General features: G+C 38.6%; 2 protein-coding genes across 5 annotated transcripts; both read left to right on the top strand.

Moving 5' to 3' along the window:
• The first annotated feature begins 1,546 nt into the window (after positions 1 to 1,546).
• CSDE1 (cold shock domain containing E1) lies at positions 1,547 to 40,140 on the top strand. 4 transcript variants are annotated; one of them, XM_040471389.1, is made up of 21 exons: positions 1,547 to 1,674; positions 10,409 to 10,795; positions 17,243 to 17,389; positions 19,048 to 19,246; positions 20,518 to 20,627; positions 21,028 to 21,120; positions 21,739 to 21,836; positions 24,708 to 24,789; positions 25,142 to 25,270; positions 25,380 to 25,505; positions 26,364 to 26,576; positions 28,208 to 28,348; positions 28,432 to 28,596; positions 30,950 to 31,057; positions 31,653 to 31,828; positions 32,386 to 32,498; positions 33,611 to 33,730; positions 36,289 to 36,467; positions 37,176 to 37,339; positions 38,314 to 38,446; positions 38,812 to 40,140. In XM_040471389.1, exons 3-21 carry the CDS (start codon positions 17,252 to 17,254, stop codon positions 38,857 to 38,859), a joined length of 2,535 nt encoding a protein of 844 aa, XP_040327323.1. In that variant the 5' UTR covers positions 1,547 to 1,674; positions 10,409 to 10,795; positions 17,243 to 17,251; the 3' UTR covers positions 38,860 to 40,140. The 4 variants fall into 4 exon arrangements, with proteins under 4 accessions (XP_040327323.1, XP_040327326.1, XP_040327325.1 ...); XM_040471390.1 differs by having other exon boundaries at positions 1,651 to 1,770; XM_040471392.1 differs by lacking the exon at positions 17,243 to 17,389.
• A 125-nt stretch (positions 40,141 to 40,265) lies between these two features.
• On the top strand, positions 40,266 to 50,691 carry NRAS (NRAS proto-oncogene, GTPase). Its single transcript, XM_040471393.1, has 7 exons — positions 40,266 to 40,395; positions 40,900 to 41,027; positions 43,220 to 43,398; positions 45,931 to 46,090; positions 46,592 to 46,715; positions 47,054 to 47,095; positions 47,203 to 50,691. The coding sequence occupies exons 2-5, from the start codon at positions 40,917 to 40,919 to the stop codon at positions 46,709 to 46,711; spliced, it is 570 nt and encodes a 189-aa protein (XP_040327327.1). The 5' UTR covers positions 40,266 to 40,395; positions 40,900 to 40,916; the 3' UTR covers positions 46,712 to 46,715; positions 47,054 to 47,095; positions 47,203 to 50,691.
• The last annotated feature ends 6,467 nt before the right edge of the window (positions 50,692 to 57,158 follow it).

Here is a 57,158-nt window from a genome sequence, read left to right as displayed (position 1 = left end):
GAGCCCGGGGCAGTTTCTCTGTAACATTAGATTAGAATATCCAGACTAGATCTATTGCTGAGAAGGAGAGATCTCAATTTAAGAACTGGACAAAGGAAACAAAACAGCTGGTTTGATAGATGAAACGTTTTGTACTTCCCCAACAGAACACTCTAATTTCTAACAACATCCTACACTATTGTTCAGTGCTACTCATTCAACAAGCTTTTGAGAGTTGTCTATGCCAAGTACTGTCAGAAACTAGGGATGCAAAGATGAATGTCATTGGTCCTGTCGTAAAGTATCACTAGGTGGTATAAACCAATAATTACAATAGAGTGAGCTATGAAAACATTGAAAGCAAATATGAAGCAAATATCTTACCTTGGAAGCATGGGAAGGCATCAAAGAGAACAAAGGCAGCTTGGAGGTGGAATGGAATTGGACTAATAGCAACAGAGTTCAGAGAAAAATCTTTTAACATCATAACTAGAATACTGCCTCCTCTTAGAATTCAAAATAATTTGCTCAGAATTGGAGGCTATTTACTCTTAACTCTGTGCATCTTTCCTTCACTGCACTTATGTCTCTGTGTACGTTTAAACTTGTTTTTGTGATTACTTAATGGTGCTAGACTGAAAGTTCCTTGAGGCCAGAACTATATCCATTTGTCTTGAGAACTGTATACACCCCAATGATGACAGATATGAGATGCAGAATAAACGTATCTTGAAAGCGAAAATAAAGCGTAGGGGAGTTCTCAGGAGCGTGACTGGTCATTGTTTATCCAATACTGTCAAGAGGGAGAGCCACAGAATCTGGGAAAAGCATTCCTCTCACCAGAGGGTACTGCCCTATTGTTTGACAAGGGATAACTCATTGAACTTTTCTGTGGCCACAATGAACTATTTTCTTTCTTCCCCATACCCCGTTGGATTAATCATCATTTGCCCTGATTTCAACCTTTTGGTTACTGATTCAGCCTCTTTGATTACCAGATACAATACGAATATCTTCTGGTGACTAAAAGGTCAGTTGAAGGAGTTTTTTGTTTGTTTTTTGTTTTTTAATGGTTATGCTGCCTTGCTCACTCTTGTCCGTCTGTTGCAAGCACTGCAGTTTCGAGACAAAGGTCTCACGTAGAACTTCCAAACTACCTTACTAAAACCTACTCTATACTAACGAAAATTCCAGTATATTATAGCAGACAAGAGAAAAAAAGCCTTGCGCTGTGAGGAGAAACTGGGGTTTGGGGCTTCTGAATGATGTCCGAGAAAACAGAAATCCTTTATATGACATTCCTGCATATGCCCTCCAGATTGTTCCTCCTCAAAGTTTAGCCTGGTCTCTCTGTCTAAAGCATATTCAGGTTTGCAAAGATCAGAGACGCCGAAAGTTACCCGCCACCCCGCCCCATGCGTCCCAGCGGAGTCAGTAAACACGGAGATTGCCTCCCGCACCTCAAGGGGGAGGGAATGTAAGGGAACGTGGGCACCATCTTGGTTGTGGTTAAGCGCAGCGCACTAGTTGGCGTCATTCAGACCTCATGCGCAAGCGTATTAGGAATACGCTCCCCCTCGCTTCCCGTGCACGCGCTTAGAGCCCGCAACTCTCGCGAGAGAAGCGAGATTTATTCCTACGTACCGGGCCGTGCTGCTTATGGCGGCGCTGGAGAGGGGGCGCTGAGCTGTTGGGGTGAGTACGACCTCAGGGTCCAACTGGGGGTAGTAAGAAGCCAGGCTAGGTGCGGATGAGAAGACCAAGACTAACAGGAGAGACTTCGGAGTCAAGGTGGGCACTCCTAGAGCTCTGGGCAGGGAAGGTTTCACCCTGAGTCTCTACCCCGGCTTTTCCACCTGGCCCCCGTTTAACTGTCTAAGCCTCACGTCAGGCCGCAGAGCTGAAAGGAAGAGTCGAGGCCAGGCAGCCGCGCGTGGTGGTGGTGGTGGTGACTAAAGTGGGGGGAGGGAGCGAAAATGGAGGCTCCGACCGCAGCCAAGATGGAGGCAGGGGTGCGGGGCTCGGGCGCGGAGGCTGCTGGGAATTGTAGTCTGGCCACTTCCTCCTCTGCGGCTTGGCGGGGGAAACGGGAACTACAAGTCCCGGCGGGCGGGGCGGGGGGGGTGGTGGCGCGGTCCTTTGTGTGAGGCTGGAAGAGCCGGAGGCAGAGGGGCCTGCTTTGACTCCGGACCCCATAGTTTACTGGCAGTCACCTGCTTGGGGATCTGACTACGAGTACCAGAGCGCAGTGCGGTACTGGCGCCTCCTTTGTGTATGGACTGAGACCCCGCTCCGTCTAAATGCTTAGAGACACCCCTTTCCCCAGCCACGTCTGACACAGTAGCGTAGCCGAAGTGTCATCTTTACTTCCACTCACCTAGAGCTGTCTGTCTTGATTCTGAACACCCAACATTCCCTTCTTCGCTTACCCCTCGGCTTCTTGAGAAAGGGAACCAGCCCCTAATCGTGGGCACGTGGCTCTCATTCCTTCATCCTGGGGTTTGGGCGTACTCTATTAGAGCTCTGTGGAATCGTCCTTAGCACCATCTCTGCCGCTTATGGTGCCAGAGCCTGAACCCCTGTTGAGCAGCGAACGACTTGGCTTCGTCATTCTCTGTAGAGTGAGTTTTTTTAGAACCCTGGCAGGAGACCCTTGAAGATTTTAACCATCGATCGATATTTTATCAGTAGGAAATTTGGGGCGCCTGGCTGGTTGAGTCGGTAGAGCTTGCAAACTCTTGGTCTCAGGGTCGTTTTTAAACCCCACCTTGGGTGTAGAGATTACTTAAAAATCTTTAAAAAAAAAAGAAAAAAACACTATGACAATTTTAGTGCCTTGGTTCTTTTGGTTTCAGGTTTTCCTTTAGAAACACCCAGATGGCTCCTCTCTTGCTTGACTCAAAAGTGAGGCAGGGAAACTCCCTAAAACAGCCTTCAATCTGCAAACACAAAAATCTGAACACTGTTGTAGGAGGTAGTTGTTTTGCACCTAAAGTGAGTGAAAGAATGGTCCTCTAAAGAGTTTAGAGACAGGGTTAGAGGGCGAGGGAGGACGTCCAAAGACACTGTAGTAAAATTTCCTTTGAGAGACATAGTTTTTTATCAGGATGATATGAACTGCCAGCTCTTGACCAGAGCTACTGGCCTAAAAAATGCAGGTACCAAATTATAGCTCATAAGTTATTCAATATCAAAATGCTGAGTAATTTTCATTTTGAGTTTCTAGAAGGTAGGCATTTTCAATACTACATGGAGGGGCAATATAATACCTTGGTGCTTTTGGGGTACTAATGAAAAATAGGTGTTCTTGGTGTGGGTTAAGAAGAGGGTTTATATGCCTGAATGGTTGTGTGTGTATGTATGTGGATATATATATATATATATATATATATGAGTCATAAAATCTGGGTAAATATTCAGCCTTGTTTCTTTTTGTTTCCTTTTAGCCTTAGGCTTGAAATAAAAGAGATGGTAGTGGTTTGAGTGATTTTGCAGCTGCTCTGGATGTTTACCATTGGGATGAGTATTTATAGCAGCTGAGTTGAAAAGTAAAGTATTTGAGGCGCAGAAGATAGGTTTTCTTTTTTTGTAAATAAGTTCTGACTTAACAAGTATGACCTTTAGAGTGTGGTTGAAAATTTGGTAAATTCCTGCAAATCAAAAAAGGAGAGCGTGAAAGCTGACATACAGTCCTGCTTTATTCCACTGCTGTTTTCCCCTCCATCCATCTAAAGACACACTGTGCAGAGCCATCCAACTTGTAAAAAATATTTTTTCTGGGGTGCCTGAGTGGCTCAGTTAAGCGTCTGACTTCAGCTCAGGTCATGATCTCAAGGTTCGTGGGTTCGGGCCTGCCTTGGGCTCTGGGCTGACAGCTCAGAGCCTGCAGCCTGCTTGGAATTCTGTGTCTCCCTCTCTTTCTTCCCCTCCCCCACTCGTGCTCTCTCATGGTCTCAAAAATAAATTATAAATGTTAATAAAATTTTTTTAAAATATTTTTTCTTTTAAGTAGTCGAAAAATATACATAACATAAAGTTTATAATTTTAACCCCCCCCCCCTTTTTTGTAAAGTGTATGGTTCAGAGATAATAACTTCATTCACATTGTTTTGAGGACCATACTTTTGGCAAGGTAGCTGAAACATGGAAATGCTGTTTGGACAGATTTTTACGGAGCTGAACTGTAGGACCGTATTATAAAATAAAAATCTTGATTTTGTTAAATAAACACAAAGAACTCTGCCTTCTTAGCTTTTGTCTTTTCAAAAAATGAAAGGGAAACTAATTTGAGATCTTTGACTCAGACTGTCTTATGGAGAGCTGTAAAACCTGGAGGATTTTTCATAATAGAGAATTACAGCGACGGGGCGCCTGGGTGGCGCAGTCGGTTAAGCGTCCGACTTCAGCCAGGTCACGATCTCGCGGTCCGTGAGTTCGAGCCCCGCGTCAGGCTCTGGGCTGATGGCTCAGAGCCTGGAGCCTGTTTCCGATTCTGTCTCCCTCTCTCTCTGCCCCTCCCCCGTTCATGCTCTGTCTCTCTCTATCCCAAAAATAAACGTTGAAAAAAAAAATTTAGAGAATTACAGCGACAAAAATTACAACTTTTTAAAGACTTCATAGCTAGAATATCTACAGGGGTGAAAATGCTTTGGTAGGAGTGACTTGTTTTCTTGAATTCCATCATTTCTTGATGTTAAATTCTTTTTGCCAAGTCAGGATTTTAAAAATTCCTTTGTCTTGATACTGGAATGTTTCCACTTCTATGTAGGAGTACCTAGTTAAAAACAATACAAAACTTTTTTTTCAGTTCGTACTGCCAAGTCTGAGGAATTATAAAATGTATTTTTCATTAAGGTTATTAAACTGGGGTATGATGTTCTAGGCAGTATTCTGTTGAGAAGTACTGAATGGGCATTTTATTTTTGAAGCGTTTTTATATTTAATATGTCCTTTAATGCTGAGGTTTAACTGTAGTTGAAAATAAATTGATTAGCAGTTTCTTCACGGTGAACATGTTGGCTATCCATTGGTTTGTAGCCCTAGCCAATAAATAACCAGTTAGTTATTTACACTTTTGCTTCTCAAAATGCAGTACGTACAAGCTCTTGCTATGGTCAGGTTTGCTAGATACTGCCTCCTCTTATCTGTGAAAGCCTTTGCCAAAGAGCCTTTTGTTTTCTGTGTATTGGGCATGCCAGTACCTTTTTCCCTCATGAGTCTGTACCTGCTGTGACCAATTTGGTAGTCATGTATGGCACTTAAACTGTGCACAATTCTGAATTGAATGTGCTATAATTGTAAAATAAACATCAGATTTCAAAGAAAACTTTTTAGATTGACTACATAGGGAAAATAACATGTCAGATATATTTGGTTAAATAGACCTAATAAAAATTAGGTTCACCCTTTTCTCTCAATTTTAACATGATTACCAGAAAATTTTAAATTACATGCATGGTTTTGCACTATATTCCGCATGAACAGTGCTGGTCTACACTATTTTCTGGTTTTGTGTTTGGAGCATTTAGCTCCTTCCTACACTGGCATTTGTCCTATTTCAGAGTGCTAGTGTATTATAAAAGCGGTTAAGTGATAGATGGAGATAAAACTTTAAATGTCTTAGCAGCTATTCAGGTAACTAACAACCCAGCGTAATTGTTCTTACTGAACATATACAAAAAGATAATTGCAGTAATTTGATTTTCTCTAATTTCTGCCTGATATGATGGCTTAAATTGGTTAATTATCTAAACTTTATCATTTTCCTTAGATTCTAAAGCAAAGGTGAATTATAATGTTAACCATTTCAGTTATACAGGTAATAGCAAAATATGACACACTTAAATTTGTCTTGAGCTAAAGCATCTAGAAATATGAACTAGTGCTGCCTAATTGGATCGTTGCTCTTCTCAAAAAAAAAAAAAAAGTATTTTCTGGGCACCTGGGTGACTCAGTCGGTTAAGTGTCCAACTCTTGATTTTGGCTCAAGTTATGATCTCTCAGGGTTTGTGAGTTTGAGCCCCGCGTCGTCGGGCTCTATGCTGACAGCGCTGAGCCTGCTTGGGATATTTCCCCCCTCCCTCCCTCCCTCCCTCTCTCTCTCTCTTTCTCTCTGCCATGTCCCTCTCTTACGAGCACCCACACGCGTTCTCTAACATTTTTTTTTTTTTAAATTAAAAAAAAACTACTTTCTGAACAAAGTGGGTTAGGTGGGAAGACTTACAGCCTAGCCTGTCATTAACATTGTCTCCAGGTGAGTGCTGTACAGACTTTGAGAATAACTTGTCAAAATGACAAACTGGGTTATGTGATATATTTTAGATGGATTGTTGGCCACGTAAGTGTAGTGGTTGAACATTTATTATTTAGTGCCTGCTGTTTGCTTGTCTTCTACTAGGCCTTTTGAGATAAAACAGCAAACAGGTGATGATAATTTTAAGACCGTTGAGATAGGAATACCTATTTGGATTATCAGTTCAGTTAAAAGAATTAGCTTTTAACTTCCGACTGAAGCTGTGTGACATAATAGTTGATAATTAACTAGTGGTGATACTGTTTCCATACAAAACAAAGGAAAAGGGAATTGATTACTTAGCAATGAGGGAGGCTCTGAGATCAACATTTAAACTGTTCCTTAGTATTTTGGTTGGTACTTCTTTCATGTGACTTAAGTATCTAGCTTTTGGGGGCTAGAGGGAATGCACTGCATTCTTAGGGTTAAGGCAGAAGAGTTGTCAGTACCGCCCATGAATGTTAATAATCTTGGCATGAGTGCATAGCCAATTTTATTAAAATGCCCAATGGGTACTTTTTAAGTATTTCATTAAGTGTTAATTTGACTGAAAAGTGTTTTGTTAACCATAGAAGTCTCACAGCTGTGAAGATACTAATGAAGTAAAATTCAGCCACTTTCAGTTATTTTTGATAGCTGGTGCATTTGTTTGAGCTTTAATAGATCCTAATAGGCTTCATTAGTGCCCCAACACTAACTCTGCAATGCTCCAGATTTTAGATTCTGGAAGTCTCATTTCTGTGTTACTAAGTGACAATCTGGACAGTTCTTAACATAATACAACACCCTAGAACTGGGTTAATCCAAATTTTTCAAGATAAGTTGTTTCAGAAAAAGACAAATATATGATTTCACTCGTGAAATTTAAGAAACAAAACAGATGAACCTAGGAGAAGGGAAAAAAGGAAGCAAATCCTAAGAGACTTAATGATAGAGAACAAACAGGGTTGATGGAGAGAAGGTGGGCAGGGAATGGGTATTAAGGAGGGCACTTGTGTTGAGCAATAGGTGTTATATGTAAGTGATGAATTACTAAATTCTCCTGAAACCCAATATTACAGTATATGTTAACCAACTAGAATTTAAATAAAAATTACCAAAAAAAAATTCTCACCTCTTTTATCAGATAGCACTTTTGGGGTCTTTGGGTTTGTAAATAGAAGTTGGTAGAACTGCTGCACTTGAATTGTGGTGTCCTTTTCCTATTATGGACTAACTGCATTTTTTGCTGTGGTAGTTTCTGCTGTGCTTAAGTTTGGCAGTGCTGGATTAGGTGCTGAAGGGGGCTGTGATACAGAAATAAACTTGTGGGGCACCTGGGTGGACTTTTGATTTCAGCTTAGGTCATTTCACGGTTTGTGGGTTTGAGCCTCGAGTTGGGATTCTCTCTCTCCCTTTCTCTGTGACCCCACTGTCCCCCCCCCCCCCGGGGGGGGGGCAAACTTAAAAAAAAAAAAAAAGAAACTTGTTTCATAATTGGAGGAACAAGACACATAGCATGAAGTAAGCAAAGTGCAGAAATGACTTGGTACCAAAAAGGATGATATGATGTATGCAGTGGGAGTTACTGCCTCACATAGTGGGAATTAAGGTATTAAGTCTGTACTGGAAATGGTACAGAGGAAGCTGTTTTGTCACTTTGAAGATGGTAATATTATCTCTTTGTGGGAAGACCCACATGCACAAAGAAGGCTAGAATTCAGGAATCTTCCAAGGGTTATGTTTAAGAATTAGGCAGGAAAATGCACCTATCTAGGAGACCTGGAGAGCAATTGAAGGTAAAAGGTGGAAAGGTAGAATAGAGAACACCTTAAAATGGTAGTTCTTAAATCCTGCCACGAGTCAGAATCATACGGAGAAAGGAGAGATAAAATATACCAATTCCTGGGATGTAACCCTCGTGAAATTGAACTAGAATCTCAAGGTAGGATCCAGGCTTTGATTTTTTTTTTTTTTTTTTTTTTTTTAGGTTGCCCAGGTGGTTGAGTTGGATGTGTAGCCAGGATTAAGAATTTCCCATCTAAAGTGCTAAAAAAATCATTGAAGATTTAGGACAATGAGATGAGGTGAAATTGGAGTTTTAGATCAGTCTGGCAGTATTGTGTGACGGAAAATGGAAAGAGTTGACACTGGAAATTAGCAGATGTGTTAGATACTTATACTAAAATATGTGTCATTTAGGTATCTTGAAGGAAATATTGGTAAGACTTGCGACACTGGATGTGGAAGTAGAGAAGGAGGAATCAAAGATCATAACGGAAGTAGCCTCACTTTAGGCCAATTAAATTACTTTTTTTTTTTTTAATGTTTAGTTTTGAGAGATAGAGCAGGAGAGGGGCAGAGACACAGAGGGAGAGGGAGGGAGGGAGGGAGGGAGGGAGAATCTTAAGCAGGCTCCTCATTTTCAGCACAGAGCCCAGTGTGTGGCTCAAACTCACGAATCGTGAGATCATGACCTGAGCCAAAATCAAGAGTTGGATTCTTAGCCAACTGAGCCACCCAGGCACACCATAGGCCAATTAAATTACTCTTTGAGTGAGGACTGGGCTTAGGTATTTTTTAAAGCTTCCCAAGTGATTTGAGAACCATTGGCCTAAGAAATATCTAGTCTGGGAAATAAAATGATCCAAATAAAAAGAACAGTATATAACAGCATTTGATATTTGAGGTAATAATACAAAGTCAGGGAACGTAAGGTATAGCCACAAAAAAACAAAAAACAAGCCACAGATCAGCTCTTGATGAGTTTTCATTTTGTGTATGAGAAACCAGAATTTAGAGAGATGAAATGATTTGTTCAAGCATTTTACTAGTAAGTGTCAGTGGATGGACTGGGGCTCTCCTGGTCTAAGCTATTTCACAAGCTCTGACCTCTCACCTTATAGACATTCTTATTTCTGAGGTTTCTAAACTACACTATTCATCTCTCAGCATATCTAAAACCAAATCTACCTTTTTTTTTCTCCCTGTGTAAATCGTTTTGCTAACAGCACCAGTTAATATTTCGGTCAGTACAGAAGAAACGCTTTTATGGCTAATATAAAGCACGATTCTGTGGTTTTACCTATAAATATATTTCGCTTCCCATCTCTTCTCATCTTAATTGTTTCTTTTTTATAGATATTTTTCTCTATTTCTGGCAACAGCTCAGAAATAGAGATTTCTCAGAAAATGAGATTTCTGTTACCTTCACTAACTTATCTCCCATAGGATTTCAAGACTTAATATCCTTTCATCAAGAACTAAGGCTCTCTATTTCCTGTTATATCAAGTTGAAATACGTCATAATCTGACTCCACTACACCTGTCACACCACGTATCCCATTTCACTTTAAGCCAGCCCTCTGTTCTGGCCAGACTAGACTGTTGATTCCTCTGAAACAACAAGCTGCACTTGTTGGCCATAGTCATTCATGTAATAATAAACCTCCCTTGATGTCAGGCATCAAAAATCATATACATGGTCCCTGCTTTCAAGGAACTTATGATTCAGTGGCATACCCTGGCTTGGCATATCCCGACATGCCTAGAATGCTTGACTGTTTATTTCTTTTAAAATTTGCCTATGTCTCTAAATTAAGCCTGTCTCTTATTAAACTCCTTCTCTGTGCTCACCATGTTGTTTCAATGCACTTACAGTGGTGAAGAAACAACAAGTAGTAGCTCTAGTATACTGTATGTCATAGTACTCCGATATTGGTTGGGCAAATTAATTTTTGGCATTTGGTCCTATATTCTAGTTTTTCTCCGTGTATAACTTATCTTCTCTGCAAGAGTGTAAGTTATCTGATGGCAGGAACTTCTTTATTTTCCATAATACCTACCATAGTACTAGATGCTTATAAAACACTTGTATTAAATTGAATATTATGCTTTATAACTTAGAACTTAAGGTGTGGAAGTGTCAATTAAGGACTGAAATTCCTGTTTTGAGTGTATGACACCAAAGGGGGTATCCATTAGCACTTGAGAGATTGCTCAAATAACATCAAATGAGTGTGCTTTCAAGTTTCTTGCATTCCTTGTTTAGCCAATGAATGATTCTAACTTTATGAAATGAGCTTGTCACCTCTACCCACCCTCTGTCTTGGTTCTTTTATGTAAGTTATACTTAATGTCTTCATTTTTTATCTCTAGTATGAAGTGTAACAGAACAGATTTTACCACCTGAAACTGCTGCTTCAAGTTCAGATCAGGCAAGGAACAAACCTCGAAACAACCAACAAGACCAAAGAAGAGTACACTTAAGTTGAAGACACAACACTTGATCTGAAACAAGAAGTTTGTGCCTACTCAACAGCTTTGAAAGAGCACTTCCCAACGCTGCTAGTAGTCTTTGTTTTCTTCAGTGCTGTACTGTGAGATTGCCCGGTGCAGCAGCAGTTGTATTCTTTATTAGCTTGATAGATCATTTTCTCTCGCTCTTTTTTTTAATACTAGCAACTTTCATCCTTTGAAACGTGTGCTGAAAAAGAAGAATCAGCAAATACTACTGAAAGTGCAATATTTGATTATCACTGCGAGGTAGGTTTGTAGTTTCCTTTTGGCAAAGGATCCGTTTGTACCTTCAGAAATCCTGATTGTTTTGGCCAAATATAAAATCTTATTAATGTCTTCTTTTCTAAAGTTATTCTGAAAACAATTTATATTCTCAGCCATTTAGTCTGAAAATGTCAACACTAGATTATTTAATTTATTATCTTACTGGACAAGGACAATATTGATGGCCAAACTATGGGATTTTTCAAACAAGATTACATTTGTTAATACATGTGGATCTCTCTTAATGTATCGGTCTCTTAGAAAGGAAAACTCCCATTGCACTGTTTAAAAGTTAGAATTTCAGTTGCATTCTGTTCAGCGATCTCTGTAAAGGTAAAGAAAGCCTAGAGAGAAGGGACATTTGAAGGCGAATAGTGCTTTAAGAGGGAGAAGAGTCTTCGTAGAGGCAACAGAATGAGCAGATTCAGGGAGATCTGAAAGCATATAGTATATAATGAGTGGTCTATTATGAACAAAGTGGGAGATACAGTTTTGTGGGTAGAGAGAGTAACTAGAAAGGAAAACTTGCTGGAGGAAGGTTCTGAAGGTCCCAATGTATTTGACTTCGTTCTATAGAAAAGTCGTCAGATGTTTATATTTGTAAGCAAGGGCTTAATGGGTTTTTTAATTTCAAAACTGAGATAGCTTTATTGCTTCAGGTTTTAAAATTATATTTTCAGAAGTGTATCTTTGAAAACAAGTAGAACAACTTTTTTTTTTTTTTTTCAACGTTTATTTATTTTTGGGACAGAGAGAGACAGAGCATGAACGGGGGAGGGGCAGAGAGAGAGGGAGACACAGAATTGGAAACAGGCTCCGGGCTCTGAGCCATCAGCCCAGAGCCTGACGCGGGGCTCGAACTCACGGACCGCGAGATCGTGACCTGGCTGAAGCCGGACGCTTAACTGACTGCGCCACCCAGGCGCCCCTAGAACAACTTTTTAAGAGATAGACTGAGGGTGGGAAAACCTGTTAAGAGCAATGGATAGGATATAAGGAAGATAAAAGCTAGGGTATAGGCAGAGAAAGAGACCGTAGGTGTTTTTAGTGGTAGAAGTGATAGGACTTGATAACCAACTGAATGTGAAAATGAGCCTGGAGGGAATTGACCTAGTCTACCCAGTTATAGAAGCTCGAAACCTTTTTGTTCATAGGACTGGGGAACTTTACATGGGGACTTGTTGAAAGCAAAATATATTGTGGAACTCTAGTGCATTCATTAGATAGTAATCTGAAGTTGAGGAAATATGCTAGCATGGAATATTAAACAGTGGTTATTTGGGGAGGGAGGATTATAAAAGGCAATTGTCCTTTTTAGTCAGCTTTCTAAACTGTGTAGAAATAGAAGCTTGGAAATCAGAAAGGAGTCCTCGCTTTATAAGTAATAAATGAAGAAGTACCAAAGAAGAGAATGTTCAAAGAAATAAAGGTAGCCAGGAAGGAACACCGAGGAAGATCATTTTAAGGAGAATTTGGTTGATAACCCTTTTTTAAAATGCTGCAGTAATCAAATAGAATGAGGAATGAGAACATTAGGTCATTCCTAGGTTGTCATCTTACAAAAGCTTCCTCACCATTTCAAGAAGCACTTGGCCTTTAATCTGTAATTTATTTAAAAGTTGATGAGCCTGTTGTGGTAATGATCATACTGTGGACCAAAATTATTCCTTAACTGTGAAAATTACCAATCATACCAATTTATTTAAATTATCTGTGTTCTGTAAACAGACACTCAGTTACTCAGTTTTAAAGTTATTGTACCATTTGCTTCTTCTGTTTGTTTCTTCTTAACCTCCTCATTTGATTTTTAAAAAATAATCTTAGATTGTTATCAGTTGTGCTGGATTAGATAAGGTAATGCAAATTGAAACTACCATTTTCTTTAGTCTTCAGAAGAGTAAAAGACTAGGCACCCCAACATGAACTTTTTTTTTTTTTTTTTAGTGTTTATTTTGAAAGACAAAGAGTACATTCATGAAAAAGAGGGGCAGACAGAATCCCAAGCAGGTTCCACGCTCAGCAGGGAGCCGGATGTGGGGCTCAATCTCACGACCAAGGGATCTGAGCCAGAATCAAGAGTCTGTTGCTTAACTGACTGAGCCTTCCAGGCACCCCTCCAATTCTTCTTTGGTAAAAGGGTGGGTTAACGTTAATGACTTTCCAATTTTAAAAATAAATACGTAGGGAAATTGGGAATTTTTATCTGTTGGATTCTCTATATGAACACAGCCTAGAACAGTATTGATGTAGGCACTAAAATTCTTTCATGTATAAGGCAGCGGTTAAGGATGTGGGCCATGGGGGTGCCTGGGTAGCTCAGTTGGTTGAGCGTCCAACTCTTGATCTCAGCTCAGATCTTGATCTCAGGGTCTTGAATTCAGGTCCCACTTTGGGCTCAATGCTGGGCATGGAGCCTACTTAAAAGATAAAAAGAATGTGGGCCATGGAGGGGTCCTGGCCGGTTCAGTCAGTAAAGCGTGCAGCTCTTAGCCTCAGGTTGGTGAGTTCAAGCCCTATATTGGGCATGGAGCCTATTTTAAAAAATAATAATAATACGGGGCCATAGTATCAGTACTGTATTCTGTCCCCATTTACCATTTTAAGACACCTTCCAAGTGTTCTCTTGAGAAATCCGTGAGCATTAGATTAGACTTCTCTGGTCTTTTTTAAAATACATTTGAAATCATATTGTATAGATAATCTCTCTTATTTGTCATTTCATATTATAGCATAAGCATATTTCTCCATCCTTTCTAAAGACTGCATGGCATTTATACAAATTGTTGTGACTTGACCCAGTGTTAGACTAGATTGTTTCTAGACGTTTGTTATTAAAACATATCCGTGAACACATTGGTGCATAAAGTGTCATTCACACATTTCAGATTGCAGGTTTCCTGCATTGGAATTATTAAGGAAAACAACTCCACATTTTGATTCATGTTGCTGCATTTCAGAAAGGTTGCACCAGTTTACCAACATAAAAGTATTTGAGCATATTGTTCTTAGCCTACTTTCTCACTATTTTTAAGTCTTTAATCTTTGGTCATTTGATAAATGAATAATTTGCTTTATCAAAATTTTGATGGTCAAAACTGAAGTTTTTCTTGTATTTTATGTTTAATGAGTGGTCTTTAAGACTAATTTATTTGTCTAAATGCTTGCAGTATTTGACAAATGAGTGCCTAATATGTGCCAACAACTGTTTGTCTAGACTGTAGGAATTTAACTTTGAACAAAAAGTCCTTGCCCTCATGGAGTTTATAATCTAGTACAGTAGGCCTCCCCTTATCAACAAAGGGATATGTTTCAAGACTCCCAGTGGATGTGTGGAACCTCAGTACTGAACCCTGTATAAACTGGTTTTTTTCTATTCCTACATATCTGTGATGAAATTTAATTTGTAAATTAGGTGCAATAAGATATTAATAGTAATTAACCCAATTATATCAGTATACTATAGTTAAAGTTATGTTGAATGTATCTCTCAGAACATCTTATTGTACTGTACTTGCCCTTGTTGTAGTGATGTGAGATAAAATGCCTACATGATGAGCTGAAGTGATGAATGACATTTGCATGTGGTATAGCGTGAGGCTGCTATTGACCTTCTGACAATATGTCAGGGGGAGTATCACATGCTTCCAGACTGTGGTTGGGGGGTAGGGAGGTGGGTAACAAATTGCAGAAAGCAAAATGTGGAAAAGGGGTGACTTACTATAGTTTAATTCCACTGATTTGCTTACATTTCCTTAATAATAACGCTGATACCTTTGTGTTTGCATTTGTTTTCCTTAGGTTTGGGTATAGAAGGTTGTCCTTTTTGTATGTAATCATTGACTCTGCAGTTTTTTCTGTTTTCAAATCTAGAAAGTCTTCCTTCCAAAAATTTTATTAATATGCATGTTTGTATTTAATATCTGTTAGGGTATTTAACTAGGTCTATCTTGATTATATTTTTGTATGCTGTAAGGTGAACAACTAAATTGTTCCCCCACCCCCATTTAAAAAAAGCCAAATAACATTTACACTCTGGTCCTTTCCTTCCATTCCCCCTCCCCCCTTTTTTTTGATGTGTCTTTATCTTAATTTTTTACAAAGAAGCATCTGTTGTTGAGCTATCTGTTTTTTCCATTGGACTTAACACTTTTATGTAATTGGCGTTTTTGTGTGTGTGTGTGTTTAATGAACTTTCTTTTTGTTTAATGGCACTTCTTTAAAGTTTTAGTGGTGCTGGTTAAGAAAATCTTACAGTGCCATAGAAATGTAGTTTAGTCTGAATTGTAAAGAATTCTTTGAAGAGAAGGGTATTAACATATTGCTTTATCTAAAGTTGCTCCAGTGCCATGTTTTTCCTAAAAGAAAGATGAGGCCCCCCAAATGGATAAAGGATAGAGAAAGAAACTTCAGTCAGGAAAGATGGGAGGAGAAAGGAAAGACCCTTTTTCAATTCTGCTTTGATACTCATTTTGAGATGAGATGAGACTAAAGAGCAATACAGTCCAAGTTCCAGAACCTTTGTTGGGGAATAATAATCTTAGAGGGAAAGGATAGCTCTGATTCCTTGTATTTCTGTTTCATTTTCCCTTAGAAAAACAAGTCTGACCTTGTACCTGCAGGAATATGTGATAGGACTGGAGACTTGAGAATGTGGTTTTTGGGACTTCATGGCCTGTGTGTTACAAATCACAGTATTGTGTTCTTACCTGTATGGTAATAACTCTAGTCCAAATAGCACAGCTTGAAAGTCATGATCCAAGACATGTCTTGGATCTAGAATATGGTCTTCAAATTAGTTTGATCATATTGTTAGTTAAAGCATGTATAGTCAGTGTGTATATGTGTAGATACTTCTAAATCGTGTAATTATACTAGACACATCGCATTTGTATTATAAAACATAGTCCTACAAATAAGGAAGATAAAGATGGAAAAGGTGCCTGGTTGGCTCAGTCAGAAGAGCTGGCAACTCTTGATCTCGGGGTTGTGAGTTTGAGCCCCGTGTTGGGTGTAGAGATTACTTAAATGAATAAAAACTTCAAAAGAAGAAAAAACATCTAACTTACATTTTGGGATGTCTGGCTGGCTCAGTCGATAGAGCATGTGACTCTTATTAATCTTAGGATCGTGAGTTAAAGCCCCACATTGGGCATGGAGCCTACTTAAAAACAAAAGATGAAATAAACAATATCATAAAAATAGTTTACCTATTAACAGTACAGAAACTTCCCCCTCGCTAAAAATGTTATGTCTAAATGCTTAGTTTATAAGTGTTTTAAAAATGTATACCATCATGAATTAATATCAGAGGGACAGTTTATGTGCAGTGTGTTTTATTGCTACTAGTATAAGTCTGTATCATAGTCTTGATATTAACGTTTGGCAGACTTATCAGATCTTAAATTAGATGATCATTTTACATCATGTAGAGGTTAAAGAACTAATACTAGGATTAGAAGTGTCAGGGCCCATTTTCTTTGCTGGTGCTTGCCTTATATTAACATTTTTTTTTCTATCTAAGAGTCTTGTGTAGCAATCTTTTTCAACCGTTTGTCTTTTTGTAAAAAAAAATTTTTTAACGTTTATTTTTGAGACAGAGACAGAGCATGAACGGGGGAGGGTCAGAGAGAGAGGGAAACACAGAATCCGAAGCAGGCTCCAGGCTCTGAGCCGTCAGCACAGAGCCCGACACAGGGCTTGAACTCATGGACAGTGAGATCATGACCTGAGCCGAAGTCAGACGCTCAACTGACTGAGCCACCCAGGTGCCCCCTGTTTGTCTTTTTGTGAGGGCTGTTTAAACTAGATAGCTACGTTTGTCCACTTAATTGGGCAAATATAAATTGTAATATACTGAAAGTAAATGAATGAGGGCTTCACTGTCAGTCTCTTGTGGAGTTTTTCACCCTCCCTCAGAACACCTAAGTAATGTATGCGCAGTGTGATATTATCTAACATACCACTCAGTCCTTTCCTGAAAATATATGATATTTATAATAAAGCTAAGTTTATCTATGGGCAAGATAAATAATATAGTTGTAATATTTTCTTCCACATCCTATTGGATTATTGTTGTGCATACTCTGAAGAGTCAAATAACTGAAAATACTGGATTCTGTGTGAAGTTGTGAGACGTTGAGAAGTTGGGCTGAATTGTATCATTGTAGCAACCACCAGTGACTCATTATGGCATTTAAAAAATTGTAAATGTTGTGTTTTAGGGATTGTGAAAGGGCTTTAAAAGATACATTTTAGCTTGACCTCTTAATGTTAACACTATAATTTCTTTTGTCAATAGAAACCTGATTCAATGAATTGTTTTGCTGAAGTAACCTAAGGGTAAATCTGTAAAGGTATAGAAGTTGACTATCAAGTGTGTGTTAAATTGTTATTGATCATAGTTATAAACATTGTGCTATGTTACCACAGCTGTTTGAGATGGAGAACGTTTTTACTGTATCATCAGATCCTCATCCCCCTCCTGCAGCCCCTCCTTCACTTTCTTTACCTTTATCTTCATCTTCTACCTCATCTGGGACTAAAAAACAAAAGAGGACCCCCACGTATCAGAGATCTGTAAGTCAGGGAAACAGTCATCCCAGCTCATTTTGCTTTGTGTTAAGAGCATGACTTAGGGCCACTCACTTTGGTTGAAGTAACCTGCAAACTCACTTTCTAACTTCTCTAGGCATTTCCTTCACCCTGAATCATGAAAGATAAGTAGTTTAGGCCTTGCTACTCATAGTGTGTCCAAGAATCTAAAGCATTGGTACCACCTTGGGAGCTTGTTAGAAGTGGAGAATCTCAAACTTTAACTCCTGCCTCCACTGCAATCAGTATTTTGTATTTTAGCCCTAGTTCAGAACCCAGATTGTAGAGGTAGGCCTTCTTGGTTTAAATCCTCTACCATTTAACTTTGGCAAGTCATTTAACCTTTCTGTGTCTGTTACCTCATTAGTAAAATGAGGATAATATTACTTTCTCTTGGGCTTTGTAAAAAATTAAATGAGTTCATGCATGTCAAACAGAAGAATGTCTAGTATGAAAGAACTAGAACTTAATTACCTACAGATTTAATGGCTTTGATTTGCATGGTTTGGCCATCCCATGTACTGTTTAACTACTCATACTTGGGTTTATTGTTCTACAGTCTTAGTCTTTTTATTTTCCTAAAGAAAAATATTTTTATTAATAGTGCCCAACATCACATTTAAATGAAAATGCTTCTTAATAAGTCAAATTTTCAATGGAAGAGTCTAAAACTAGTAAAGATGTGGATATGTTGCTGTCATAGTAAATCAGTTACAGACCTAATCTCTCCTAGGGATTTTTCCTCTTTTATCCATCACTTACATTAATAATTTGTTTCTATGGTTTTACTCAAATAAGGCAAAATGAAATCTCCAATGTGATAGACTGTATTTGATGATCTAACATGTTCCATTGCATTATATTTAAATAGCTCTTTTCACTAAAGAATGTTTTCCTTTGTTTTACCTGATCGTAGAAGCAAATGACAGTATTTAGAGACTTCATCAGCATCTGAAACGGGTGAAAAGATTTCTTTAAATATACTGTGAAATGATTAAAACATTTTTAGATTTGAAGAGTTTTTGTTGTCATGGACTTCTGTCTTAGAAAAATCCTGTTTTCTAAGGGTTATCTTTCACTGAAGAATCTGTTGCATTACTCTAATATTTTGTAGTTTGAAATAAGTATTGCATACAAAGTTTGTTTTGTTTTCATCTCTACTAATTTAAGTAATTGCCTTTGGATGCATGGCTTACCATATAGTGTTGATTTCTATTTAAGTTTCAAAGTAGGTGTTAGCAAATTTCTTAAAGAAGTGCTTTGGTAGTCTGGGTTGCCATCCCTTGAATATCAGTTACCTTTGTTCTGAAATTATTGTTTTAGTAGTAATTTGAAGTTAACATAAAGGCAGCTTATACTTAACGTAGTTGCTTTACCTTAACACTAAACTCCAGAAATCCTATTTGTCTGGTAAGTGAAAATTCTACCATAAATTGGGGCAGTTCCTTAAAATAAATGGAATTATTTCTTCTGAAGTATTTTATTAGCTAAACTAACATTTCAATAGTAAAATCCCATAAACTTTGCTTTACCGATTTTATCTTTATTTGCTTGTTTATATTAAAAATTTAGTGATTTGTTCATCATAAAATGCTTTAATGTACAGATCTGAATATATTAAGTTCTTTTTCTTCTTAAAACAGATGAGCTTTGATCCAAACCTTCTCCATAACAATGGACACAATGGGTACCCCAATGGTACTTCAGCAGCACTGCGTGAAACTGGGGTTATTGAAAAACTGCTAACCTCTTATGGATTTATTCAGTGTTCAGAACGTCAAGCTAGACTTTTCTTCCACTGTTCACAGTATAATGGCAACCTGCAGGACTTAAAAGTAGGAGGTAATCTGTCATTGACTATTGTTTTTAAAAAACTAATCACAGATGTCTCTTGCATATCATCTTGCTCGTGACAGTGTTCTACTACTTTTGGCCTTTTAATTGTCCCAGTTACTGAAATGTATCTCTGTAAACTAACAGAATCCTGATTTCTCTTGTGGTGGTGTCTTTTTGAGGGATAAAGGACTAATTGACTTAAAGATATCTTTGAATATTTTTTAAATAGATACTTGGAAGATCTAATTGTTCTCCCCCATAATAATGACTTTAGCTGTATATTAGATTTTAAACCAATGAAAATATTAGACCTTTATGGTGTTAGTTTTGACTATTTTATTAAGTACTAATTTTGGTAGTACCTGAGAAAAATAACTCCTACAGTGTCACCACTTGAACTATTCATCTTGGCTGACACCATAGAAATTACTTTCACATGTGAAAATGTATGGCTTATTGGAAGACTGAAGTTACAAGGTGTCAAGGTGTGTGTGTTTAAAGATTTTATTACAATTTTTTTAATGTTTTTATTTATTTTTGAGAGAGAGTGAGGGAGCATGAGCAGAGGAGGGGCAAAGTGGAAGGGGACAGAGGATCCAAAGCAGGCTCTGCGCCTACAGCAGAGAGCCTGATGCAGGGCTTGAACTCTGAATCCAGGAGATCATGACCTGAACCGAAGTCAGACACTTAGATTCAGCCACCCAGGCACCCCCTCGGTGTGGTTTTTTTTTTGTTTTTTTTTTTTTTTTAAAGTATCTTTGGGAAAAAAGCAGTAGTTTACATGCATATTTGGCATACCAAATACTCTAAATCCTGTAAGAACATTATTTTGGTTAATCCTTACTTTGCAGATGAGGAAACTGAGATACAGAGAAGCTTAAGAAAGAAGAAAAGTTGCCAAAGGTCATGATCTTTATATCGCCTCATTTTCAGTATTTGTTAAATGTGAAAACTAAGACGTTTCTATCTTAGAAAAAAACAGTGGTTCTGAAGCATTAGTATGTATCAGAATAACCTGGAAGACTTGTCAAAACAAATTGCTGTACCTGGTGCCTAGAGTTTGTCTTTCAATAGGTCTGAAGTGGGGCGGGGCCCAGGACTTTGCATTTCTGCTAAGCTACCAGGTAATGTGCTGCTGCTGCTGCTGGTCCAGGAACTGCACTTTGAGAAGTCACTGGTCTAAAACATCTCAAATGCTACATTAAGTTTGGCTTGAAAGTGAAGTACCATTTTGCCAAAATTAGTCCAACACATACAATACTTATACTTTATTTTAGATGATGTTGAATTCGAAGTATCATCTGACCGGCGGACTGGGAAACCCATTGCTGTTAAACTGGTGAAGATAAAACCAGAAATCCTCCCTGAAGAACGAATGAATGGACAAGTTAGTGGCTTTGATGCTTTGTGTTTTCTTAGGGCCCTGCATTTGCATATCTTTCACATTAGAAAAGGAAGATTCTCCCCATCTCCTCAGTTTGCACGCAAGAGAGCTATAGTATATAAAGATTACTATCTTAAAATTCTAACAGAAGCACTGGCATTTCTTGACCTGAAATAAAATATGGTCAAGACTCAATTTGGGTTTTTACATATAACCCTAAGACTACACTTACAGTCAGCTTATGTACTGTAAGTTTGAAACTTGGCAGCATGACATCCTCTTGTGGATCATATTAAAATGCATCCCTATGTATAGTATAGAGGATATTAAAATTCAGTTAATATTGCACAGTGCTGCTCCTGAAATGATTAGCAATGGAAATTTTTTTTTTTTTGACTGGTAGGTTGTGTGCGCTGTTCCTCACAACTTAGAGAGTAAATCTCCAGCTGCCCCGGGTCAGAGTCCAACAGGGAGTGTATGCTACGAACGTAATGGGGTAAACTTGTGTATTTTTCTTAAACCTTTGCCTGATCCACCATGTGATCTATAAGCGTACTTTAAAATTCAAAATAGAAAACGTAAGCTGCAGTTGATAAATTCAGTTTTAAATTTGGTTTCTAAGAGACTTCGAGTGCAGCATAATCAAAAACTTTAAAAGGAAAAAAATCCTTAGGACTTCCAAGTGTCTTAGCTTGCCCAAGTGTGACCTTAGTTAGAACATTAAGGTAAAATGTTCCTTTTACTCGAATTTTTGGGGGTTGTGGGAGGGGATCTTTTTTCTGGTTCTTTTTAAGCACTAACTCCATCTTTTTTGTTTGGAATGCCTTACATAAAAATTGTTTTTTTGAAATGTAACTACAGTCTCTGGGCAAATGCTTCCACGTGTGTAAGCTTTTTGAAGTTGGATTGCTGCTCAGCTGTGGACTCGCAGAAGTCATCAGCATCATGGAGGGGAAGTGTGTGTTTATATGAATAAAACAATGTACTTGTCATAAAGCATTGTTAAGACATTTGGTTTAAAATGCCAGTTTAAGAGTTATTTAACAAAGTAAATCACAGTATACAGAGAATATGCATCCTGCCAGTATAGTAATAACAACTTATTAATTCACAGGAAGTGTTTTATCTGACTTACACCCCTGAAGATGTCGAAGGGAACGTTCAGCTGGAAACCGGAGATAAAATAAACTTTGTAATTGATAACAATAAACAGTAAGTTCTTTTTTTTCCACTTAAGTTGGGAGTTTTTGTTTTGTTTCTTTTGTTTGTGTGTCTTCCTCCTCCCCCCAAGGAGAAGAAAATTGAAGTACGTTGAAAACCTAACTTGTAAATTTGGATAATTTTAATGATAATTTTCATGATCTTTTTTTTTTAATGTTTATTTATTTTTGAGAGAGAGAGAGAAAACACAAGCAGGGGAGGGGCAGAGAGAGGGAGACACAGAATCTGAAGCAGGCTCCAGGCTCTGAGCTATCAGCACAGAGCTTGATGGGGGGGCCCAAACCCACAAACCGTGAGATCATGACCCGAGCCAAACTCAGACGCTCAACCGACTGAGCCACCCAGGTTCCCCTTCATGGTCTTTTAAACTTTTCATCAGCTAAGCATTTGAGGGTCTATGCTATGATGGGCACTGTGCAGCTGTCAAAAATAGGAATATAAAGTTATGGTCCGAGCTTTCAAGGAGCTGTTCTAGAAGTCCGTGAAAGTTTCGCAGTGCTAAAGAGAAGTTTTGAGGGAAATGGTGTAAAGTCACCAGGGAGATGAGGGGGAGGAAATAGCATTCTGAGTAGAAGTGTAATTTTGAGGAAATGGCCAAAAGTTTTGAGTTTGATTGAATTGATTGGATCATAGGAAGATGAAGTTTGAGCTTTATCCCATAGTCCTAGGACTCTGGAGGGATTTTAAATTGGGGGGGGGGGGGGCGGCAGGGTAGGAGCAGAGATGGAGGTATGATTGGTTTAGATCATTGAAGTGGTGGAGATGGTAGACTTTTGAAGGGTAGGTATACGCTAGACTAGAAGCAGTGACTTGAGAGTTAATATGCAAGATGAGTGTCTATGCGTAGGCCAAGGATGGTTAGGTGGAGAAGTTAAGCCATTGATTAGATAGAGGTGTATATTGGAGTTAAGGAAAGGAGAGTTCCAAATGCCACTTTTCTGGCTACTGGACAGATAATGTCATTAACCAGAAGATACAGCAGAAAGTACTAAATGTGGGAGAAGAATTATACTTATTTTGGCATTTTTTTAAATAAATGTTTATTCGTTTTTGAGAGAGCAAGAAGTGAGCAGGGGAGGGGAGGGGCAATGGGGAGGAGCGGACAGAGGATCCGAAGCAGACTGCGCAGAGAGCAACGAGCCTGATGTGGGGCTCAAACTCATGAATCGTGAGTTCATGACCTGAGCTGAAGTTGGGCCCTCAACCAACTGAGCCAAACCAGGCTCCCCTTGTTTTGGCATTTTATGTAGGTGAAGATCATAAATATGTAGTTGCATGTAGAAGTCTGAAACAAGCTTAATGGACAGGATATACAGCTGTTGAATTCATCAGCATGAGCAGTTAAGGAAAGTGTAGTTAAGAAAGCTTAAGGATAAGGGGCACCTGGGTGGCTCCATCGGTTAAGCGTCTGACTCTTGATTTTGGCTTAGGTCATGATCTCATGATTGTGGGTTCGAGCCCCACATCAGTCTCTGCACTGACAACTCCAGAGCCTGCTTGGGGTTCTTTCTCCCTCTCTCTGCCCCTCCCTCCCTGCCTCCTCCCCCCCCCCCCCTTCCCCCCCCCCTCTGAAAAATAGGCTTTAAAAAAGAAAGAAAGCCTAGGGAAAATTATTTTTGTACAAGCACAGAAGGAAGTTAAAAGTAGGAAGTTGGAAAAAATGCTAGGAATGCACTTTACAATAGTGTAGAGAAAGCAAAGTCCCAAGAGCATGTGCAGAATTATTAGCCCTGAATCTTACCTCTTGTCAGACTAAAAGGAATCAGATTGAGTTGGTGGGTATGTTAATAGTTTCAGTCTAAAGCCCTCCATTTGATCTTAGATAGGAATCTAGGGGATAATTTATTAAGTTCCTGTATGCCAAGCACTTGTACTAAATGTATATAATTGTTACTTCTGAGAACAGCTTCACCTGATCAGTGTCTTCATCTGTAACACAGAGTATGTTCTCATAAAGTAACTTGCCTAAAGTCATACAGCCTGTAAATAGCAGGTCTTTGAACCCCAGTCTGGCTCTAAAGTCTTTCACTGTAGTAAGTTGCAAAGACAAATAGTATATTTTCCACTGTCTTCATTAGTCTGTTAAATTTTTGAAATAAAAACCCCAATTGGGTGACAGTTTGTCCGTGAAGAATTTACTTAGTCTTTACCTTTTGTTAAAACAACTACACCAATAGCCTGCACCATCTTTAAAATGAAATCAGATTTACATTTTCCTGCTCAAAGATGAGGACAGGATAACAACATGTAGGGTCTAATGGGTTTCAGTGAAGGTGAATGTCTTGTTTGTTTGTTTTTGTTTTTAAAGCATAGGAAATTTCTCCTTTAATCACATTTATTCAACCTTCTTTTATGGCTGTTTAATCAGAAATCATTGATGGGATAGCTAGTAAATTCAGCACTCGTTGCAAACAGGGACCAGTCCGTATCCATCTCTATATCCCCAGTACCTTTAGTTTGCGGCACAAGATACTCAAATGTTTACCCAATAAATGACCTTCCTAAGACTTTAGATTACCCTATTTGGTTGCATTCAGTTTATGACTTTCTTTTGTTGTAATAGAAAAGCATAGGGTATCTGTGATACTCTTTTAAGATTCTAAGAGAAAAATGATATATATGTGTGTGCCCAATTTAGAAGGCTAGGGAATTTGAGCAAAAAATCCTTTGCCATATGAAGCCATGTGAAAAGGATCATGTGTCAAAAACTTTATATTTGCTCTTTGTGTTGACATAAAATTGAGCTCTCAGAAAACTAATTGTTTCTCTAGATTCCTCATATCTAACCAAGCCAATGCATTTTTTTTTTTTTTTTTTACCCCTTTTTGATCCCCCCACCCCCACCCAATTATTCCTTTCTAGTACTGGTGCTGTAAGTGCTCGTAACATTATGCTGTTGAAAAAGAAGCAAGCCCGCTGTCAGGGAGTAGTTTGTGCCATGAAGGTAAGTGTCATCAAATGTGAAAAATTTGAGGTTTTTGTTCTTTGACTACTTTCAGTCCATACTTCAAACCCAAGCCTTTGGTTCTTTCTTTTCTTTGTCTTCCTTTTAAAAATATTTCACTGGTAATGTCAAAAGTAATCTTTTAAAATTTCTTGGTTACTAATTCATATTTTCTTTACAATGGGCCATGTAATTGATACTGTTAATATTAGACCTAGCCAAATATATTGTTTCCAGGGCAGTATAATTTTACAACAAGGCTTATTGACTGTAAATTGTAATCATAAATATGTACACTGAATAGTACCTAATGTTCCTATTATTTTTTTGGGTTTTGCTTGTTTGTCTTTAGGAGGCGTTTGGCTTTATTGAAAGAGGTGATATCGTAAAAGAGATATTCTTTCACTATAGTGAATTTAAGGGTGACTTAGAAACCTTACAGCCTGGAGATGACGTGGAATTCACAATCAAGGACAGAAATGTAAGATAGTTGACTAACTTGATCTTCCGCCTTCTTTTAAGGTCAGTAGTGAATTACATTTTTAGGAAACACTTAAAATTATATGATCTCCTCCTCCCTTCTGATTTAGGGTAAAGAAGTTGCAACAGATGTCAGACTATTGCCTCAAGGAACAGTCATTTTTGAAGATATCAGCATTGAACATTTTGAAGGAACTGTAACCAAAGTAATCCCAAAAGTACCCAGTAAAAACCAGGTAAATAGTCTTTTTCAGAAGAGTTTTCTATTGTCTCATCAGTAGAACAGTTTGATATACAGAAATTTTATTCAATTAATATAATTTTATGGTGGTGGAACAATTAAATATTTCTCTATTTATTTTTTATTTTTTAACATTTATTTATTCTTGAGAGAGAAAGAGCATGAGCGGGGGGAGGGGGGGGCAAAGTGAGAGAAGGACGCAGAATCCAAAGCAGGCTCCAGGCTCTGAGATGTCAGCACAGAGCCCGACACAGGGCTCGAACCCATGAGCTGTGAGATCATGACCTGAGCTGAAGTCACACGCTTAACCGACTGAGCCACCCAGGCACCCCAAATATTTCTTGATATATATAATTAAGCTAAACGAGGGACCAGTGATTGATATGTCCATGAATAGGTTTTGTTTTGTTTTGTACTGGGTGATCAGGAGAAAGGGAAAAAAGAAATGCTGGTTAAATTGGGAAAAACCATTTTAGGTATGCATTTATTGGGGTTCTCTCCCACCTCCTCCCCCTCCTCCTCCACCAGTTTGTTTCTTTTATGTGGGAGGTAAGGTGAGGAGAGGAGACTGCTGGCGTCATTGCTAAAGAAATGTGAAACCTAAAAGACAAATTCTTTTCCTTAAATAAAATATCTCTGTCAGAGTGCAGGATCTTAACTGCAGTGTTGTGATTTTATCATGTGACCACAGAACACAAAGTTTGCAAATTGGGCTTATGTTGTCAACATTTTTTTTCCCTGTAGGGAACTGTTTATTATAAATAACATGGGTTTGCTGTGTGTTCTTCTTGTTTGACTTAGAACTAGGAAGGATGAGAAATCTCCAGCTAAAATAGTTTTTCCTTCTCATCAGAATGACCCATTGCCAGGACGCATCAAAGTTGATTTTGTGATTCCTAAAGAGCTTCCCTTTGGAGACAAAGATACAAAATCCAAGGTGACCCTGCTGGAAGGCGACCATGTTAGGTTTAATATTTCAACAGACCGACGTGACAAATTAGAACGAGCAACCAACATAGAAGTTCTATCAAATACGTTTCAGTTCACTAATGAAGCCAGAGAGATGGTGAGTGTTGGATATTATTAGATATTTGTATTCAGTATGGGGGCCTAATATTATATTCAAATTTGTAATGCTATACTGAAAAGCATTTAAGTTAATGATGACATGGGGAAGCTTCCTTGTGAAGTGACTAAGAACACAGATATTTCAGTCAGTCTGGGTTTGGTAACTGACTCTGCCAGTTATCTTGAAACAGATGTGAAAAAGTTTCAGAATGGAAATGTGTACAGGAGGAATTCTAAGATCTTTTGAGAGTCCGTTACTTTGTGGACCTTAAATATGAAGACTGAGAAAATTCAAGTCTATCGTTGTAGAAAACAGATCTTCCCAAACTGTTCCGTGTTTAGTAAACACTCGATAAGGTTAAGTAGGTTTTGGATTTTTGGCTTTTACAGCAGGAATTTGCAAATTCTTTTCAGTGGGTATATGTCCAGGAGTGACCTGCACCAGAAATGTTTCCCAAACATGTTTTATAAGCTCTGTTTTCATAAATTAACTGCCTCAGATGTAATTTATAGTTCTGTTGGGATCGTAACATGAGTGGTATATCTCCGTGCAGTCAATGGAACTGGGTACATTCAATGAAAATTTAAGTTTCTTGGGACTTAGAACCTTTATCTTTGGAGAACTGATCTTGTTTGATACTTGCAATGTGCTTTTAACTTTATAAATTTTGAGAACCAAATGAATGGGGTGTGTGTGTGTGTGTGTGTGTGTGTGTGTGTGTGTGTGTGTGTGTTTTAAACAAAAAGCTGCTCAGGTAGGGTCTATTTTGCTTGACAGTATAGACTACATTGTCGAGTAGCTTGGCTGCCATCAAGATTTAGCCAAAGATTAAATGTCAGGATATTATTTATGCTATATTCAAAACTGGTTATAGAATAGTCGTCAGTAATAATACAAATAAATATGCAACATGTAAGTCATTGGTAGGTTGATAATAATTGTTTCAGTAAACTTCTGAGTACCTGCCATGTGCCAGCTAACTCTGGATGTAATTGCCCTTACAAAGCTGATAATTTAGTAAGGGGGAAAAATGAGGAAAGGATTTCGTATATTTTGTTTATTCTTCACACCTTAATCTTAAGCCTTTCCTGCACCTAAACTCACATAAAAATTTTTGAGATTGAGACTAAAAAAAAAGTTCCCTTTAGTCGACTTTGGAAGTATTTGAAGTATTTGTGTAGATTTTTAAAATTTCTAGATGTTGTCATAAAGCTTGGGCCTTAGGATCCATAGATTTAGAATCTTTGTTTTCTACCACTTATTAGCTGTGTGCTTTGAACAAACTGCTTAACTTCAGCCTCGATTTCCTCATCTTGCAATACAGGGTAATAATACCAAGTTCACAAATTTGAGAATGAAAAGGAGTATATTGTGTGCATGTGTTAACACTCAAATGTGATAGTTTTTTCTATGCATGCTGACCGGGGGGTAGCATCTCAGACAGTGGCTTAGAAGTTAATTTACTGAAAGCAATGAGTTTGTATTTAAATAGAAAAATTAAAAAGTGGGTACAGATTTTGAGTCATTAATTCAGAGAATTCCAAATGAGTTTAACTTGATGCCTCCAAAATTGAGTATTGTTTTCTTGGCAAGCTTCGCAGCCAGTGAAAATATTATCTGGATTTCAGGGTGTAATTGCTGCCATGAGAGATGGATTTGGTTTCATCAAGTGTGTGGATCGTGACGCTCGTATGTTCTTCCACTTCAGTGAAATTCTGGATGGGAATCAGCTCCATATTGCGGATGAAGTAGAGTTTACTGTGGTTCCTGTGAGTACTTTTTGAGAAAGAATGGGATGGTTTCTTGATGCTTCCTTTTTCAGTTTAAAGTTACTTTTGTTTATCATTTGTAGGATATGCTCTCTGCCCAAAGAAATCATGCTATTAGGATTAAAAAGCTTCCCAAGGGCACGGTTTCGTTCCATTCCCATTCAGATCATCGTTTTCTGGGCACTGTAGAAAAAGAAGCCACTTTCTCTAATCCTAAAACCACTAGCCCAAATAAAGGCAAAGAAAAGGTAAGTTTTACATGATCAAAATGATTTGTGTAGCTCTTTATTCCTCTCTTTCAAGGAAACCACTGTCCACACAGTAATGGAATGAAGTATTGTCTCTTTTGGAATTCTCTGTAACATTAACAGTGAACTGATCTAAAAGAAGGTTTTTAATCTCCACATTATGACTTGGGGGGTGGGGGGGCTGTTCTATGGATTGTGGGATGTTAAGCAGCATCCCTGACCTTTACCCACTGGAGATCAGTATCTCTCTTCTCCCTCTGTGTGACAGCCGAAACTGTTGCCATATCCTGCAGGACATCCCCTAATCCCCAATGAGAACTGCTCATCTAAAATGATAGTACTGATCTTCCCAAGCAGTTTAAAACTTCCAAATTTGTGTGGACTCCATTTACACATTTGAACTCCATTTTGAATAGTCCACAGAATAGAGATAGAATGATGTCTAACATGGCTTTTGCTCTCAACTAAATAATAAATTGAGGGTTGTACAGAAGCAGGTAATTCATACAAAATATAAAATATTGCCATAAAAGATCAGTGAGAGCACTGTGGCGAAAATAAATTCTAATGTGGCAGGATCTGGGATGGTGTCACTAAGGCACTGACACTTAATAGGTGGGTATACATGAAGAAAGAACATTCCTCACAGAATAGAGGTACAAATGAGAAAAATTCAGGATTTCTTTAGAAAGCACTGAGTAGTTAAACAGGAAGATAGGGTTTTTCTTTGGTGGGTAGAATAGGGGAAATAAGATGAAAAATCAGGATACAGCTAGATGGAGAAGGTTCAATTGCTACTCTAGCGAATTTAGACTTTGTTCTATACTCAGAGAAGATTTGTGGAAAGTGACATCAGATACGCACTTCAGGAAGAAATGGCATAGTATGAACCCTAGATGGGGGTGGAGAAAGACAAAAGATGAAGAGGCCTGATACGAAATGAGTTTAGGTAGAGCTTGAACTGGGAGCAGATATCATGGATCTAGACAAGAGCAGCAGGTACGTGTGGGAGATATTGGAAGGTAATGTAATTTTTAAAATGGCTACTTAGGATCCTGAGAGAACTGGAACAACATCTTGCTTACTATTTATTTTGTAGCTTAGGAAGTCACTTCTGAGCTTCAGTTTTTAAACTGAAAAAATCATAGTCTCCTGTTACGGTGAAAAAGCCCTCACAAGGCCAGGCCCATAGTAGGAATTTCACAAAGGCTGCATTTAACAATAATAAAAATAAAAGAAAATCAGTGGGGCTTGTTTTTAATGGTTTTTAAAAAGCTCTTAGAATGCCCTGCTTCCCAAATGGCTTTGACAAAACTGAGTTGATCAAGACAGCCTTTGAATGAGACTTTTCCTGCCCTTTTATTGTTCTGTTCTTCTTAGATCAACACTGGACCCTAGTAAGTCCTTCTGTCATCACGCTTATTTATAACAGTGTATTACAGTAAGGAATATGAATGGTAGAAGACTAGAAATTAAATTGGTTTTGTATAGTTGAAACCATAAAAGTGGTGTAATTTGTGAGGTAGTTGAACAGTGTCATTTACAGTATGATTCTGTATGGTATACCAGAAATTTCTTAGACTTTTGACGAGTGAATCTTTCTGGTAATCAACAATGTTTTAAATTCTGTAAGCGTTGAATATCAAATGCTCTGAACTGTGCTAGATCCTCTACCGAATTAAATTTTCGTGCATTGGTAAATACGCTCTCATACAAAACACTGTAAGGTACTATGGGAGATTCAAAATAGGTGATACAAAAAGCTTCTTGCCCTATAGAATTTCTGTTTATTAAAAATACATGCTAGGGGCTTCTGGGTGGCTCAGTCGGTTAAGCGTCTGACTTCGGCCCAGGTCATGATCGCACGGTTTGTGAGTTCTAGCTGCACGTCGGGCTCTTTGCTGACAGCTTGGAGCCTGGAGCCTGCTTCGGATTCTGTGTCTCCCTCTCTCTCTCTCTCTCTCTCTCTCCCCCTCCCCAGTTCATGCTCGCACTGTGTCTCTGTCAAAAATAAATAACCTTAAAAAAAATTTAAAAAATACATGCTCAGTTTAATTTTTGGCTGGCTATGAGAAGTATAGAATGGGTGTGTTATAAATTTTCAGTAAGCTTTCCCTCCTCAATAATAAAAATTAGATTCTCGGAACTAAAAGACCCAATTACAGTATGTTGAATCAGTCCTGGGTTTAAGGTAAGACTATCTTTTATTCATATGAAAAATTGGTTACTGTTAGGGAACCCCAGAATAGGACATTTGTACAGCTGTGCCAATTCTTTAGCTCCAGGGTCTAAAAACTGTAACTGCTTATTGCCTTTTTGTTCTTGATTCTTTTCATTGTATCCTGTTTTGTAGGAGGCTGAGGATGGTGTTATTGCCTATGATGATTGTGGGGTGAAATTGACTATTGCTTTTCAAGCCAAGGATGTGGAAGGATCTACTTCTCCTCAAATAGGAGATAAGGCAAGATAATTCTGCTTATTTGAGAGGAGAGTTAAAGGTTGTCATCTTCATCATAAGTCCTGCAAAATGTCTTTGGGGTTTTTTTTTAATCTTACCAAGTTTTGCTAAAAAAAATTGTGTGTTTATAAGTTTAATATAAGAACGTCTTCCCATTTACAAGCAGCTTATTCAGAATAGGGTCTAAGACACCCTTTGTTAAAAGCTTTCTGAGGAGTCAGTAAGCACTAGAGAAGATCTGCCTAAGTCAATTACCTTATAATATTATAAGCTAAACCAGTTGCTGAAACATTATCAAAGTAAAATCATACCCAAGATTTTATATTGCTGTGCATTTTTCTCCTCACTATGTCTGGTTTTCTGATAGCCCTGCTTTAGAGAAATTGAGAATCTATAAGGAATACACACTGGAGAACAAAACTTGATCCCCTTATGAAAAGTGTGAATGAGACCTAAAAGTGTTAGTTTTGGTGAAAATCTCTTCCATCAGAGTATTTAACACAAAGGATATTTGGAGTGGGAAGTTGTAGGTCCTAAGGTAAGGAGCTTGGTGTGGGAAAGACATGATATTAAATATGAGTGTCCTTATTTTTCACAGGTTGAATTTAGTATTAGTGACAAACAGAGGCCTGGACAGCAGATTGCAACTTGTGTTCGACTTTTAGGTCGTAATTCCAACTCCAAGAGGCTCTTGGGTTATGTGGCAACTCTGAAGGATAATTTTGGGTTTATTGAAACAGCTAATCATGATAAGGAAATCTTTTTCCATTACAGGTGAGGACTGCCTTTTAGGAACTTAGAGCTTACTATCCATTGTTTGGTTTTGTTCGAAAACATTTAGTATCGGGTGGTTATATATTTTGTAATTCCAAATTTCATATTGGTAAAATTATGGCACTATATAAACAAAAGTTAATCATGTGTATAGGGAACATGTGGCCGGAAGATAAAGGCCTGTACCTGCTTTGAACATTGGGCAAGAACTTTCTGCTTCAGTAAAAGAATACTGTCTTCTATGTTGCTACCAGAGAGTTGTACATTTAATATGTGTCAGTTAAGGGCATGGGCTCTTAGATGGTTCAGGTTTGAATCCTGGCTCTGCCACCTAATTAACCTCCTAGTATTTTAGTTTCATTGTCTTGAAGCTGGAGATAATGGTGCCTTTTCATTGGGTGTTTCTGAGGATTAAATGAGTCACTGCCTATAATGTGCTTCAAACAGTATCCAGCATAAGTAAGCACACCATGAATGTTGTTACAGAAGAAGTAAATTTATTTGCTACCGTTGAGGTTTGTGGTGATTGCTTATTCAAATGTTTCCTTTCTTCCCAGTGAGTTCTCTGGTGATGTCGATAGCTTGGAACTGGGGGACATGGTCGAGTATAGCTTGTCCAAAGGCAAAGGCAACAAAGTCAGTGCAGAAAAAGTGAACAAAACACACTCAGGTAATGAATTGTGGTTTCTACTTATTTAGTCTAGGCTTTTGGTGGGAGATGAGAGACAGCATGGGAGAGGAAGCAAAAACCCAAGATTAGTGGTCCCCCAGGTGTGATACCCAGATACAGTAGCATCACCTGGCCACTTAGAAGAAATACAAGTTCTTTGACCCCACCCCAGAGCTACTAAACTTAGGATGGGCATTCTGTTTTAACAAATCCTTTAGGTGATTCTGACGTACGCTAAAGTTTGAGAACCACTACATAGATAGTTTAGATCATTCACTTTATTTTCAATTCAGTACCTCTTTCTTAAAAAATAACCCTAAGATGTAAATATCCATGGGAATGGGGAAAGAGGCATTCTTCGAGGACGCTGTTTTGGAGAAGAATGAGAAAAATAATGGGAACTTAAAATGGTTGCTGTTTAGGATCTCTAACTTAAAAAAAAAACCCCGCAACTTTTGACTTTGATCTCAACTCCTCAAATAATACTTCCTCATGGTGAGACCTAGAGAAATGACAGCCAAGAACGTTCATTTCATTTCAATAAATATCTAAGCACATGCTGTGCTTTAAGTACTGGGGATACAGCAGTGAAGAAATCAAAGGCAAGAAACCTGCCTTTGTTGAGTTTATTTTTTAGTTTGTATTTATAGGCAAGCAAGATGAGTAAAATTTTGTGCTTAGAAAGATAGTAATATATATTACTAACATATTGAGCTTAAAATAAAGGGAAGTGTATAAGTGTTGGGGTTGCATTTTAGAGATTAGAGAGAGAGAGAGAGAGAGTGCGAGCAGGGGAGGGCCAGAGAGAGACAGGGAGACAAAGAATCTGAAGCAGGCTCCAGGCTCTGAGCTGTCAGCACAGAGCCCGATGTAGGGCTCGGTCCCATGAACCTTGATGAGCTCATGACCTGAGCTGAAGCCCAATGCTGAACCTTCTGAGCCACCCTGGCACCCCAAATTAACATTATTTTCATGATAATTTAGCAATAGTTCAAGAGTAGCAGACCAGCCAGCAACCCTCTGTTAACATTTGTTCTGATGATTTTTGCTTTTTTCCTGTGGAATGGAGTTACAATTGTTGAATAAGAAGTATACATGCTTTTGCTTTGTAGTGAATGGCATTACTGAGGAAGCTGATCCCACCATCTACTCTGGTAAAGTCATTCGCCCCTTGAGGAGTGTTGATCCAACACAGACTGAGTACCAAGGAATGATTGAGATTGTGGAGGAAGGTAAGAGCAGCCCTATCAGATTGTTTAAAATTTGTTTTACCTTTACATGAGCACTTGGAACATTGTAAAATGTGGTGGTGTTGGTCGCAGTCGCTTTCAGACTCCTTAGAAACTCCTTAAGGAAAAGTGCCTCTTCCTATCCTCCCCCCCCAACCCTTGGTTTTTATGATCATCATCCTGGGTTTATGTTGTGAACAAATGACTGTTATGTGAGCAACTGAGTTATACTGAAATAGAACAAAATCTCACACTAAAAGTACTCCTCTAATGTTGGATGATAATCAGATATTTACAGTTGGCTGCATTTAGTACAACTTTACAGTTTTCTTGTAGTCTGTAATTATTTACATCAGTATTAACAAATTTTCCTAGTAGCCAATTCACTTCTATAAATATTTTGCTTTCTGTAAATGTCCTATATTTATTTCTTAATAGCTAGGGTTCCATGTGGATCCTAACAACTTGTTTCTGGGCCATGGCTCTCTATGTTTTTCATTTACTGCTTTTTTCTCCCCATCTTCAGTAACTCCCTGATTTCTGGTGTCATCCCAACAATTAGTACCAAAAGACAACTTTGTTCATAAAATAAGTTTGCAATAGGAATGATCGTAAGGACCACTGATGATTAGTAGAGCTAAATTACCATAATGATGGGGTTGATGAGAAGAGGGTTTGAATTTCCAACCAAAGATGATAGCTTGACTTAAGAGAATAAATCTTGTGTTATCTAGGAGTCAGAGGGCATAAAGTGGGGAAGAACAGGTCATTTGAGAGAAAGAAATGAACCTTGATAACATACATGCTCCTTGTATGAGGCCCTTAGGAGTTTCCGCTTTACATAGAATCGGAGTACATCCAGTTCTCCCCAACACACACACCTCCAGATAGGAATAGATTTTATAGCAAATCAGTCTTTTATTTCAATAAATCACTCCTTTAGTTGATTCAGATCTAATTCAAATTAATTCTAAAATAAACTTCCTTTGTTCTGCTTTCTCATCTTATAGCTGACCCTGGTGGTTAAACACACTATTTTTTAAAAATCATTCAGTACAAATCTGGTCTTTTGCAAATCAGTATTTTAAATGAATGACATGATTACACCATACTCCTAAAAGGGCCGTGGGGACTGGGCAACTTACTCACCTTTGCAATACTTCCTCTGTAACATTTCACTTTGACTTCTTTTTGTGTTCCCAACCCCCAATCCACTTACTCTTCAACTCTGGCTCTAGGATATAGTCAAGCAGTGATTTTGTGGGAAAGGAAACTTTTCTGAACTCTAATAGACCTTAGAGGGTTTTGAGACTAGACAGGTTACATTTTCCCACTTGATAGTGAGAACAGCTCTTTCATTCAGGAACACTTTGAAGTAGGGCAAGGCCTAGATCTGAACACCACCTCTTCCACTTCTACCTGTATAACTTTGGACAAATTACTTAAATCTCTCCTAGCTTAGTTTCTTCATCTTTAAAATGAGGGTAATTTCTTTGAGAAGATTCTAGAATGATTAAATATGAATCTGTAAATGTTTAATAAATGACTGCTTTAATAAAACTGAATCAGACCAGCTGTCTCTAGAGAATGCTTGTGTATGACTTTGTTGGAAGTGTATCCTCAGAAGTTTGTGGTTCCTGTATGTTTGAAAGGAAAACCTTCCCTTACACCTTATAATCATTAAAAGAATTGTTAAAAGCATTTCCAGTTCTGAAGCTTCCACTTCCACCTCATGTTTTTTTTCTCCTCTTCACCTTTGTTGATTCAGTGGCTTCCCGTTCAGATGAACTGATAGGATAAGCAACTGAACCTTTGGCACAGTTCTTATTCCTAGCCTGCATTCCTCTCCAGCCAATATTTTAGTCTAGGGCAGAGCTCAGCAAATAGGGTGGTTTGTTTCTGTAAGTAAAGTTTTCTTAAAACAGCTATGGCCGTAGTTTACATCTTGTGTTTGGTTGCTTTCCCACTACAACAGCAAAGTTGAGTAGATGTGACAGAAATAGGATGATTTATAAGTCTAAAATATTTACTGTCTTTTCAGAAAGTATGCTGAGCTCTGAACTAGGAGAAAGTGCCTGTTGGTTTGAGGGAGCCATAATCAGAACAAAGAAAAGAGATTAGAATGCCAAGGAAATTTATCCACATTGTTTTTGCCTGTGCCTGGCTTGTTTAATGCCCAGTTGAGTATGGGTCAGAAATATTTTTGACTGGTTGGCTCATACTGTGAACTGGGGAAGAAGATAATTCAGAGGATCATGCTAGCAACCCATTCTGCTTAAAATGCCCACATATTTAGGTAATGAGGTTGAGTGCCAGTGTTCCTTTTAATTTCGTAAGGATGGTTTAAAACTGTTCATTAGCTAGTAAAGTACTACTACAAGTTCTCATTTGTTTTCTTGGTAATATTTCATTGAAGCTTTAAGGTAGGAGTTCTCAGGTATTAAAACATTTTTCTTAGGTAAGAATACATTCTTAGCAACTTATCTATAAACTTATGACCATCAGCATAGGATCATTCTGAACTATTAGTTTTCAGACTTTATACCTGTCTCTCATTACAGGGGATATGAAAGGTGAAGTCTATCCATTTGGCATAGTTGGGATGGCCAACAAAGGAGATTGCCTGCAGAAAGGGGAAAGTGTCAAGTTCCAGTTGTGTGTTCTGGGCCAAAATGCACAGACTATGGCCTATAACATCACACCCCTGCGTAGGGCCACAGTGGAGTGTGTGAAAGATCAGGTAAGTGGTAGTATCTCTGGATCTGAACTTGATCCTTTTATGAGTTGGCACACAAGTGGTAACCAAAACCTTGAAATTTTTTCAGCCAAGGGAGAACCATCAGTACTCATTTCTCCTTTTTTCATTGATTTGAGGTAGCTTGTAAAAATATGAAGAAAATGACATGAAAAGGAAAAAAATGGTGATATGAGCAAAAAGAAAGTTAAGAGTGCTATTGATAACATTACATGACGGGAAATAAGTTCGGAATGAGATTTTTCAGAATAGAAAGACTAGGATTTTGTATGCTTGAGCTCGGGACTTCTTTTGCAGACCACACAACGAAAGCATATGTAAAGGTGTTCATAAGATAAGTTTAGGGCAAACAAAACTATTCCTCATATTGAAATCTCAGTGTGATTTTGCTTAATTCAAAAACTTCATATACTATATGAAGACACAGGCAACCTTTGTTTCAGACAGGCTATGATAGATTGAATGGCAGTGATTTCAAAGATACATTTCCTGACAAGTTTTTCAGACCCATATGCTGTTACATTATAGCATGAGCAGTTAAACTGGAGTATCAGCATTAATACCATGTTTAATAAATCCCCTTCTAGTTAGGTATTGTGCTTCATTCACAGTGAGGTACTTTTCCCCTCTGTAGTATGTCCTGTTTTTAGTTACTGTCTTTTTTAATTTTTCCCTCCCCCCACCCCCCCTCAGTTTGGCTTCATTAACTATGAAGGACGGGGTAGGGAGGAGGTGTGCGTCGAGGTGAAAGAAGTTCAAGATGGCATTGAGCTGCAGGCTGGAGATGAGGTGGAATTCTCAGTGATTCTTAATCAGCGCACTGGCAAGTGCAGTGCTTGTAATGTTTGGCGAGTCTGGTGAGTTTGTTGTTGTTGGATTGGTAAATTCCCTGGACTCTTTAAACTTTCATAAACTCTGGTTTAATCACACTTGTTCACTTTTCATTGCTTCTCTTTTTATCCTGCTACTTTCTGGCTATTTCTTGATCTTTCCTCTGTGTGTGTGTGTGTGTGTGTGTGTGTGTGTGTGTGTGTGTGTGTGTGGTTTTTTTTTTTTTTGTTTTTTTTTTTTGAAAGAGTACAAGTCGGGGAGGGGCATAGAGGGAGATTGAGGATCTCCATGCACTGACAGCAGAGAGCCCGATACAGAGCTCGAACTCCAACCATGAGATCATGACCTGACCTGAAGTCGGACACTTAACCAACTGAGACACCCCTACTGTGTCTTTTTTACCTCTGGCCTTCATTTTCTAAATTTTAGTCTTACAAATCTGGCCTAATGAAACATTAATTGGGTACATTCTATGTAATAGAACTTATAATAAGATTATGTAGTCCTTATTCTTCAAGGATTCTGCTTAGCTTTTTCTTCCATTAAGTTATTTATATGCTACTTAAAATTCTAATTTTATAGTTTAGCAGTGCTTTCTCTGTGCTCTAAAAAAATTTTTTTAATCTGTAATATTGTCATGAGAGGAGCTGGGAGTCTCTTGAAATACTTCATATTTAACTTGTCTAAGGTTTTTCACATCTTATTACCTCGTTTTGTGTGTCTGTGGAACAGGTTTTTCTAGGTGCAGACCAGTCCAGGGATGACCCTCACCCAAATGATTCTTCCGTTCCTCCACAGTGATAAACCTTGAGTTAGGAATAAAAACAAACAAACTTGTCTGTCCTGTCTTGCCAGCTGTAGCTAGGTGGCTAGATGAGGCAAGAGTCTCCTCATTAAAACTGAGTCATTTGGGTAGTTAGATAGAAAACATACTCCTCTGCAAGTACTTGCTTTCTTCCCACCAAGAGTTGCTGCTTCTCACCTCTTAACTTCATTACAGCGAGGGCCCCAAGGCTGTTGCAGCTCCACGACCTGATAGGTTGGTCAATCGCTTGAAGAACATCACCCTGGATGATGCCAGTGCTCCTCGCCTAATGGTTCTTCGTCAGCCAAGGGGACCAGATAACTCAATGGTATGAGGGCATTACAAGTTTTGGGAGGTGGGGGTAGGGGCAGCTGACAAACAGTATGCCTATCAAGTTCCTATTTCAGCATAGCTCGGAGCTTAATGGCACAGGGAACTTCAGTTTTCTTTTTCAGTGTTTCAATATGCTCATAACTAGTTAAAACTCCATATACATTGGTTCAGCCCCTAACAATAATGATTCCTCACAGTAAGCAGCACATTTTCTGGTCTTCCTGATCCTTTGAACATAATAGATAATAGATCAGGAGGGCTTATTAGGGATTTCCTCCTCTGGGAAAGAAGTGGTGGTTACGATGATTAAAAAAAAGTACTGCTTTTGTAGTGATTAACTGTAATTTTACTTCTTCACAGGGATTTGGTGCAGAAAGAAAGATTCGTCAAGCTGGTGTCATTGACTAACCACATCCACAAAGCACATCATTAATCCACTATGATCAAGTTGGGGGGATTCTGGTGAAGGGTTCTGAATATCCTCCTCTTCATCCCTCCCAAAATCTGGAATACTTATTCTATTGAGCTATTACACCAGTTTTAACACCTTCCTCGTGTTATGTTTAAAAAAAAAAAATAAATAAATTTAAGAAACCATTTTAAAATTATGCACAGTTGCAGCCTGGAAAACTTAAGGTGGCGCCTTATAGTATCAATCTTAGGAGCTTTATTTGGTGCATTTAACGCAACTGGTAATTGCAAATACCACTTCGCCTGTGTAAGTGAAAAATATAGACTGTTATCTTGTTGGCCCTATGAAATTCTGCACTTGGTATTTAGCATATACTCTACCTTCATTACTATCTGGCAAGATGTTCTGCCTTAGCACTCAGCTGCATTCTTTTCCTTTTCTTTCCTGTTCATTATGCTTTAATTCTGAGGACCATATGAGGGTAGAATATATTAAAAATTACAAAAATTATAAAAATTTGTATAGGCAAACCATTTCCTTAAGTTGATGGCCAAATGTTAAAATGTTATTTTTCATATCATTTATAATCTTGTCACAGTCCACTTAACAAAGTTTGGTTAGATTTCAGTGAAAATTATCTTCCAGAGTAGTTGTTTTTTTTTTTTCCTGGGATTAGGGAGGGGGGTAACTTTACTGCAATTAGTATGTATGGTGCAGAATTTCATGCAAATGAGGTGTGCCAGCAGTGTGGTAATTTAATCGTATTTAAACAAAAACAAACAAAAAAAACGAATGCACAAACTTGCTGCTGCTTAGATCACTGCAGCTTCTAGGACCCAGTTTCTTTTACTGATTTAAAAACAAAACAAAACAAAAAAATAAAAAAAGTTGTGCCTGAAATGAATCTTGTTTTTTTTATAAGTAGCCGCCTGGTTCCTGTGTCCTGTGAAATACAGGCACTTGACCCTTGGTGTAGCTTCTGTTCGACTTTATATCACGGGAATGGATTGGTCTGATTTCTTGGCCCTCATCTTGAATTGGCCACATCCAGGGTCCCTGGCCAGTGGACTGAAGGCTTTGTCTAAGAGGACAAGGGCAGCTCAGGGGATGTGGGGGAGGGCGCTTTTATCTTCCCCGTTGTCGTTTGAGGTTTTGATCTTCTCTGGGTAAAGAGGCCGTTTATCTTTGTAAACACAAAACATTTTTGCTTTCTCCAGTTTTCTGTTAATGGCGAAAGAATGGAAGCGAATAAAGTTTTACTGATTTTTGAGACTCTAGCACCTAGCGCTTTCATTTTTGAAACGTCCTGTGTGGGAGGGGCGGGTCTGGGTGCGGCCCGCCGCGTGACTCCTGGGTCGGGGGCCCACGTGGCTGGGGCGGGGACTCGGACGCCCCGGGCGCCGACTGATTACGTAGCGGGCGGGGCCGGAAGTGCCGCTCCCTAGTGGGGGCTGTTCATGGCGGTTCCGGGGTCTCCAGCCTTTTTCCCAGTTGTTCTAAATCAGTTGGAAGCGGAGGCAGCGAAGTTTGAGGTAAGGCTCTGTTGTGTTTAGCGTTCGTCTTTGGCGCAAAGAAGCAACTCGTTGTTGCCAGGAATCGAACGGAATCTGCAGGCTGGAGACAAAGGCCCTTGGGCGGGGGTCCTTCGTTTTGAGCGTTACGGGGGAGATCTTTGAAGACCGGCGGGGGAGTAAGACAAGGGGATGGCCAGGAGGCTGCCCCACCAGAGCGGAGAAGACTTGGGGGAGGAGTAGGAAGAGGGGTTTCCTTTACCTTAGGCTGAGGGCGGGGCCCAAGGGCTGTTGAAAAATACCGAAGGGTGGGGGTAGTAGCTAGGAGACTAGCCAGAATTCTGAGGCCCGCAGTAACCTGCCAGTGCTTTTGCACTCCTGAAATCACTGAGAACCAAGTGGAGGGTCACGTGTATGGAACCCACATATTTCAAACTCGGGCTTTAACTTACTATTGATTATAGAAAGCTTTGAAGTACTGTGGATGTGACTCGCCAGTTAACCCTGATTGCTGCTTTCCCACAGGTTCTCGCTGGTGTGAAATGACTGAGTACAAACTGGTGGTGGTTGGAGCAGGTGGTGTTGGGAAAAGCGCACTGACAATCCAGCTAATCCAGAACCACTTTGTAGATGAATATGATCCCACCATAGAGGTGAGGCCCAGTGGCAGTGTGCTGACCCTACCTCTGGCTTTTGGCTCACCCTTACCCATATCCTTTAGCTTGCTGTTTAGCTAAAGGAATAATCAGGAGACAGAAGTAAAAGTTATTTTGGGTACTGCGTTCAGCAATACAGTAAAGCTTTCCATGTTTGTGGAGAAGAGTTCATTTTTATTAGCTGTTAGAGTTTTTCTAAAAACTTGACAATTTAGCAGTTTAATAAACTGTTGCATACTCGTTGAACTCCTATATGACAGCTCTATTAAAAAGAAACCAGCGGTGGGAAGAGTGACTGAGTAATAGGATGGAGATAAAGGATTCAGAGATCTAGATAGTCTGCAATTTTCATTAAAAGTTGAAGCAGCTGAGACTGGGCTGGAGTAAGAAAGAACATGAGATTTTCAGTCACTACCTAGATTTTTTTCAGTCCCTGTTGGCAGTTTATTTAGTTATGTTATATTGAACAAAACACTTAAACTCTCTGAGCCTCATTGTCTTCGTCTATTAAATTATTATAAACATGTCCTGCCTATCACACACAGGGATGTTGAGAAAAATCAGTATGTTTAAATTTTTTGTGAGTCCACGTTCTAGATTGGCTTGAATAAATGGCATCTAAGGTCCTTTAAAAAAGGTTGTGTAATTTTATTCAATTTAGAAATGTCTGACTAGAGATTTTTTATTTTAATCCACATCCTGGTCTTCCTACCCTCCCCCCACCAGCTGGTGAGTGTTTAATGGAAGCTAACATAGCCATTATTAAAAATTAGTAAGTCCTCGGCAAAATTTTATTTAAGCTAAACAGCTTTAGTGTTAATAGTTAGAACCTTTTAATATTTTGCTGCGTTGTAGTTATTGAAGGGTAACATACATACAGTAAAATTCACAAGTATATCTACAGCCTAGTGACTTAAAATTTGTATTTTAAATACTTCCATAATCACCACTCAGAAATATAGACCGTTTCCAATACTCCAGAGAGTTCTCCCATGTCCCTTTCCAGTCAGTAAACCCCCACACTGCCAGGAAATAACCACTTCTCTCTGACTTCTATTAACCTAAGTTAGTTTGACTCAAACCTACCTTATAATTTTAATTTTGCTCATTTCCTCGAACACTCGTACACTTAGCCATATTTCATACTTCAGGCAAGTTTTGGCAATGTGAAGTCTATGTTAATTTGAAAGTATATTATAGTCCCACAATGAAGTTGAGAGGCACTGATCAATGAACTGGGAAACCAGCTCGCATTTGTTTCTGGAGCTAGATCTTTACCAGGTGTGATGGGTTGTTTTCTTTGAACTGAATTCCCAAAATGTAAGTATCAAAATACAAGTAAAATTTTTGCCTTAGAGGCAAATTGAAACCATGTATATATTCTATGCATGTCTGTCTTTCTAAGGAATTATAACTATATACAGTAAAACCTTGGTTTGCGAGGTTAATTCGTTCCAGAAACATGCTTGTGATCCAAAGCACTTGTGTATCAAAACGAATTTCAAGAACCATTAACCAAGTTGTGATCGTGTGACATTCGGCATCACATATTGCAAGACGTTGCTAGTTAATAAAGTTAAAATTTAGTATAAATGTTTGCTCGTCTTGCAGAACACTCACAGAACAAGTTACTTGCAATCCAGGGTTTTACTGCACCTTGTTTGGAACCTTTAGGAATTTGATTCCGGAATATTTTCCAAAGGTAAAAATCCACTATGATGAGAAAAATATTTTGGTGTTATAATTTTGTCTGAAATGGAAAGTATTTGTGTGTTTAGTTATAAACACAAATGATACTGTGTCCAAGGCCTGGTATAACTGGTGGAAGTATGTTTAGAATTTAAATGTACAATAAACAAGAAAATTCCAGTTTATACCTTGGTAAAATAACACCTTGAATGCAAATCTCTAGTCTAACTGCTGTATAGCTGTCTTTTGAATTACCAAACTTTTTTTATCTTTTCCAAGAACAGAGTGACCACATTTTCCTTTCTGTAGGCTTTTTTCTTAGGGTGACATTAAGTACGTTCTGTTTGTGATTATATATTAGGAGTTTGAGGGACAGAGAGATGGAAATAAACTTAGGAAGGAGCTTATCTAACTTTGGCAATAGCATTGCGTACCCTGTGGTTTCTAATAAAAATGAAATCTTCCTCTCTCCCTGCCGTCTCCCACCCTTCGCACCCCAGGATTCTTACCGAAAACAGGTGGTTATAGACGGTGAAACCTGTCTGTTGGACATACTGGATACAGCTGGTCAAGAAGAGTACAGTGCCATGAGAGACCAATACATGAGGACAGGCGAAGGCTTCCTCTGTGTATTTGCCATCAACAATAGCAAATCATTTGCAGATATTAACCTTTACAGGTACTAGGAGCATTATTTACTCTGAAAGGATGATTGATAAGTGTGTTCTGAAGCTTTGTGAGGGGATGAGGATACCACAATAGGAAAGATAGCATCTTTAATTATGAAGAGAGTTGGTTTTAGGTTGTTTAACATTGAGGATCTGGGGTTACAACTGGAAGTTAATATTGTGACATATTTTATATAATGCACTATGGCTGGAATGTGTGATAATACTTAAATGAAGCTTCCTAATGGGATGATTCAGGACCACAGGTGGTGTTAGAGATCCCACAGGAATTTCAGAGATGAAAACACCTCTGAGAAGCAGTCGTCAGTATGTGACAGAAGATAGAAAATGGTAGGAAGAGATGAACAGGCAGTAAAGAGAGATGAAAGGTGGTCTTTCTCAATAGAACCATAAAGTTTCAAAGCTCAGTCAGACCGTAAAAAATTCTGGCACAACATTCTTGTTTTACAGAATCAGATATCGAGTTCAGAAGGTGTTTTGTTAGGTTTTTAGAGTCATGGTTGTTATTAGTAGCAGAGCGGGACCAAAAACCCAGGGCTCCTTTTTCTTAGCTCCATGTTCTTTGAGCAGAGTAATAGAACAGGTTGAAACTTGGCTCCATCATCCATTAGCCATGGGACTTCGGGGCAAACTACCAAATGGCTGTGATGCAGTTTCCTTATCTATAATATGGAGGTAATAGTACCTACCAAGAGTTGTTTGGAAAATTAAACAAGATAATATAACATGTTAATCGCTCAGAAAAGTGCCTAGCACATGGTCAATGTGAGTGTCCTTCCTACAGCCTACAGGCATATTATACTCCATCCATTGAAGATGTCTGCTCATGGAAACAAACTAGTCCAGAAAAGTCACTCAGCAGGGAGAGTGGTTCATTGGTTTCTTTCTTTCTCTTTCTTTCTTTCTTTCTTTCTTTCTTTCTTTCTTTCTTTCTTTCTTTCTTTCCCTTCCTTCCTTCCTTCCTTCCTTCCTTCCTTCCTTCCTTCCTCCTTTCCTTTTCTTTCTTTTGTCTCTCCCTCTCTCTCTTTCTCTCTTCCTCCTTCCCTTTTTCTTTTTCTTTCTTTCTTTCTTTCTTTCTTTCTTTCTTTCTTTCTTTCTTTTTCTTTCTTTCTTTCTCCCTCCCTCCCTCCCTCCCTCCCTCCCTCCCTTTCTTTCTTTCTTTCTTTCTTCATCTTCTAGAGAGTGGGAGGAGGGGAGGGGCAGAGGGAGAGAAAGTGAATCTCAAGCAGGCTCCACCCCCAGCACAGAGCCCCAATGCATGGCTTAGTCTCAGAAACGTGAGATCATGACCTGAGCAAAATCAGGAGTCAAGACACTTAACCAATTGAGCCACACAGACACCCCAGAAACAAACTATTCCAAAACTGACTTCGGTGGGGTTTTTTCTGCTTAAACCTGCTCTGCTTTCCATTTGCTGTCTGGAAATAATAGCAATGCATAAGAAAATGTCCAGTACTTGGCAAGTACCTAATGTTGAATTTCTAGAAGTCATTTTTCCTCTTAGGCTGTGTTGTCTTACATTATCCTTTAAAATAGGCTACTGCCGTTACTCCAAAGGTCGGTTCTGCAGATAGCCAGTGTAATGAATTTTAGGTGCATGATTGTGTGTGTACCCAAGGGTAGAGTCTGGAGTAGTGCTGTGCAGTATGGTAGCTACAACCTTACATGATTATTTCAGTCAATTAAAGTTAAATACAATTGAAAGCTCAGTTCCTTGACCACATAACAACTGACTTCTTAAGTGTTCAACAGCTACATATGACTAGTGGATATAGTTGGACAGCACAGATAGAGAATATTTCCATCATCATGAAAAGTTCTGTTGGACAGTATTGGTCAAGAGAAGCTAGAGCAGTAGTTTCCAAACTGCTGTGTGGTGTGTCTTACATGTCACTGAAAGGAGTGCTGTAAGTTGGGAGTTCCCAGATCCTTTAGTCCCCCTTTAAGAAGAGCACTTCTGGTGTTTTCTATTTTATATCTCAGACTTCCAGCGATAGTATCGTTTGAAGAAAATGTTTGGACATCACCCATCTAGAGAAGTGGATAGACTGTCTTTCATTAAACACTGTCACTCAAGGAAACTTCAAAAAGTTATTTTGAGGCAGTAAGCTTTACTTTTCATACTTTAGATCTTAATCTAGAGTATGATTTCAGGTTGCCAATTAAATCCAGAGCCAAGCTCTTTGGAGAATCAGGGAGTGTAACAGGGGTATGCGTCAAGGTAGAATAGCCATCCATTTCCACTAGAAGGTGAACCAGTACTTGGCTGCCTTATGGCTGCTGCATCAAGTCTAAACCAGTCCACTGTTGTGCATGGTTTTTTATAATTAAACCAAAAGACCATTAGGCATCGTCTTTTATAATCCGTGGGGGGGGGGGGGGAGTGAAACTCCATACTAGATCAATACTAGAAGCTAACAGGCCTAGATAAAATTGGTTAGATTCTTTTTCCATCTGTTCATTTCTTCCTAAAAACTTACTCTTAGGTAATGATGATAGGTTCCTTTTTTTTTTTTTTTTAGGGAACAGATTAAGCGAGTAAAAGACTCCGATGATGTACCTATGGTGCTAGTAGGAAACAAGTGTGATTTGCCAACAAGGACCGTCGACACAAAACAAGCCCACGAACTGGCCAAGAGTTATGGGATTCCATTCATTGAAACCTCAGCCAAGACCAGACAGGTACAGCAGAGCTTTGAACACCTGGCAAGCATTCATTTAAGGCAGAAGAATTTGATTACTAGAGATAATGATCTGCATTCTTTGTTGTTACGGAATTTTTTGTATTTTATTTTTTTTAATCCTTCGTCTAAACCCCAAATGAACCGATTAATATTTTGGTGTGGCATTTTAGCCTCACGTTAATATGCACAAATATTACTAAAATGAAGACCCTTGATTAAAATTAGTTACAAACATTAGACCTTCCGCCATCAACACCAGCTAGTATTTAGGGATTTCGCTCTCGTGAATGGAATCTTTAGATCTGGTCGTTCTCTATGTCCCACGTTACCCATTTTCCTGTGCTTGAGTATAATTTTTCAAAATTTGCCATTTGTATATATCAGTCTGTTGATGTAATTCAATAAAAATGCTAAATTTGGTGTCCCCAAGAAGTACAAGTGAGATAGTTCACACCTTGGATCGTGTCTATTAAGCCGTCTTTATCATTCTCTTTTACAGGGTGTTGAAGATGCCTTTTACACACTGGTAAGAGAAATACGTCAGTACCGAATGAAGAAACTCAACAGCAGTGATGATGGGACTCAAGGTTGTATGGGGTTACCGTGTGTGGTGATGTAACAAGGTGAGCATGCGGTCTCTTGGCGTCATAATCATAAATTTTATTATTTAGCACCAGGCAGTTTGGAGGAGATTGCTGTTATTTTTTCTGTGTTGCTATTTGAGAGTTTCTACTTGCTCACAGCTGTAAAATATTTTCCTTATGGCACCCTTTCTGAGAGTACTTTTAAAGCATTTAAGTATTTTATAGACATCATTACACTTTCAATAACAGTAGAAACCAGAAGACATTATTATGAAATGTATGCCTACCATACCATATTCTTGCACTGATTAGGAATTGGAAGAATCACTACATCAAAACTAGATTATAATGACATGGTGTGTGTTCTTTTCTTATAGATACTTTTAAAGTTCTAGCATCAGAAAAGAGCCACTGTCAAGGTATGACAAGCTTGGAAGCGAATGTATTATCGTTCATGTTGATTTCTTAACCATGTTTTTCTCATAATCTCCATGTGCCATTTATATAGATTCTGTCTTTATTTTAGCTGCACTGACACCCTGGTCCTGACTTCCCTGGAGGAGAAGTGTTCCTGTTGCTATCTTCAGTTTCACAAAGAAGCTCCTGCTATTTCCCCAACTCTCCGTAGATCAGTACATTATTCTCTGTTTGAGAAGTTCTCCGAATAACTACCTCCTCACTTGGTTGTCTGACCAGAGAAATGAACCTCTTGTTACTCCCCACTGTTTTTCCACCCTGGTTCTCCCCCAGCACATATAAACAAACCTCCCAGGTTTTTCATCTGAAAAGTAATTCATGCTCTGAAACAGAGAACCAAACTGTAGACATGAAATTCTGTAGGAAACAATGTCTTGAGCTCTAAAGTAGCAACTGCTGGTGACTTTTTTTTTTTTTTTTCCTTTTTACTGTTGAACTTGGAACTATGTTGGTTTTTGGAGAAATGTCGTAAGTTACTGTTTTGCTGAGTATATAGTTAAGTTTACCATTCGGTTTGTTTGTAATGTTATTGGCTATACTCTATACCTGGCATCTGCTCTGCATTCATAAAAACAAAAGTGAATTCTGACTTTTGAGTCTATCCTAGTGTTCTCAACTTCCACATAATTAAATCTAACTTTTGCAGCAAAGTGCCTTTTTCCTAGAAGTGGTTTGTAGATTTGCTTTATAAAACTTTGGTGGAATAGATGTCTCAAAAACCATTATACATGAAAATGAATGTCTGAGATACGTCTATGATCTGTCTCCCTTTGAGGGAAAGATATACCGACATAATAGCAGATGCCGTGTCTTACGTGTATGAAGTTGGATTTCCAGAGACCTGATTTGGGTCTCTTCCAAGAGAAAGATGAAACTGGAAACAATTATGAATAACTTCACTTAATTTTTACCTAATCTCTACTTCGGGGCGGGGGGGCAGGGAGTAGGTTACCACTTACAAAATATATGCAATTTGTTTCTTCTAGCTTACTGATAATGAACTTCCATTCATATTTAAATTTAGGTCATATCCTAAAGCTTTACATTTGCAGGTGTTCGAAATTGTAAGTTTAACGCAGTTTTATTTAATAGCTATGATCAATGATTTTCAAGCCTCAGAGGTATTAACGGACACATTTTCACTACGTATTATGATATTTTAAGGATGTATATTATAATCGCCCTCATTCCCCTTCCCATCCCACCGCAATGGCGGCTTGGTTATTTCAGTTGAGTACAGCAAGGTGCTAATAGACCAGGGTCACAGTTTCAAAACTTGAGCAAGCCGGTTAGCATTGCAGAGAGAGAAATTCTTCCACATTTGCTCATTGCACCAGTAAACTCCAGCTAGTAGTTTGGCCAGATGCACACTGTTAGTCCTGCAAGGAAAGAAGAGGTCAGTTAGCACAGATCCTTTACCATGACTGGAAAAACCTGCTGTCTTGAGGAGGGTCAGCTTAGAAATTTTTATAAATAAAATCTGTAGACCATTTTTAGCCATGTGGAAACTCTGAATTAAACCAATATTTTTTCTCATTATTTTGAGAATGAGGATGCCTCAGATCAAAATTTTCAAAATTTTCTTTCTTCATGATGTCCTTTGAAGGGTTTAAAACCAGATGTTGATGAATTCGTCTGTGTATACCAGATAATAAGCTGATGGAGTTTGCTCAGAAGAGAAGTAGCCTTTCTATAGAAATTGCTGTTTGAGAAGGGAGTGGGAAGTAGAACTAATTGTTAGTTATGAGGGTTTGGAGGTACGGCGTTTGCATTTGCAGATAATTTCCTGGTAATTCCAATGAAAAGGAGACTTAGATAACTTTTGATGAGAGATTAGTTCCCAGATGGCTGCTTCCTGTTCTGGTCTCCTCTGGTGTGTACTTACTGAGGTCCTCTATCTTCTCAAACGAGCTTTCATTTAAGGAGACTCCACACTGTCTCTAAATGGATTCAGAAGAGGGCAAGAACCTGCACTGTGCCCAGAGCGAACAAGCCCAGAGAGTTGTGTTCCTTAGTGTTAACTTTGAGAGCTTTCACATACTGTCAACAGCTGTAAATAGAAACTCCCGCTGCTGGGTTTCTGCTCCTTTTGGAACATTGCTGTGTGACTTTCTTGAGGCTAGATGGAGTCTTGTCACCTCAGCTGTCGTTGTCTTCCACCTCTTCCTCCTCTTCTCATCTGTGTGACTGACAGTATGACCCTTTTTGTAATATCAAATTTAGGGAAAAAGATACTCATTTTTGCCCTTATATGTATGTACCTTACAGTTTTTTCAAGGGTGTCCTAAGCACAGAATTATCTAAATGGGGCCAAAATTCAGACTTGAAAATGTTCTTTTAATAGCTTGTTAAGAAGTTACACATAGGTGTGAATTTTGGCACGATAGAATGACAGACTTACAGTTAAATGCTGAGTAACTTCAGTTGGTGTGAAGTAAAGTGTGGTTGTTTAGAATTTGTTTGTAATTGCTGAAAACAGTTCTAGTTTACCTCAGAATCTGAAAAGTCTCTTCCCCCAAGTTAAGTGCCTGGCCAGCTGTCATGAATTACATACTACTTTATGTGTGTTTGTGTTTTAAGGGTTGCACACCCAAGAGTGTGAAAATAAAATGTTCTGTGTAAAGGCCACCATGCCTAGTCTGTAAATGAAACTGTTAAGTGCTGTATTTGCTCCAGCAGCTTACTCTAGAATGTTACTTGGTAATACAATATCATGCTTCTTACAGTTTTCACTTTAGTGTAATAGGTAAAGTTATTCTCAGTATGTCTTTTAGCAGGCCCATGTTTAGTCTTTCATCATCCCTTAAACTGCTGTGAATTTTTTGTCTGACTTGAAAGCAAGGATGGAGAAACACTTTGAAGAGATATTTTCATTTTTTCCCATTCCAGAATTTGTGAGCATGGTCATATTTTGCTTTTACATTTACAGTCATGAACTCTCAAGCTGGCAGCTACAACCAAGAACCAAAAAATGGTGCATTCTGCTTCTTGTAATTCATCTCTGCTAATAAATTATAAGAAGCAAGGATAATTAATTAGGGAAAATATTTTATTTAGGTGGTTTCTGTAAGCAAGAGACTATAATTCTTGTACATTATTTTTCATCTTCGCTGTTTCTTTAAGCAGTGTAATGTGCCACAAAATTATTTTTAAGGTGTTTCCTGTTAGGAATTGTTTTAAACGTGTTCTCATTATCAGAATAGTTGTAGATATGTTTCAGAATACAACTGGTGATTTTTAAAGGCCTGAGTACTGACCTAAGAAGCAACTGGATGAATTCTACTCTGGAGGGAAGGGAGGATCTCAGTGAAAGTTGTATGACTTTTATATTTCTGTGCCATCAGATATAGGTAAAAATACCAATTGTGCAATTCTGTTGTTTAAACAGAACTATTGGCCTCTTTGGCCCTAAATTAAGGGGCTGATATTTTAAGTTGACTATTTTATTGTAAATTAATCCATCCTAATTTTTAAAAATTTGGTTGAATGTTTTTCTTGTTAAATGTTTAAAAAATAAAAACTGGAAGTTCTTTGCTTAGTCATAATTCTTTTTTCTACTGAAGTGCCTTTCTTGAAAGTTAATATTAATTTTAGATTTGTTTTTTTTGTTTTTTTTAAATAAGTTTTATTTTTATTTATTTTGAGAGAGAGAGAGAGAGAGAGAGAGAGAGAGCACGGGAGGGGCAGAGAGAGAGGGAGACAGAATACCAAGCAGTCTGCCCTGTCCTCCCAGACCCCTAAGGCTCGAACTCATGAACTGGTGAGACCATGACCTCAACCAAAATTGAGAGTCAGATGCTTAATTGAGCCACCCAGGCGCCCCTAATTTTAGATTTTTGGATGTGACATTTGGACAGTGTTCGAAGATCTGAGTTCCTCATTTTATCTCCGTGTAAAATATGTCAAAGCCTGCTTTTAAACTCTTACCTTGGGGGTGATTCATAGCCATGATCCATAGCTATATGTCAAATTCTAACATAATAATATAAAGTGCTTGAAACTATCTTTGGAAATATTTTTTTCCTGTTTTCACATTTACTGCACAGTCTATCTACCAACCTTGGTATCATTAGAACATAGTTCTAGGAGCCAAAGAACATGGGTTCCAACTATAATTTTGCTACTCTGGCCCATACATAGTTTGTTCATTTGCAAAATAGGAAAGTTGAATTAGCATGTTTCAGGTTTCCCAACCCTAATTAAGGAGATATAGTTCTAAAAAAACCCAAACAAAAACTTCACACCTAGAATTTTTCACCTAACACTGAAATACTGTGATTATGAGGATCTTGGCTTATTCTACCAAAGACATCATTTTTACTTTCACTTTTTCTTCAAAAGGGGGCAGAGGGATATTGATACTTGGCTGAATTAAATTTGAGAAAAGCAAATTTAAATGGCAAAATATGTTTCTAGATAGGACTACTAGGACATATAAACATTTTAGAATATAAAATATAAGTGAAAAAAATTATGGGCTTTGTGTATCTAAAGCATTTGCACCTAAAATTGATCCCCTATGCCTACCATCATTTGTTGTTTGCTAATATTGGACCCGGTGGTAACTGAGAAAAGAATGTAGAAGAGGATGTTTTCTGGATTCTGCTGATGGCTGCTAATTCTGTTTGGTAATATGAAGCTACAAAGAGACAAATGGTGAAAAAGCAGCGTAAGAAGCTTGTTTCTTTGAAATATGTGGAGACTTCCCACGCATCTCCGTGCTGTTAAGATTTCTGCCTTAGAGCAAGCAATACTGAAGGTTATTAAAAGGACAACATAGTTACATGAGTTATTTATATCCATAGATACATGTAAAGGGGCCAAGAGGCTAGTGATCACTTTGCAAAACTAAGACATTTCAGAGAGTATCCAACTCCTGTCATGACCCGAGGCCTAGGATCAATGTCCAGTATCCAAGTGGGAAGAATATGCTTTGTATTGCTTTAAAGTTGACTCTGGGCAATGAAATGGGGTCTGGAAAAGAAAACTAGACCTCTGGGAACATATGAAATACAGGAAACAAATACCCTTTTCAGTGCCAAAATGAGCATTAAAAGTTTCAGATTCATGAAATCTGAAGGAAACCTGGTGAATTGATCATTCTTACCTGGAGAATTTGTATCCATGATTTACTTCACACTTGCACCGAAATTATTAACCTGCATGTTATTTTTCAATTTAAAAGGATGCACTTAGTCTCTTCTTAAAATAATAGTATAAATAGGGGCACCTGGGTGGTTCAGTCATTAAGCATCTGACTTTGGCTGGGTTCATGATCTCACAGTCCATGGGTTCGAGCCCTGCATCGGGCTCTGCGCTGACAGCTCAGAGCCTGGAGCCCTGCTCCACATTCTGTGTCTCCCTCTGTGCCCCTCCCCCACTAGTGCTCTGTCTCGCTCTGTCTCCCAAAAATAAATGTTAAAAAATTTTAATAATAGTATAAATACAGTGTACCCTCAGTTTACAGGCATGTGGAAAGAGAACGAGACCTAACACTCACCCAATGTTGGGAGTTAAAATGATATTAAATGTTTCTAAAATGTTTCTAAAGATAGAGGTGGCTTCCAGCACAACTGTCTAATGGGGGAGGATGTGGTTGGAACCTCCTAGAACCTTTAGGCACTGGAGCCTGAAATGTTATCCAAGTTAGGAACAGAAATCTAGGATGGCTTCTGTGAACGCGATAAAACTGGCACGATGACCCTTTCTATTAGAACTACAGATGTGCAAGTTACACTGAATATTTAAGTCTGAAAAAGGAAATTTGTGCATTATTTTAAAACATCTTAGTACAAATTGATTCTCCACGTTTACAGCTGAGACCCAATATCCCTGATGTTTTTTTTTTTTTTTTAATCACTGGAATGAAGTCTAAAGACCTCTTCAAAATTAGATCGAGAACTCTCATAAGTTTATGCTTGTTTTGCCTGTGAATTTGAGGAGTCTGACATTTAACAATTAAAGTCCAAAATGAAACTCTAGAATAGCATATGAACTAAAATTACCAAGGTCTGTGCCCGTGGCATCCCATCATTCTGTATCTGGTGTGACATTTCCTCTCAGAGAACCACATTTGGATCCCACCGTGACACAGAGCCACATGCTCTAACAAAATATATTTGGTTTGTTGGCTCACTCAATTTTCCTTATGACTTTCCTTCCTAATTCATTTCGCAAGTTTTTACTGAATACCTGCTATTGTGCCTGGGCACACCATTGCTCCGGACGTTTAGTAGCGAACCAGATAGGCATTGTTTTCCCATTCATCTTTTCTATTCTATTGAGGAGACATCACTAAAACAAAATTTCTTCGTTAGAATTTGGTGATCGTTTCAAAGACTCTACCCAGCTTTTCTGACTTCTCTGACTCCTTCCTGGTCTGAGAATGCTCAGGGATACCCAAGATGCACTAGAAACTGTCTCATGCCTCATTGCCACTTGGGGTTCTCCTTTTTAAGTCAGGTCTCGGTAGAAATGGAAACTATACATTGCTTTGCGAGTTCAAAGTGGTGCTCTTACGGACTTCATCTCATTCAATCCTCAAGAACAAGGTAGCATAGGAATGGTCTCCCATTTTACAGGTGAGAAAACTGAATCCCCTAAAAATGGATGGATTTATCTTCATTTGAGCCCAGGTCTCCTGATTTTAGATCCCTTGCTCTTTGATTCACTTAGAAGTTTTCTTTTCTCTTTCTTTCTTTTTTTTTTTTTTTAAATGTTTACTTTTGAGAGAGAGCACTAGCATGTAAGTGCGGGAGGGGCAGAGAGAGAGGGGGGACAGAGGATCCAAAGAGTGCTCTGGGCTGACAGCAGAGAGCCGAATGTGGGGCTCGAACTCACAAACCGTGAGATCATGACCTGAGCTGAAGTCAGACGCTTAACCGACTGAGCACCCAGGTGCCCCTGATCCACTTATAGTTTTCTTTTTCTTTCTTTCTTTTTTTTTTTTTTTAATGTTTATTTTTTGAGAGAGAGCAAGCAGGGGGGAGGAGTAGAGAGAGGGAGACAGAGAATCTGAAGCAGACTCGGTGCATGGCAGCACAGAGCCTGACTTGGGGATCGAACCTACAAACAGTAACCGTGAGATCATGACCAGAGCCGAAATCAAGAGCCTGGGAGTTCAACCGCCTGAGCCACCCGGGCGCACCCACTTTGTAGTTTTCAAACCATGTTTCTCCAAGCCCTTCCAGTCCCATAAAGACTTCCGGGAAAGCCTGAGTGGGTGGAGCCCAGGCCTTCCTCCTTTGTCCCCCTACTTTAACTGAAGCAGTCCACTTCTGTCTGTTTTTCCATCATTCAAGATTTAATTTGAAGATTTCATAAGAAAAAGTTTAAATACCACTTGATGTCACCAATCTGCTTCTACAACCATCTATCACCAAGTGGGGAATCACTAGGTCATACCCTCACGTCTAGTCCAGAACCCAGTACCCTCTAGGTACAGTCATGGTCATTGTACAACTAAATGGTGAGGCAAGCTATAACACAGTGGTTCACAGGCCCCATGCTGCAGCCGGAATACCTGGGCTACCATTTACCACTAGCTGTGAGCCTTTGGGCAAGTCAACCTCTTTGTATCTAGGTTTCTTCAACTGTAAAACGGAGGTAACAATAGTTCCTTAAAAGACTATTGTGAAAATTAAAGGAATTGATATATGCTTAAGGGGGGGGAAAGATACTTGAAACAGTATTCAGCACAATCACCATGGCATGGATCCTATGAACATGCCTCCCTCTCACTTCCAACAGAACTGCTGTGTGCTGTGAAGTTTAGATGGTTTTGTTGAAAGCAAATTGCTGAATTTCAGTTCCATTCAGGAGGCAGGAAATAGTTTGTCTCATGGAAAAGGATGAGTCCTATAAATTTGACTTCTTTATTTTTAGGCATGTATGGGAAATTATTACTGACAGGAAAATGAGGCTGAAAAAAATACCATAAAATTCCATAGGCTTGGTTTTACGCCAAACTAAAACTGACTACTTAGGTAAAAACTAACTTACATACCTGTAACAGGGTAACAAAAACAGCCCATGGTTGCTGCTGGCAAAAGAGGTATACTCCCAAACCAGAAGCTGTAATGAGCTCAGAACTGCTCCCACTGAGGAAATGTAGCAAAAGATTAAGCTGATCCTGAAAGTTCACTCATGGCAACCCTGAGCCCCATAGGCAGCTTTGGTAACTCTGAGCCATGAGTGACCGAGGGCATCGAGCAGGGTGGGATGGAAGGCAGGTTGGAAAAGGGTGGGGATGCCGGCAGGTTTCACAGCAGGGAGGGAGGTCTGCTATAGCAGAACAGAGGGGCTTGCTGGACAAAAGAAGGCAGGCGGCAGTGATCTGTTTAGAGCCGATTCCCGTAATGTGTCTGTCATCTCCTTCCTGTACAGACTCAGGTTACCGATCTCTCTAACTCAATGAAATTCAAGAGATCTCCCCCTTTTAAAAATGTTTGTAAATTTCTTATTTGGAACTCTGGATGTTTTCCATTGGAATAATATTCTAAGTGATGGTTGGGTTCCCAGGTTGGCTCCAGCTAATGTAGTCCATAAGGTAGCTGAAATATTCACATTAACAATTTACAAGCATGTTTTTAAATATTTATTTATCTTGACAGCGAGGCAGAGAGAGAGCATGCAAGCAGGGGAGGGGCAGAGAGAGGGAGAGAGAGAATCCCAAGCAGGCTCCATGCTGCCAGCACAGAGCCTAATGTGGGGCTCAATCTCACAAACCCATGAGATCATGACCAAAATCAGGTCGAAATCAAGAGGCAAATGCTTAACCAACCGAGCCACACAGGCACCTCTCATATTAACAATTTTTAAAAGAAAACAAAATAATATATTTTTTTTTGCTAAAAACTAAAGCAAAAAATAGAATTAAATAAGACTAGTTTATCTTATATATTGAGGCTTGAAAAAAAAGCAAGCTTAATTACAGAAAAAGTATGGGTAAATAGAGACTTGTCCCATTGAAGGAAGCTTCTGAGGGTTCTCCCTTAAAGGCTGTAGGTGAGGACAGGATCAAGATTTGTTTTATTTCATTTTCCTTTAAATTCAGGTTTTATTTTTCTTATGGTATAAATAACACTTGTTCATGGTAGAAAATGGAAACAAGCCAAAAGAAAAAAGTAAAAAATCACCATCATCCCACTACCTAGACAGAACACAAATGTAAGTCGCCCAGGCGGTTTATCAATGTCTGTAGTGATATTTAAATTAAATACCTTTCGTTTGTTTACACAAACAAGATTATACTAGGTATACATCTCTGTACTATGTTTTCTCACTTAATAAAATCTTTTATTTAATGTTTCCTATGTTACTATGTATTCATTCACATCACTAAGTTAATTACTGTTATTTTGTGATGATTGCACCATCCTGTAATCAGTCTTCTAGTTCAGACCTCTCAGTTGTTCCTACTTTTTGGCTCTAGTAACGATTTGGCTACAGTTAACATTTTTGAAGGACATTTTTGAGTACTTGTATAATAATTTCCTTAAAATAAAGTCATAAAAATGAAATTGTATCAATGGAGGAAGCACACTGTTTAAGGTTTTTTTGGTAAATATGCTGCCAAATTCCCTTCCATAAAAGCTAAAATCTTATACTTTCACACCATTATTGTGACTGTTTCCCTATATATTAAGCATTGAGTATTATCAAGAAACTGGTTCCCTTTTTATATCAAATTCACTTCAAAACTGTATGGGAAACAGAAACAAATTGCAAATGATTTAAAACACACACACACACACACACACACACACACACACACGCACTAAATGTTAGAAGATACGCCATTTTAGAAATTCCTCAGAGTATAATGAATCTTATTTTTCAAAGCTGTATCAGGTGGAATTCACCAAAAGACAAGTTTCTTCAGATCTTTTCATTTTTAACGTGATAGTAAAGACTTCAAATCTGTTCTTCTCTTTTCCTAATTACTTACATCTACCACCTTGTGTATGGACATCTCTATGTGCTAACAACTTTATATTCATTAAC

Source organism: Herpailurus yagouaroundi, unplaced genomic scaffold, assembly GCF_014898765.1.
Source record: "Herpailurus yagouaroundi ecotype Mexico unplaced genomic scaffold, PumYag 77, whole genome shotgun sequence".
Taxonomy (NCBI): Eukaryota; Metazoa; Chordata; class Mammalia; order Carnivora; family Felidae; genus Herpailurus; species Herpailurus yagouaroundi.
Note: the sequence above shows the minus strand (reverse complement) of the source record. Positions and strands in the feature narration are given on the sequence as shown.

Excerpts from the sequence above, each read along its gene's own strand:
- NRAS (XM_040471393.1), top strand. The coding sequence starts at position 40,917 with ATGACTGAGTACAAACTGGTGGTGGTTGGAGCAGGTGGTGTTGGGAAA. Across the intron at positions 43,399-45,930 it reads GCAGATATTAACCTTTACAG|GGAACAGATTAAGCGAGTAA; the intron begins GTACTAGGAGCA and ends TTTTTTTTTTAG. Across the intron at positions 46,091-46,591 it reads CCTCAGCCAAGACCAGACAG|GGTGTTGAAGATGCCTTTTA; the intron begins GTACAGCAGAGC and ends TCTCTTTTACAG.
- CSDE1 (XM_040471389.1), top strand. The coding sequence starts at position 17,252 with ATGGAGAACGTTTTTACTGTATCATCAGATCCTCATCCCCCTCCTGCA. Across the intron at positions 24,790-25,141 it reads GAGTAGTTTGTGCCATGAAG|GAGGCGTTTGGCTTTATTGA; the intron begins GTAAGTGTCATC and ends GTTTGTCTTTAG. Across the intron at positions 26,577-28,207 it reads CTAATGAAGCCAGAGAGATG|GGTGTAATTGCTGCCATGAG; the intron begins GTGAGTGTTGGA and ends TCTGGATTTCAG.